This window comes from Podarcis muralis, chromosome 9, assembly GCF_964188315.1.
Source record: "Podarcis muralis chromosome 9, rPodMur119.hap1.1, whole genome shotgun sequence".
Classification (NCBI taxonomy): domain Eukaryota; kingdom Metazoa; phylum Chordata; class Lepidosauria; order Squamata; family Lacertidae; genus Podarcis; species Podarcis muralis.
Window position 1 is genome coordinate 75,259,154 of NC_135663.1, and position 71,094 is coordinate 75,330,247.

The 71,094-nt window shown below is 43.3% G+C and overlaps 2 protein-coding genes across 4 annotated transcripts; both read left to right on the forward strand.

The window, feature by feature from the left end:
- The first annotated feature begins 1,495 nt into the window (after nt 1-1,495).
- ZCCHC4 (zinc finger CCHC-type containing 4) lies at nt 1,496-16,341 on the forward strand. Its single transcript, XM_028743463.2, has 13 exons — nt 1,496-1,867; nt 5,797-5,915; nt 7,781-7,863; nt 8,503-8,778; nt 9,830-9,910; nt 10,582-10,654; nt 12,710-12,860; nt 13,166-13,263; nt 14,227-14,348; nt 14,534-14,609; nt 14,933-14,984; nt 15,609-15,765; nt 15,965-16,341. Exons 1-13 carry the CDS (start codon nt 1,789-1,791, stop codon nt 16,062-16,064), a joined length of 1,467 nt encoding a protein of 488 aa, XP_028599296.2. The 5' UTR covers nt 1,496-1,788; the 3' UTR covers nt 16,065-16,341.
- Nucleotides 16,342-18,751: 2,410 nt separating this feature from the next.
- ANAPC4 (anaphase promoting complex subunit 4) lies at nt 18,752-57,328 on the forward strand. 3 transcript variants are annotated; one of them, XM_028743459.2, is made up of 30 exons: nt 18,753-18,953; nt 20,767-20,938; nt 22,003-22,108; nt 23,441-23,573; nt 24,534-24,608; nt 25,694-25,720; nt 25,817-25,861; nt 28,272-28,356; nt 29,444-29,554; nt 30,425-30,508; nt 31,498-31,584; nt 35,239-35,303; nt 35,403-35,445; nt 35,527-35,603; nt 36,294-36,394; nt 36,472-36,523; nt 37,728-37,783; nt 39,186-39,232; nt 39,602-39,658; nt 40,931-40,987; nt 43,938-44,031; nt 45,096-45,193; nt 46,759-46,820; nt 47,953-47,991; nt 48,079-48,180; nt 48,399-48,476; nt 50,323-50,493; nt 52,942-53,065; nt 54,993-55,236; nt 57,106-57,328. In XM_028743459.2, the coding sequence occupies exons 2-29, from the start codon at nt 20,831-20,833 to the stop codon at nt 55,206-55,208; spliced, it is 2,400 nt and encodes a 799-aa protein (XP_028599292.2). In that variant the 5' UTR covers nt 18,753-18,953; nt 20,767-20,830; the 3' UTR covers nt 55,209-55,236; nt 57,106-57,328. The 3 variants fall into 3 exon arrangements, with proteins under 3 accessions (XP_077790559.1, XP_028599292.2, XP_028599293.2); XM_077934433.1 differs by lacking the exon at nt 31,498-31,584 and having other exon boundaries at nt 18,752-18,953; XM_028743460.2 differs by lacking the exons at nt 18,753-18,953; nt 22,003-22,108 and having other exon boundaries at nt 20,800-20,938.
- The last annotated feature ends 13,766 nt before the right edge of the window (nt 57,329-71,094 follow it).

Genomic DNA, 71,094 nt, shown 5'->3' on the forward strand with positions numbered 1-71,094 from the left:
GATGGCAAGCTTTCCCCAAAGCAACGGTCTCTTGGTTTGAGTGCCTATGTTTTAAATACAGTGGTACCTCTGGTTATGTACTTAATTTGTTCTGGAGGCCCGTACTTAACCTGAAACTGTTCTTAACCTGAAGCACCACTTTAACTAATGGGGCCTCCTGCTGCTACCGTGCCGCCGGAGCACGATTTCTGTTCTCATCCTGAAGCAAAGTTCTTAACCCGAGGTAATATTTCTGGCTTAGTGGAGTCTGTAACCTGAAGCGTATGTAACCTGAAGCGTATGTAACCCGAGGTACCACTGTACAAGAGGGCCTCTTGGTGTAAATGGAGGAGCCCAGGTCAACAAAATCGTTGACTACTTTCTGCTACAGAATCTTCAAATCAGGCAGGAACAGAAAATATTTCAGTTCAACAAGATAAGGGTTGGGGAGAGAGATGAAAAAGGAAACAAAATGTGCTTTTTTAAAAACCAGGCAGGAAACTAAGCAGCAGGGCATGCACACACAAATCTAAACCAGGGTTTCCTAAACCCGGTTCTCTATTTTTTTTTGGACTACAACTCCCATCACCCTTAGCTAGCAGGACCAATGGTCAGGGATGATGGGAATTGTGGTAAGAAAAAAAAACACCTGGAGCAACCCTACGTTTGGGAAAGCCTACTTAGTTTGGAGATCTACCAATCTTTTCTCATCCTTACCCACGCTTGGTTTCGCTGGGAAGTGAAAGACAGAGGTGGTGAGGGGGGAATAGAGAGAGGAATAGATCCTAGAGGTAGGAAAAATATAGAGAGAGGAATAAATCCTAGAGATAAGAAAAAAAATAGAGGAATAAATTCTAGAGATTGGAAAATAAGATAAGAGAGGAATGGATCCTAGAGATAGGAAGAAGATAGAGAAAGGAATAAATCCTAGAGATAAGGAAAAAAATATAGAGGAATAAATTCTAGAGACTGGAAAATAAGATAGAGAGGAATAGATCTAGAGATAGGAAAAATATAGAGAGAGGAATAAACCCTAGAGATAGGAAAAATATAGAGAGAGGAATGAATTTAGAGATAGGGAGGAAAAGATAGAGAGAGGAATAAACCCTAGAGAAAGGAAAAATATAGAAAGGAATAAATTCTAGAGATTGTAAAATAAGATAGAGAGGAATGGATCCTAGAGATAGGAAAAATATAGAGAAATAAAGGAATAAATCCTAGATAAGAAAAAAAATAGAGGAATAAATTCTAGAGACTGGAAAATAAGATAGAGAGGAATAGATCTAGAGATAGGCAAATGATGGAGAGAGGAATAAACCCTAGAGATAGGGAGGAAAAATCTAGAGGAATAAACCCTAGAGATAGGAAAAATATAGAGAGAGGAATAAATCCTAGAGCTAGGAAAAATAGAGAGAGCCCAACTCTCGTTCCTGTTGTTTCGGAGGCAGCCGCCTCCTCCGAGAAGCGGAGAAGCAGCGCGCGGCTCGGGAGCTAAAACAAAAAAGGCGCCGAAGAACCAGGGCGCTCGGGGAGGCTTGAGTTCGAATCCTCCTCTCCTACCCGCCCAAAGAGCCCGCGCTCAGCCTTGCGGTCGCCGCCTCTCTGGATCTTGACCTCCCTGGCGGGGTTGCTCGTGTGTCGCGCGTAGAGGGTGCGAAATGGCGATGAGTGGGGCGGGGATCAGGGGAAGGCCAAAAAGGAAAACTCACCCAAAAGGGCGGAGTGAGGGATCAGCCGCTTGTCGGCCATTTGCATTTGGCTCCGCCCTGCAACTGGGGAGAGGAAGAGCCGCCCGGGGAGGAAGCCGCGATGGAAGACGGGCAGCGCCCCGGGGTGGCGGTGGTGCTGGATCGGGACCCCTCCAGCCCAGCTCCCCGCTGCCCTCACGGTGAGTCGCCCTTCCTCCCCATCTCTAACGATGGCTGCATGCTGCAAATCCCACTTTTCTTCCCCCACCTCAAATCTCGCCTGTCCATATAACTGTCGCCTTTGCACGCCGCCTTTCCTCTCCAGGAGCTCAAGGCGGCTTAACCTTCAGCTTTGCGCCTCCCCGTTTCCTCCTTGCAACATCCCTGCGAGGGAGGCTAGAGCAGGCGTCCTCAAACTCAGCCCTCCAGAGACTACAATTCCCAGCAACCTTGACCACTGGTCCTGCTAGCTAGGGATCATGGGAGTTGTAGGCAAAAAAAAACATCTGGAGGGCCAAGTTTCAGGAAGCTAGTTATCTCCTGCTTGGACTACTGCAATGCGCTCTACGTGGGGTTACCTTTGAAGGTGACCCGGAAACTGCAATTAATCCAGAATGCGGCAGCTAGACTGGTGACTGGGAGCGGCCGCCGGGACCACATAACACCGGTCCTGAGAGATCTGCATTGGCTCCCAGTACGTTTCCGAGCACAATTCAAAGTGTTGGTGCTGACCTTTAAAGCCCTAAACGGCCTCGGTCCTGTATACCTGAAGGAGCGTCTCCACCCCCATCGTTCAGCCCGGACACTGAGATCCAGCGCTGAGGGCCTTCTGGCGGTTCCCTCATTGCGAGAAGTGAGGTAGAGACAATTAAACCTCTTGAGATCCTCCTCTGCTTCCAGATGGTAATCTGAAGGTTTAACAAAAAATTATTAAGACTCATTCAAAGGGGAAATAGGTAAAGGGACCCCTGACCATTAGGTCTAGTCGTGACCAACTCTGGGGTTGCAGCGCTCATCTCGCTTTATTGGCCGAGGGAGCTGGCGTACAGCTTCCAGGTCATGTGGCCACCATGACTAAGCTGCATCTGGTGAACCAGAGCAGCGCATGGAAACGCCGTATACCTTCCTGCTGGAGTGGTACCTATTTATCTACTTGCACTTTGACGTGCTTTCGAACTGCTAGGTTGGCAGGAGCAGGGACCGAACAACGGGAGCTCACCCCGTCGCAGGGATTCGAACCACCGACCTTCTGATCGGCAAGTGCTAGGCTCTGTGGTTTAACCCATAGCGCCACCCGCATCCCCTAAAGGGGAAATAGGGGCATATCAATTATTGCTCTGGGGTTGTGCTCTGGGGCAGGGAGAGGCACTTCTGCTAGTTTGCAGCCCAAACTGACTGTGGACCAATTATCCAGTCTTTGATTCCTACCCTTATACCATGGGTAGGCAAACTAAGGCCCGGGGGCCAGATCCGGCCCAATCGCCTTCTCAATCCGGCCTGTGGACGGTCCGGGAATCAGTGTGTTTTTACATGAGTAGAATGTGTCCTTTTATTTAAAATGCATTTGGGTATTTGTGGGTCCTGCCTGGTGTTTTTACATGAGGAGAATGTGTGCTTTTATTTAAAATGCATCTCTGGGTTATTTGTGGGGCATAGGAATTCGTTCAATTTTTTTGTCAGAATATAGTCCGGCCCCCCCACAAGGTCTGAGGGACAGTGGACCGGCCCCCTGCTGAAAATTTTTACTGACCCCTGCCTTATACCATCCTCAGGGCACTTTTGCTTCTATTCTAAGTACTTTTTTTTTAAGGGCAAAGCATGAATGTTTAAATTAATATATCTATATTGGATACAGCATTCAATGTGCCAAAAGAATGTACTTATATCCAATGAATTGCAAAGCCAGTAGGAAACTGCATTTCGAACACAAGTGAAGAACCTGCCATGACTACTCTTTAAATATTGGGTTGATTTAGATCAGGGGTCAGCAAACCTTTTTAGCAGGGAGCTGGTCCACTGTCCCTCAGACCTTGTGGGGGGGGGGGGCGGACTATATTTTGAAAAGAAAGAAAAAAGAACTAATTCTATGCCCCACAAATAACCCAGAGATGCATATTAAATAAAAGGATGCATTCTACTCATGTAAATACACACTACTGATTCCCAGACCATCCAAGGGCCGGATTGAGAAGGCGATTGGGCCGGATCTGGCCCTTCGTTTGCCTACCCATGATTTAGGTTCCGTCTCACACAGTCCCCATCCTACTGGCATGGCTGTGAGAAAGAAGTTGGAAGTTTTTGCTTCTGTTTCAGATAAAGCGCTGGTTTTCTCCAAAGTTTTTGTTTATATTACAAGTTGCATAACTCTATATGACTACTGGTCTACATAAAAAGAAAAGAAAAAGAACTATATAGAGAGATTTTAATCCTCTCTGTTCCCTGCAGCCATGTGGACAGAGAGACAGGCTCTCTCCTCCCCTAGACATGCCCAGATAAAGAACCTGTTGCCAGGGAGAATTCTCGTTGCTAAGCAGACTTGCTTCAAAGACAGGCTTGTTTCAAGGATCAAGTTTATTTTTGGAATATACCAACATTAGGAACCTTTATTCCCACCCTCCTCAGTATATTAGTGCAGGCCTTAAATTTGCATGTTCAGACCCAGAAATCTCCCCCTAAATAAATTCACACTTGACTCAAAATTTGATTTTTGGCAGAATTTAGGCCACAACTTTATTAATTACAGAAAGTGGCTGGTTGCATAGGCTCTGGTTCGACTAGCTCCCTGCACCATTGTAGGTAGCGCTGACCCAGGGCACCAGCATAGGTCAGCCAAGGGTGATCACCTGGATAAGCGGAAAGCTGGGCACAGGCTATCTCTGCCACCCAAAGGTCCCTCTGGACTCAGGCACGGGCACAATCCCCTCTCAGGGGTTGACCAAACCAAGTTGAGTCCCTGGATTAATGGAATACCCTTCACATAGGGATGGTGAGAGCGTTCTCCCATCCCTATCACCTGAACCAGAGCCTATCTGCAACCTTACAAGTTGTGACGATTTGCTACGTAGCAGGCGAAACCCAAATGGCAACAGCCAATCAGCCAAGTGGGGAAAATTCCTGCCGTGCCCCTGTCCCAACGACAGACGACACACGATGACATAGCAAGGTCAAGCACAAAGCCCTAAAAGTAGGGAGAGGTGGCCGGGTGTTCTGAATGCACACGCCGAAAGAGGAAGCTCTGGGTCACTTGCATGGGTATAAATAGGTCCCTCGAACAGTTTGGATTGCGTCCCATTGGCCAGATTGCACCCAGCTACAAGGGACACGGGTGGCGCTGTGGGTTAAACCACTGAGCACAGGACTTGCCGATCAGAAGGTCGGTGGTTCAAATCCCCGCAGCGGGGTGAGCTCCCGTTGCTTGGTCCCTGCTCCTGCCAACCTAGCAGTTCGAAAGCACCTCAAAGTGCAAGTAGATAAATAGGTACCGCTCCAGCGGGAAGGTAAACGACGTTTCCATGCGCTGCTCTGGTTCACCAGAAGCGGCTTAGTCATGCTGGTCACATGACCCAGAAACAGTACGCCGGCTCCCTCGGCCAATAAAGCGAGATGAGCGGCGCAACCCCAGAGTCGGTCACGACTGGACCTAATGGTCAGGGGTCCCTTTACCTTCACCTTTACGAAGGACCTACCAATCGGGTGTTGTGGCTGACCAATCGTACCCACCCACAACACAGGGTTTCAGTTTCCAGGTCTCACTGCAATACATGCCCTCTTTAAGGGAGGACCCAATTTCCCCCAAATTCAGTCAGTTTCTTCTAAATACTTTCTCCCTTTCCAGCATCCCCCAAAGATTGCTGACAGGTCAAGTGAGATCTTGAAAATCTTCCTTTGATGCACTTAATCTTTTAAGAATAATGCACTATTTTTTAGTTAAGGGCCTATATTTCAATGACTTAAGTGGGAACGAGCTGTACCTGATTCATTGGGGCATCAACTTAAGTTCATTTTTGTTATCAATCTCAAACATTGACTATTGCTATTGCTTGTTGCAAGACTCTATTATTCCCGCCCCCAGAAAAAAATAATTCCAGTGTTTTCGGAATATAGATCTTTCAATGCTTTTCTCTCTTAGGCCCCACCCTTCTGTTTGCAAAGATCGTTCGAGGGAAAGAAGAGGGAAGAAGATTTTACGCTTGCTCTGCTTGCAGAGAAAGAAGAGACTGTAACTTTTTTCAGTGGGAAGATGAAAAGGTATACCGAAAGAATAAAGGTTTTAACAGTACGGTTGATACATTTAATCCTCAAGAACGTTGTCAAAACACCAGAATTGAACACCCTTAAATTGCATTGATTTCCGTCAGAGGATTAAGCACACACAGTATTTAACTGTGGTTTGTATTCTCAGTTTGTAGAGTTCTGGTGAGCAAAGGCCTTGCTAAGGAGTGGAATCGTAGGGTTAGATCCAGATACAATCATACTTAGACCCATTGAAATCAGGGTGGATTTGATTTAAAATAAATCAATTTAAATCACGATTTAAATCAGTAGTCAGTAAGACTTGATTTAAATATTTTTTTTACAGAAAGACTCATTCTTGATGGTATAATCTTAATATTCACAACCAGATGAAGTTTTCATTTTCGGAATAATAAATTTTCAGAGCAGTTTTTACAGTTATATCAAAAATTACTGATTTGGTTATACTGTTAGAAATACATAGACAGATAATTATGAAATTATTGTGAGGTTTAATAAGTTAAGTGTTTATAGTTGGAAAACTTTTCTGCTGTACTTTATTGGAAGGAGAAAAATAATCATTTCCTTAATAACAATTTAAACAATTTATTTAACTAAAGCAATAACATTATAGCATATGTATCCATGTTTGTTAGGTGGTTACTTTTATATTTTATTTTTAAACTTAGACTGAGTTTTAGCACACATGAAAAACTTAAAACAAATCCTTATTTCCTGATGAATAGCCTTTGGACTACAATGTAACTTAAATAGAAAACTATCTTTAGAAAGATTTTTCCTCCAAAAGCATTTTATTTTAAAAATCCAATTTAAATTTTTTAAAATTGCATTTTTTTTGAATTTTAAAATAGAAAATCATTGATTTTTATCCACCCTGGTTGAAATCAATGTGATTTAAGGTAGGCAGGGCTGATTCATCTCACTGATTTCAACTGGTCTTCTCAAAGCATTAAGAACAGCTCGATTTTAAATGGGATTAGGATTGCATCCTGGATCCAACTCATAAGAGACTTCTCATAAATATTAAGGTGTGATATATAGCTGGTATCTTCATACATTGGTATCTACATATTGCTGGAATTTTGTTCACCAATACAGCTGGACAGTTAAGCATCTTGAAGAACCGCAGGAATTTATACTACAGTAGTGTGTCCATATGAGAACTAGGTACTCTAAAGAATACTCAGTGGCAGTGCTTTTTTTCTTAAAAAAACAGTTTAGGGGTACTCTCATTTTCCTACTCATATTGAAATACTGCCCCTCAATGAGGCCAAACTTAGATTCACAAAATGTTACGGAGTATGCGTACCCCCAGGAAAAAAGCACTGCTCAGTGGTGTGTGTTTTTTAAGCTGTGTGTCATTGGCAGAGATGGACATAAAAGAAGGGGAGAAAAGGGGGAAATTGGCTGAAGATTTTAGAAGAGAGACCCAGAGTGAATGTGCACATCTGCATTCATGTTTCAGTCATTTAGCAAAAAAGCCACATTTTGCATTATTATTATTGTTATTATTATGAAATTAAATTTGTATACCACCCTATACCCGGTCTCAAGGCAGTTCACAGGATAAAATCAGAATACAAAGCCACAAAATACATAATCAAAATAAAAGCAAAAACAACCCAGTAGTTCTTCTTCCCAAACGAAGCAAATACTTAAGTATGTAGTACTGAGGACTACTATGAAGCAAAATTTGGATTTTTAAAATTTCTGAGTGAGCCATAGATTCTGAAAGAAAAAATTGAAACTTGAGCCGGACTGAATTCTCAAAAACCATATCTGTTTGTGATAAATATTGTATGTATTGTAAATATGTAAATATTGAATTTCTATGTATATTTCATACACGTTTTCCTCAGGTATCAGAAGCTAGACTTTCAGCACGGGAAATTTACAACCAACGCCATCAACCATTATTATCTCACAGAGATAATGTAGAGAGGTACCTATACAATTATTATTTTTATTTGAATGAATCAGTATTCGTTTTTTTAAGAAAAACAAAACCATGGGTAGTATCTGCTGTTCCTGTACTGCCTAGTGCAAGAGGTTTCTCCTTGCAGAAAGGAATTTCTTATTCTTCCGGTAAATTTTGCCATTTCTGCATATTCCTTTTTTGTATCCATTCTTCCTTTGCTGGGACTTCTGCTTCTTTCCATTTTGGGGCAAGTAACATTCTTGCTGCTGTAGTAGCATACATGAATAAGTTTCTATACATTTCAGGTACTTCTGTCCCTATAATTTCCAAAAGAAAAGTTTCTGAGTTTTTTTACAAAACATCCTTTTCATTTCATTATATATCATTTCCCAGTAAGCTTTGACCTTACTACAAGGCCCCCACATATGATAGAAAGAACCTTCTTTCTCATTACATTTCCAACTCTTATTTGATCCACGGGCTGGATTGAGAAGGCGATTGGGCCGGATCCGGCCCACGGACCTTAGTTTGCCTACCCCTGATCTAGATGGGCGGAGAGACACTCGTAGAGTAAGGAGTTGGAGGTGAGGCTAACAGAGGACGAAGGCAATCAAATGCCGTTACAGCTCTGTGACGGATTTCCAATTTGTGTTCAAATATAAGGTACAAGGAGTATGTAGCGTTGCCACAGTCAGAACGGAGGTTTTGCAGAGAATGCCAGCTGCTGCTGTTGCCATCAGAGTGGGGAAGACACCTGGGCCATCAGGTCCTTAGTGACGTCTCTGTTGCCCATCTGAAAAGGCCCAGCCAGCTCCTCATCCCTCTGGAGAATAAGAAGACAAACGCGCAATACCTGTTCACCGAGAGAAGCTGCCAGTTCCTGCTGGACCTTATCACTACGCTGGGTTTTAAAAGGGTGCTTTGTGTTGGCACCCCAAGGTAAGACAGTGAGTATACAGTGGTATCTCTGGATACTCACACCTCTGGTTGCGTATCCTTCAGGAGGCAAACATGGCAAACCCAGAAGTATTTTTCCAGGTTTCACCGCATGCGCACAAGCGCTCTACGCACCGCGTGCATGTGCAGAACACCTCTGGTTGTGAATTCCTCAGGATCCGACCGGAGCTCCGGAATGGGCAACCGGAGGTACCACTGTATTTGGTCCCAGTGGGACCTGGATATTGGTACCTCTTAGGGTTCAAAACGGGACGCGGGTGGCGCTGTGGGTTAAACCACAGAGCCTAGGACTTGCCGATCAGAAGGTCGGCGGTTCGAATCCCCGCGATGGGGTGAGCTCCTGTTGCTTGGTCCCTGCTCCTGCCAACCTAGCAGTTTGAAAGCATGTCAAAGTGCAAGTAGATAAATAGGTACCGCTCTGGCGGGAAGGTAAACGGTGTTTCCATGCGTTGCTCTGGTTTGCCAGAAGTGGCTTAGTCATGCTGGCCACATGACCCGGAAGCTGTACGCCGGCTCCCTCGGCCAATAAAGCGAGATGAGCGCCGCAACCCCAGAGTCGGTCACGACTGGACCTAATGGTCAGGGGTCCCTTTTCCTTTACCTTTAGGGTTCTAAAAGGCTTAGTCTTGAGGCATTTGGTGTTGCTTAAACAGATAAGGGATTGTGACTTATTTCTAAAACAACTTCACTGAAGTAAATAGCACTTCCTTCTCTTGAGTAATGGAAAAGTGGCTTTGGATGCTTGCCAGAAGCTTTAGCAGAACCCACTGGATGTTCCCACATTCAGTGTTGGATGCTAATGAAACAAAACCTTAAAATGATGGTACAGTTGTACCTCCGCTTACATATCCCTCCAGTTACATAAATAATTGCTTGTACCCTGTTACTTATATAGTCATGGGATTCATGGCTTTATGGGGGGGGGGGGAATAGGTGGCTTCCTCGTATGTTTAAAAAGAACATTCTGTATCATTGTGTATTTTCTTGATATTCACGTATCTTACATTTAAATGGTTCATGTTAATCTTTCCAGGCTGCATGAATTCATCAAATTCCAAACATCGCAGGATCAGGAAATCTGCATTAAGAGCCTTTTGTTAGATATTGATTTCAGGTAAGCTTTTATTAAAAGTTATTTCCCCCCTCTGATCAAAACCACCACAAAGCTTATTTAAAGGCTATGCAAAAAAGAAATAAAATGCAACAGTTGTGCTAGCAGAAGCTTGCTGCAAAACAACTGATTCTTTTTGTGCAATCTGTCGAACAACCAACTTTGATAATGTGCATTCTTTTGCTTTGTGCAGCAGTTGGCTACGACTCAGTATAAATGATTATTCCCCTCTGTTGTGTAGATGTAGACTTGATCCATGAGATATGGGGAAATGGTCAGCTCTTTTAAGAATGTCACATGGACCCTAGGAGCAAGAATAGACCTTGAGATGTGAAGAGGTATCTAGAGGTCAGGGGAGAAAAGACGGGCAGAAAGTCGTAGTGATGCAGCAATAGAAGCGCTAGCACATCTGCAAAGCTAAGCAGGGTCTGGTGTGGTTTCAAATTGGATGGGAGACCATGTGTTGATATTCCTGGGCCCTTCCAATTATATAAACCTGTGATTCTATGACAAGGCACTAAGAAAGAGGAATCTGATGGAAATGTAGGTGGCAACTTTTAAGGCCAGAGAAGATAGGAAACTGAGGCCATTTCACATGCTGACTTGAGGCAACAAGTCGATTTTGGCAGACTTCTTTTCTTTTTTTAAATATAATGAGAATAATTAATTTACAGGTACTCCCAGTTTTATACAGAGGAGGACTTCTGCCATTACAACATGTTTAACCACCATTTCTTTGCTGGAGAGGTAAGGCCTAGCCAAATACTGGGAAATTTTTTATGAATACTACATGTGGAACCTAGCACTTCTCTCGTTTCTTTGAATGAATGTTAGGAGCTAAGCAGATATTTATTGTTATTTATTTATTTCATTTATTGAATTTGTATACCTCTCTATACCCGGGGGTCTCAGGGCGGTTCACAGAATAAAATCAAGATATAAAACCACAAGTTACCTAATAAAAATAAAACAACAGCCCAATAGCCCCCCCCCCCCAAAAAACCACATTTTAAAAGGGCATAGGATGTAAATCAGATCAGCCAAAGGCCTGGTTGAAAAGAAAAGAGGTTTATAATGAAGGCACCAGGCGAACTTCCCTGGGGAGAGCATTCCACAGACAGGGAGCCACTGCAGAGAAGGCCCTGTTCTCGTGTTGCCACCCTCCGGACCTCTCGAGGAGGAGGCACACGAAGGAGGGCCTCGGAAGATGATCTCAGGGTCCGGGTAGGTTCATATGGAAAGAGGCGGTCTTTTGTGTGGGGACCTGCTCATTGGGGATTCAAAGACTTGCATAGTTAACGCGACAGACATTTGCTTGTTCTTTCCAATTTTCTCCTGTCTCATCAAGGTGCAGTCCTGTACATGGCTACTCAGAAGGAGTCCCAACTGAGTTCAGTGGGGTTTATTCCTAGGTTAGCATGTATAGAATTGCAGCTTAAACGTTTTAAGAAAAATACAAGAATATCTCTCAAATAAAATGCGGGTGCAAAACAGATAAAATTATTCCACACGCTAGAGAGCCGTTATGTATGCTTACACATAAAAAAGTAAAGGTACCCCTGACTGTTAGGTCCAGTCGTGGACGACTCTGGGGTTGTGGCTCTCATCTCGCTCTATAGGCCAAGGGAGCTGGCGTTTGTCTGCAGACACTTCCGGATCATGTGGCCAGCATGACTAAGCCGCTTCTGGCAAAACCAGAGCAGTGCCCGGAACCCCGTTTACCTTCCCGCCAGATCTATTTATCTACTTGCACTTTGACGTGCTTTTGAACTGCTAGGTTGGCAGGAGCTGGGACCAAGCAACAGGAGCTCAGCTTGTTGTGGGGATTCAAACCATGACCTTCCAATTGGCAAGCCCTAGGCTCTGTGGTTTAGACCACAGTGCCACCCACGTCCCTATTGTTGTTGTTGTTTAGTCATTTAGTCGTGTCCAACTCTTCGTGACCCCATGGACCAGAGCACGCCAGGCACTTCTGTCTTCCACTGCCTCCAGCCATTTGGTCAAACTCATGCTGGTAGCTTCGAGAACACTATCCAACCATCTCGCCCTCTGTCGTCCCCTTCTCCTTGTGCCCTCCATCTTTCCCAACATCAAGGTCTTTTCCAGGGAGTCTTCTCTTCTCACAAGGTGGCCAAAGTATTGGAGCCTCAGCTTCGTGATCTGTCCTTCCAGTGAGCAGTCAGGGCTGATTTCCTTCAGAATGGATAGGTTTGATCTTCTTGCAGGCCATGAGACTCTCAAGAGTCTCCTCCAGCACCATAATTCAAAAGCATCAATTCTTCGGTGATCAGCCATAATTGCATGTAGGTGGCACTGTGGGTAAAACCTCAGCGCCTAGGGCTTGCCGATTGCATGGTCGGCGGTTCGAATCCCCGCGGCAGGGTGAGCTCCCGTCTTTCGGTCCCAGCTCCTGCCCACCTTGCAGTTCGAAAGCACCCCTAAGTGCAAGTAGATAAATAGGTACCGCTTTCTAGCGGGAAGGTAAACGGCGTTTCCGTGTGCTGCGCTGGTGCCGGCTCGCCAGAGCAGCTTCGTCACGCTGGCCACGTGATCCGGAAGTGTCTCTGGGCAGCGCTGGCCCCCGGCCTCTTAAGTGAGATGGGCGCACAACCCTAGAGTCGGACACGACTGGCCCATATGGGCAGGGGTACCTTTACCTTAGAATGTATAGGGATATCATACTTTTAAATTCATGCCTTAGAAACGTTTTTCACTACTTCAGAGATTACAAAGTGATTCCTAGAGGTTGACTGGCAGATCACCACTTAGTTTGAAATGGAAGTTGTCTCTGATCTCTTGCAGGCTGCTTATGAGATATGTGAGAAGTTTTTGCAGGAGGACAATGGGAAAGACGTCATCATGGTGGCTGATCCTCCCTTTGGAGGCTTGGTTGAAGCTTTGGCATTTAGTTTCAAAAAGCTGATTGCAATGTGGAGACAAACAGGAGGTGCAGGTAACTATTTCTGATTTCCAAACAATTTGATATTAGAAAAATGAATGCAGCTTTTCTAATTCCGAATGGTATATATTTGCTGGACAAATAGAATGCAGCAATGCAGGCGATATTTGCCATTTGCAGTGGGCTGCAAACTTTAATTGGCAGACTCATCCGTTAAAGTTTTATCTGAAGAACAAGGGACAACAGCCATTACAAAACTGTTTACAGGTTTATATGCTGTCAGGCAGTGCTTGTGGATTTTTATTATCTGTTCCTTTATGTGATGAAAAGTACATTTTTTATTCCTTTTGCTTTCCTAGATCCTGCCGACAACTTACCCATACTTTGGATATTTCCATACTTCTTTGAGTCGCGCATTCTTGAATTTTTTCCAAATTTCAGCATGCTGGATTATCAGGTCTGAGCCCAGAGAAGTGGTATTGTGAAGTTTAAAAAAAGCATACTTTTTTCTAAAGCTAGTCATTTCATGGTGGATATGGACTCTGGTAATTTACCGTATATTCCGGCGTATAAGACGACTGGGCGTATAAGACAACTCCCCAACTTTTCCAGTTAAAATATAGAGTTTGGGATATACTTGCCGTATAAGACTACCCCTCTTCCAATGCACACCAAATAAAACTTTTAAAAACCAGTCTCCAGTCCGGCTCGGAAATCCGCTCCACTTCCCAGTGGCTAAGGGCTTCTGGGGCCAATTTTCAAGCATATTTCTGCTTCATCTAGAGAGCTTGGTGTCCTCTGATTTAATTTGCTATCGTTTTATCCTTTGGGGGGGAGTTGCTGCAGGAGCTGCTGCTGTAGCCAGCGTATAAGACGACCCCCGACTTTTGAGAAGATTTTCCTGGGTTAAAAAGTAGTCTTATACGCCAGAAAATACAGTACTTTGTGTTGGCTAGGATGAGATGAAACCCATTGTCAGAGCTCTTTGAATTTCCTGCTCTGACTGATGCTTTTTGTGCTGCAACAGGAGACAATGTAGAGCATTGGTCTTTAAGAACCCACTATAAAAATGCATTGTAATTTTTTTAAAAAAATTCGTCCCAACAATTTTGGAGGTGGATCCAGCCTCTGAAAAGGCTGGAGACTACTGGTATACAGAATATTTCACTCTCTCCAAAGTCACACACGTTATCATTCTAGACAGGCTTTTCAGTGGAGCTACTGATGGGACTGAAATATGAAAACAGTGGCACCCTAATCTTGCTCTTTTCTTGTCTTTGGGGAACTGAACTCCTAAATATTATAAGCATAGGTAAAGAATAGATTAAAAATGTACATGAGGTCTCTTTCCTGACTTGGAATTTAGCTGATAAAAGCTTTTCAGTGTGTTTCAACTTCTCTGTTTTCTTTTATTTTCTAGGTGGACTATGATAATCATGCCCTTTATAAACACGGAAAGACAGGTCGTAAACAGTCCCCAGTTCGTATATTTACCGACATTTCACCACGTTTGATAGTGCTTCCTGTGGAAGAAGGATACAGGTACAGCTTTTGTTTAACCTGAGTGGAGCTAAAAGGTTTTTGAATTTTACTTTATAAAAAAAATTGTGTTTACAAAGTGTTTGCGTGGCCTATTGAGAAATCTGTTTACTTAATTGTAGCGCTGTATCGTGAATATTCCTTACAGCAGACTAAGAATTTTAATTGTTTTTTTCTGGGTCTGCCAGGTTTTGCTCCATCTGCCAGCGGTACGTTAGTTCAGACAACCAGCACTGTGAAATCTGTGATTCATGCACATCAAAAGTAAGTGTGTTTAGAAAGAGTTTTAGCAAGACTTGGTCCTAAACTTTAGTACATATCTTGCAGAATAGCATTTTTGTGTGACTGCAGGAGGATACAGACTTGCCCACTTTGGATTAGCACATTTCTTTCTAACAATGTGGCCTGTAAGAGGAATATTGAGAAAGAAAATAAAATTTTGCTCTTCTAGTCAAGGAAGATATGCCATGTGTGCAAGGAAAATGGGACATTAGTATTAAAACAGCGGGGGGGGGGTGGATTAAAAACTGGAGCACTAAATTTTTCGATTTTTAAACTATATACAACTTTTATAATTTTTCAAATAGGATGGGAGATGTTGGACACATTGTTCCCTTTGCAAAAAATGTGTAAAACCCTGTAAGTATTACAAATGATCACTTTTTACCATAAAATTTGCAATAAAAAGATCAAGCTCAAACTATTAAGAGTGTTAAGCAGCTATACTCAATAAGACAGGCTCTAAACAAATAGCCTTAATCAATAAGGGACTTTGACAGGGGGTTGGACTCGATGACTCTGCGGTCCCTTCCAATTTTATGATTCTACAGCCCAGAGTTTTCTTCTGTGTTGTGGAAGAAGATAGCTCCTTTTGAATTTTGTTGCCCACTCTTTCCTAGGCTGGCTAGAGACCTGAGCAGGGTACAGTGGTACCTCGGGTTAAGTACTTAATTTGTTCCGGAGATCCGTTCTTAACCTGAAACTGTTCTTAACCTGAAGCACCACTTTAGCTAATGGGGCCTGCTGCCGCGCTGCCAGTGCACAATTTCTGTTCTTATCCTGAAGCAAAGTTCTTAACCTGAAGCACTATTTCTGGGTTAGCGGAGTGTGTAACCTGAAGCGTATGTAACCTGAAGCGTGTATATAACCCGAGGTACCACTGTATTCCCCTTAAGGGTTGCAGGAAATGATCCCAGTGGCTGGAATTCTCACAGAATTTAACAACTTACACATTTTCATTGTTACTTTTCCCACCCTTCACAGCTTGGATTCATTGCAGCGTTTGTGGTCGCTGTGCTCTGCCGAGTCACTCTTGTAAGAATACTGATGCTGGATCTGAGACGGGATGCTTCATTTGTGGAGCGACAGACCATAAACGCGCCACATGCCCTAATCTACATGTGGTTAGGAGAATACACCAGTAAGTTCATCCTACCATTATCTACTATGTACTTACAGTGTCAACATCCATAAAGGTTCTGAATATATATTTTTAAGGGGAGGGATTCCAAACATCCCTTCTTTCTATCTTCCCTCCGGCAGCTATTTATTGCAATTCACATTTCCAGTTTTATAGATTTGAAAATGCAGTGCTCAAGATTATTTGCCTTGCTTTGCAGAGGTGGTAAAAAGTCAAGGCAAAAGAAGAAGAAGAAGAAGTTGGTGGATGTGAATGCTACGAAAACAACAGGTGGAAAGAAGATGAGAAGTGCAGTATAAATTATGGGCTATGTTTGCACGAGTCCTTCATTCAGTGTTCTCCAAATATTAATCTGGATACTGAATATCTGACTGAATCGGAGGCCATATTTTGCAACTCTGCAAATATCACCAAAACACCAACTCTTGCTGATGCACTAAATGTGTGGAAATATATATATATCTATCTCAATATTACAGTCTTTTTAGCACACTGTGTATATACGCTTTCAACAATGCACAACAATGTAACTGAGTTAATATTTTATAAATATTAATATATTTTTGCAAAACGAAACTTTGTCTTTGTTGCCTTACCTTTCCGGAGACTTCAACGACTGTGCTCATGTCTTACTAAAAAGTATATTTCAAAGCAGCTAGCAAGGCAGTAGGATGCACATCAAGAATTGCAAGAGGTAAAGGGTAAAGGACCCCTGGAGGATTAAGTCCAGTCAAAGGCGGCTATGGGATTTGAGGCGCTCATCTCGCTTTCAGGCCGAGAGAGCCGGCGTTTGTCCACAGACAGCTTTACGGGTCGTGGCCAGCATGACAAAACTGCTTCTGGCGCAACCGGATACCGTGACAGAAATCAAAGCGCATGGAAATGCCGTTTACCTTCCCGCTGCAGCAGTACCTATTTATCTACTTGCATAGAATAAATATATATATATATTAGTTTGGAGATGGTGTTTAACACCAGTCAGATTAAATCAAATAAACAATGAATATTTGGTGTTATGTTAGATGCCAGGAAACCGGGAATTATGTTCACATATGGTGGGGGTGTAAATATGTACAATTTTTTGGCAAAGGGTGTTTAAGGAGATAACAGCAATCACTGGGTTAAAACTGACCAAAAGTCCAGAGGTAGCTTTATTATCCATTTACGATGGGGTGGAAGGTTCGTAGGCCAGGAAGGACTTGCTCACAAATTTATTGACAGCTGCACACATTATGATAGCTAGGAATTGGAAGGGGCAAGCAGAATACAAAATGGAAGAATGATATAAAGAGGTGTGGGATATGGCTATTGATGATAAATTAACATGCCATTAAGGTAAGATGGGGAATATGCAGGAGAAATGATTTTGAGGAGATACGGAGGGCGGTTGTGGAATTTGTACTGTTAAAACGGAAAAGGTTCAAAGCATCGCAAGAGGTGTTGACATTTTGGGAGGTTGTGTAGTTACAACGGAATGGTCTTGGTGGTGGGGTGCACATTTTTATTCGTATTTATTTATGATTATTACTTTGTCAAAATAAAATATTTTTTAAAAAACAAACATAATTGCTTAAGCAAGGAATTTCATCGCACCATTCAAGTATTCAGTATCCATGGATATGGAACTTCGTGCCTCCAATCAACCAGGTTTGTTGTTGTTTAGTTGTTTAGTGGTGTCCGACTCTTCGTAACCCCATGGACCAGAGCACATCAGGCACGCCAGGCACTTCTGTCTTCCACTGCCTCCCGCAGTTTGGTCAAACTCATGTTGGTAGCTTCGAGAACACTATCCAACCATCTCGTCCTCTGCCGTCCCCTTCTCCTTGTGCCCTCAATCTTTCCCAACATCAGGGTCTTTTCCAGGGAGTCTTCTCTTCTCATGAGGTGGCCAAAGCATTGGAGCCTCAGCTTCATGTTCTGTCCTTCAAGTGAGCACTCAGGGCTGATTGCCTTCAAATGGAGAGGTTTTATCTTCTTGCAGTCCATGGGACTCTCAAGAGTCTCCTCTAGCACCATAATTCAAAAGCACCAATTCACTGTACAGTGGTACCTTGGGTTAAGTACGTAATTTGTTCCGTACGTCTGTTCTTAACCTGAAACTGTTCTTAACCTGAAGCACCACTTTAGCTAATGGGGCCTCCAGCTGCCGCCGCACCGCCGGAGCACGATTTCTGTTCTCATCCTGAAGCAAAGTTCTTAACCTGAAGCGCTATTTCTGGGTTAGCAGAGTCTGTAACCTGAAGCGTATGTAACCTGAAGCGTATGTAACCCGAGATACCACTGTATATACATAGAATATCAATCCTATTAATGTTTAACTGCTTTTTAAGTCATTGTTTCCCACCCTATATTTTTAGCAGTTAATAGTAATAACATTATATTATTATATACCCCATCCATCTGACTAATAATAATAATAATAATAATAATAATTTATTTGTACCCTGCCCATCTGGCTGCGTTGTCCCAGCCACTCTAGTCGGCTTCCAGCATATACAAAAACCTCATAAAACATGCACTATTTTATCAGCTGAGCCCGTCAGTTGCCCTGCTGTTTTTGTTGTGTTTTAAGTAGTTTTGATTCCATTATTGTTTTAATAGTTGCTTTTTTTTTAATGATTCCCCCAGTTCATCTATTGCGTTTCCAGCTGTTCTTTTTATCTGTAAGCTGCCTTGAGTCCCTCCCTGGTCAGGGGGAAAAGGCGAGGTACACACAAAAGTAGTGATCATAATGATCATCACAATCTGTAATACTAATAGAATAATAATGATATATAATGATAATAAGGGGGGAGAGGTCTGTAAAAGGATCCCACCTGCTGTCGCCTTTTCCGAAGCGGCGCTGCCAAGCAGAAGCGCGCGCCCAGCCTGGTGGGCGGTTTTGGAGAGCGCGCAACGCCCGCCTCCCGCTCCGGAGTCACTCCCCTTTCCTTCCCCACCGGAGGAGAAGCGACGCCGCTTCCGGAGGCTGGGCCTTTTCTGCCGGCGCAGGTTGCGCGGGAGAAACGGAGCGCTTGGGGGCTGGAGGACTGGATCTCCGAGGGACGGGATCTCCGGGCGCCGGGTGCGTCCTAGCCATGGCAAAGGGAGCAGCTGCTGGCTTTGGGTAAACCGGATCGACCGAGGCGCAGGAGAGCGGAGACCTCCAAGAGCATCCCTTGCGATTGCAAAAAGGAGAGGAGTAGCAGGTATAGAGTCTCTCTCTCTCTCTCTCTCTCTCTCTCTCTCTCTCTCTCTATGTATTTATATATGACTTCCCTTCTTCTCTTTCCATGGTTCATTTTGCATATCATAAACCCTCATATTCTATATAAATGAAACCATTTAGTGTTCCATTATTCCATCCATCAAAACTTACTTACACTGCTGAATTTATCTTAATGCTGCCAACGTTTTCAAACGTACACAATTCCCTCCCCCCATATAGTCAATAGAGGTTTTCCGATCTTTAAACCTACGTTCTTCTTGTTCTCTTATTCTAGAAGTTAGGTCCGCAAGTTGTGCATATTCTGTCAATTTAAGCTGCCATTCTTCTTTGGTTGGGACCTCGCTCGTTTTCCATTTTTGGACTAACAAAACACAGGCTGCAGTAAAGGGACCCCTGACGGTTAGGTCCAGTCGTGGACGACTCTGGGGTTGCGACGCTCATCTCGCTCTATAGGCCGTTGTCCGCAGACACTTCTGGGTCATGTGGCCAGCATGACTAAGCCGCTTCTGGCGAACCAGAGCAGCGCACGGAAACGCCGTTTACCTTCCCGCCAGAGCGGTACCTAATTATCTACTTGCACTTTGACATACTTTCGAACTGCTAGGTTGGCAGGAGCAGGGACCGAGCAACGGGAGTTTACCCCGTCGCAGGGATTTGAACCGCCAACCTTCTGATTGGCAAGTCGTAGGCTCAGTGGTTTACCCAAAGCGCCTCCCGCGTCCCTGAAATGAAACCACTTAGTGTTCCATTATTCCATCCATCAAAACTTACTTACACTGCTTAATTTATCTTAATGCTGCCAACGTTTTCAAATGTACACAATTCCCTCCCCCCATATAGTCAATAGAGGTTTTCCGATCTTTAAACCTACGTTCTTCTTGTTCTCTTATTCTAGAAGTTAGGTCCGCAAGTTGTGCATATTCTGTCAACTTAAGTTGCCATTCTTCTTTGGTTGGGACCTCGCTCGTTTTCCATTTTTGGACTAACAAAACACGGGCTGCAGTGAAGGGACCCCTGACCGTTAGGTCCAGTCCCGGACGACTCTGGGGTTGTGGCGCTCATCTCGCTCTATAGGCCAAGGGAGCCGGCGTTTGTCTGCAGCTTCTGGGTCATGTGGCCAGCATGACTAATGGTTCTGGTGAACCAGAGCAGCGCACGGAAACGCTGTTTACCTGCCAGAGCGGTACCTATTTATCTACTTGCACTTTGACGTGCTTTCAAACTGCTAGGTGGGCAGGAGCAGGGACTGAGCAACGGGCACTCAGCCCGTCGCAGGGATTCGAACTGCCAACCTTCTGATTGGCAAGCCCTAGGCTCTGTGGTTTAGACCACAGCGCCACCCGCGTCCCTTTTATGGGCAGTAGTTGCATACATAAATAGCCTTTTTTTGACACCTGGGAGTTTCCATTTGAATTATCCCCAACAAAAAGGACCTTAGTTGGTGTGGTTTTTTTTGAAAAGTGCTTTTAAACATTTTTTCCAATTCATTATAAATTATTTCCCAATACTCTCCTATCCTCATTGCGTCTCCAGTCTCCATTATTACTTCCATCAAAACTTATTTACACTGTTGAATTTATCTTAATGCTGGCGTTTTCAAATGTATACAATTCCCCCTCCATATATTCAATAAAGGATTTCCAATCTTCTTTAAACTTATGTTCGTCTTTTTCTCTTATTCTATAACTTAGGATGCATATTCCATCAGTTTAAGTTGTCATTCTTCTTTAGTTGGGACCTCGCTCGTTTTCCATTATAAATTATTTCCCAATACTCTTTTTACACTTTTACAGGTCCACCACATATCCACCACGTCTGTATTAGTTGTCCTGCTTCTGTGGAGTCATCGCTGCCGCTATGCCTGCTTTTCGGCAGGTTGGGGAAAAACAGCTTCCGCAAGAAGTCATTTTTATGGCCTGGTCTCCCAAGAGGGATTTAATCGCTCTTGCAAACAAAGTTGGAGAGGTAAGGTGGTCAAATGCACTATAGAGAGCGGTATGTAACAGTGGTAAACTTTTGAAAAGTCTTGAGTCTGGTCTGAAACGAGTTAGTTTAAATAATAGTTCTGTGAATCCTTTATAACATAACACAAGATGGAACCAGATTTGTCAGCTACATGAGATGGCAATTACCAAGCGATTGTCTTGCTGCTTTCTTATACCCTAACATGGCATCTACCTTATGGGAGCAAGAATCATAATATTTGTAAAAATAATATGTCATTAAAATATCTCCAGAGTTGTGAATAAAACTTTTTTCTTTTTTGCATTTTAAGATTTTATTGGCATTTAATAAGTTATATGCTGGTTGAAGGAAATTAATGGAAAACTCATGCATGGAAATTAATGGAAAACTCATGCATGGAACAGAAACACACACACACACGAACAAACATTTTTGAAATTTAAGTCTGCTTTCAAATGGCAAGGGGGGCACATTCGTAGAAAACCCACCAGAAAATTTATATGATCTCTCAGTTGGTTGAAGAAAGTAAGTTTGTGATTAAAAGTTAGCATTTTGTTATCATAGTAAGTATTTGCTTCAAAACAGTTCTGGAAACAAATATTGGGAAGGGCATGCTAATTTCTACATACTTCTTTCAAACAAGTAGCTAACACTACTTCATGTTTTAAAAAACGGGAGCAAGAAAAGCCTAGTTGATTTTGTTACCACCACCCCTTCATCCTATGCACTCCCAATCCATTGCAAACCTAGATTTTTAAGAATTTTTTTTAAAGAAATCTAATAAGAGCTATTGGACTGTACCAGATAAAATCAGCTAGGATACACCAGGTCACATCTGACCGGGCAGTAGACTATTTTCTCTAGATTTGAATATAAGCTTTTCTGTGTGTGTTTCTGGGGGAAAGGTAATTGCAAAAACCTTATCTCCAAATCGGGTTTCTTTTCTTTTTTTAACTGCATTTCCTTAAGCTGTTTCATAAAATCACAGCCTCCTTTTGTACTCTGCTTTCACTGTAGAGAGGAAGTCTGAATGTTCCTACCATTCTTCTCAATGGCTTTTTTAGGTTTTGCTTCATCGCCTCGCAAACTTCCAGCGATTGTGGAGTTTGCCACCCAGCGAAAGCACCGGGAAGGAAGTGACGGCCCTTGCGTGGAGGCCAGATGGCAAAAGTAATGTGCAACGAATAGCGTTTAATAATAATAATAATAATAATAAAATTTTATTTATACCCCGCCCTTCCCGGTTCAGAAAACCGGGCTCAGGGCGGCTAACAACAGATTTGAAAAACTTAATTGATGCAACAAAAACAGCATAAAATACAGTATAAAACATGAATAACAATAAATTCAAAATTCAAAATCAATTTAGGGGGGAAATCCATCCAATAAACATTAGATGATCACCACGGCTAGCTGGCTAAATTAGTCCTGTTTGGGCCAGCGAGGAGACCAGGGGAGAATTAGCTGTGGGATTCCAGAGTGCGTAATCTTCATAAAAAAGGGGAGAGGGAGGGAAGGAAGGGGAATAAACTACTGTATCAGGCTAAGTTCAAATTGAAAGCCAGGTGGAATAGCTCTGCTGAAGGAAATTAAATCCTGCAGGGCCCTGGTCTCATGGGACAGAGCATTCTACCAGGTTGGAGCCATCACTGAGAAGGCCCTGGCCCTGGTGGAGGATAATCTGACTTCCTTAGGGCCCGGGACCTCTAAACTATGATTATTCATAGTTGTTTAAATTTTAAATTGAAGGAACGTGTCATTCGTTTGCTCTCAAAAAGCTGACAATGCTAACCCTGAAAAGGCAGTCCTTTGACAATACAGCTGTTTGGCGAATTGCCGACAGCAAGTGATGGTTTTGGTTTGCACTCAACCATGGTTTGTGTGGCGATCACACAGGGTCCCCGGACGTTTCACCGTCTATTGATCCCTGTGCCACCACTTGATTTCTCGCTGCCGCTACCCAGGCCCTACCTGGTAAAATACTGAATCCAGTCAGGGTTAAATTGGAACATAAACTTTTGTTTATTTATTGCAGCTTAACAAGCGTGTGGTTTCATAAACAGTATCAGTCAATTATATTCATGGGGTGCCTATCCAGACCTATAACTTCCGCTACCTGCTCTCACTCACTAAACAACCTCTCAGATATTTACTTGTCTTCCTAGCCCCTAACTGTTCCTGACTCAGCTTATTTCGCTACCCTAACTCAACCTACCCACAGACTATATCCCAATTCACTCCCACTCCAACCAACCACCCAACTCCCAATGAACTCCCCCTTTCGCTCCTCCCAGAGCTGGTTTTATAGTCCCTCTGACTCCACCCCCTGGGTTCTGATAGGGTAACCTCTTTAACTATTTCACCTCCAGCACTCTCTTATGGTAACATCACAGTTTGCTTCAACCATGGTTTGTTTTGTCCATTGTTTTGCATCACTGGCATGTGCCGAAAAGGTGGTGTCTTGTGCATTGTGTATTTACCATTTCCCCATTCCTTCTGCAGTTTTGGCTTTTGCACTTGCGGATACTAAGCAAGTTATCTTGTGTGACGTGGAGAAACCAGAGAGCTTGCATTCTTTCTCAGTGGATGCGCCTATCACTTATATGCACTGGATGGAAGTTACAGAAGAAAGCAGGTAGGAACGAGGCACAGAAAGATGGCCATTCATCTGGCAACCTCTGGTCCAAATCGCTTTCAGTTGCCAAACGGGGAAACATTTGCAAATTTACAAAAATTGAGAGCTTTCTTTAGCTTTCTGGGAAGTTTGAACTTCCTCCGTATTCCGTTGCATTATAATTATGTCTACGACTACAGTGGTACCTCAGGTTACATACGCTTCAGGTTACAGACTCCGCTAAGCCAGAAATGTTACCTCAGGTTAAGAACTTTGCTTCAGGATAAGAACAGAAATCGTGCAGCGGCAGCAGGAGGCCCCATTAGCTAAAGTGGTGCTTCAGGTTAAGAACAGTTTCAGGTTAAGAGCAGACCTCCAGAACGAATTAAGTTCTTAACCCGAGGTACCACTGAATTGGGTTTTAATATAAGTTACTTTTAATACTGGTTGGTATCTGATGAACTTGTATTTGGAGCAGAACTCAATTAACTTTTAACTCCATTGATATCAGTTGGTCTATTTTGAGTATGAATCCATTGGACATTATCCATTGTATTGATATAATTGTCACACGATTTGCAACATAAACAGCTGGGATTTTTAAATGAAGATCAGTCTCCATCTGTGCCTAAAAAAAAAAGTTCAGTAATATGTCCTATACTTAAAGGAAACCAAAATTCAATAATAACCTAGGAATGAAGGGATTGTGTTTAAAAAACCATAGAAGCACATTTGTGCCATGTGAAAGCTAACCCAGAACAAGAGAAACTGCCTAACTGATGAAGCTTCCACATTTTTAAATTTAACTTAGCTTGATAACTCCTGTGAAAGAACTGTATTTAAATACAGGTATTTTTAGGAGAAAAGCCAGACATTTTAGAATATGGTATTACTTTCCATCTGACTTTCCAACCTGTCATATTTTTTTTGTCATTTTAGTTTTGGCATAACCCAAAGAGTTTTTTTTATCTTCCCTTTCAGCGTCCTCACTTCCTTTTATAATGCGGAGGATGAGTCTAATCTTCTTCTTCCAAAACTACCAGCATTGCCAAAGAAGTAAGCGTTGAGCTTTCAAGCTATGTTATCGGTGGGGTGGGGTGGGGTCTTAAAAATATTCATTTAAGCAACTGTAAAATATCAATGACTTCCCCCCTTCTTTCCATGGTTCATTTTGCATATCATGAACCCCTGCATATTTTACACAAACTAAACCATTCAGTAGTCCATTATTAAATCTATCAAAATTTATTTACACTCTTGAAGTTATCTTAATGCTGCCAACGTTTTCAAGTGTATACAATTCCCCCCCCCCCATATAAACATTTTCCAATCTTCTTTAAACATGCATTCTTCTTGTTCTCTTATTCTATAAGCTGCTCATATTTCATCAGTTTAAGTTGCAATTCTTCTTTGGTTGGGACCTCGCTCGTTTTCCATTTTGGGGCTAAGAAAACACGGGCCGCGGTAGTGACATATATTAATTGCCTTTTTTGACACCTGGAATTTCCATCTGAATTATCCCCAACAGAAAGGACTCAGGTTTGGTTGTTTTTTGAAAAGTACTTTAAAACATTTTCCCCCATTCATTATGGATTATTTCCCAATACTCTTTTACCCTTTGACAGGTCCACCACATAGGTTTTTGCAGGCCTTCTGAATAGATCAACAACTGAAGCTTATTTTTTATGTATAAATTTCATTTTCTGAAGTTGATCCTGAACGTTTTTACTGTCTTGGTTTCCATTGATACCATAAAGAAAACATGTGACTTGGTTGCCAGGCATCTTCCACTTCAGGCTTCCTCAACCTCGGCCCTCCAGATGTTTTTGGCCTACAACTCCCATGGTCCCTAGCTAGCAGGACCAGTGGTCAGGGATGATGGGAATTGTAGTCTCAAAACATCTGGAGGGCCGAGGTTGAGGAAGCCTGTTCTACTTCTTTATGCTAATGCTAAGAATGTCTACTCAAAAGTAAACACCATTGAGTTACATGAAGGTTGCTTCCAAAGTAAGGCCGCAATCCTCTGCACACTTATGAGAAGACATGCGTATGGTTGTGCTTCTATGGCCTACATTAATTTGTGATTCTTACTAAAAAGGTATCATTGAATGTGCTGACATTTTCCCTTTTTTTTAACATAGCTACAGTACCACTGCAAAAATTTTCAGGTGAGGCTCATTTTCTGGTTCTATCTTTTCGTTTTTAGTTATGAGGACGTAACATGGTTTGTTTTGTAACTGATATTTTAAAATATTACTTTGCAGTGAAGAAAAATCTGATGAGATTATGAAACTCATGGGAGATGTCAGGTAATTTTTTTTTTATTCTAATTTGGTTTATGTACAACCAGCAGCCTTGAATCAGTTGCTTGGGAATTCTAAGAAGCCAGAAACACACACAAACAACAAATCAGGGCAGTTTTGAAACATTCAGCCCATCATGCAAAATTTGGTTACAATCTCTTAAATTGTGTCCAAATGCATTGCAAACAAACAGCTTTCCAAATTATGTTGTTGATACTGAGAATGAAAGAAGTTCTGATTTCCTTTTTAATTTTTTTTTTAATTTATACGTTTCAAATTTATACATTTCATTAATTTTACAATCATTTTAACATTTCAAAGTTTGACTTCCTTCCCCCTCTTCTTGTGGTTCCTTAATTTATTTTTTAATATATTCTGCATGTCCAAATTCATTTAATTGGCTCATTTAATTATCTACTTTAAGTATAAACTCTTATGAAACTCTTATGAAACTTCAGGTAATAATAATTTATTATTTATACCCCGCACATCTGGCTGGGTTTCCCCAGCCACTCTCCCAACAGAATATTAAAAACACGATAAAACATCAAACATTAAAAACTCCCCTAAACAGGGCTGCCTTCAGATGTCTTCTAAAAGTCAGATAGTTGTTTATTTCCTTGATATCTGATGGAGGGGCGTTCCATAGGGCGGGCGCCACCACCGAGAAGGCCTTCTGCCTGGTTCCTGGTTGCGGCGCTCATCTTGCTTTATTGGCTATGGGAGCCGCCATACAGCTTCCAGGTCATGTGGCATGACTAAGCATGACTAAGCCGCTTCTGGCGAATCAGAGCAGCGCGCAGAAACACCATTTACCTTCCCGCCAGAGTGGTACTTATTTATCTACTTGCACTTTGACGTGCTTTTGAACTGCTAGGTTGGCAGGAGCAGGGACCGAGCAATGGGAGCTCACCCTGTCGCGGGGATTCGAACCGCTGACCTTCTGATCGGCAAGTCGTAGGCTCTGTGGTTTAGCCCACAGCGCCACCTGCGTCCCTAGTTCTGTCCCTATAAGAACCAAATAATTTGGGGGATTCTAGAAGAAATTTCTCATCTTGGTGCTCTCCAGCTTGTGTTAATTCCCATTAGCCGCAGCCAACACAGCAAAAAGTAAGAGTGAATGCAGTTACAGTCCAACAGCAACTGAAAGTTTGAGAAGAGTACTTCACTCAGTTGATCAGAGGAGGGCAGCATTTAGTTGTTTTGGCTCCGGTGTGTTTCTGAAGTTGGGAACGAAAATATGAAAATATTAGAAGGGGCCTTTGGATCTGAATTTTTGCCCGTTGCACTTTTGCTCACTTCCCGTCTTGCAAATCCCGCAAGCTGTGGCGACGTGCACTGACTTAAATGGCTTTAAAAAAGAGTAAGACAAATTAGCTGAGGGGAAATCCATCAAGGGCTCCTGAGCAGAAGAGCTAAACTCTCCGACTCCTCAGGTACAGAGGCGGTAAATGTCTTAATATCACTTTCTGGGGGATAAGCAGTGGGAGAACCGTGCAGGCATCTTTTGTTTTTAAACAGTAAGTTGCCTTACATGTCTCTCCGTCTCAACCTGAGTAAAAGGCACACTAATAGGACATGTCATTTTAGTGGGTGAAACTTAATTTTTGCAAATTTCTCCAGTCTTAAAAATATGTTTTGAGTGTAAGGAATTCAAATCTACAATTTTTGCGACTGGACAACATTTAGCTTAATAATAATAATAATAATAATAATAATAATAATAATAATAATAATAATTTTATTATTTATACCCTGCCCATCTGGCTGGGCCTCCCCAGCCACTCTGGGCGGCTTCCCAAAAAATATTAAAATACTATAATACATCAAACATTAAAAGCTTCCCTAAACAGAGCTGCCTTCAGATGTCTTCTATAAGTCTGGTAGTTGTTGTTCTCTTTGACATCTGGTGGGAGGGCGTTCCACAGGGCGGGTGCCACTACTGAGAAGGCCCTCTGCCTGGTTCCCTGTAACTTGGCTTCTCGCAGTGAGAGAACCGCTAGGAGGCCCTCGGCGTGTCCGGGTAGAACGATGGGGGTGGAGACGCTCCTTCAGGTATACTGGACCGAGGCTGTTTAGTGCTTTAAAGGTCAGCACCAACACTTTGAATTGTGCTCGGAAATGTACTGGGAGGCAATGTAGGTCTTTCAAGACCGGTGTTACATGGTCTCGGCGGCCACTCCCAGTCACCAGTCTGGCTGCCGACTGGTCTACTGCTTTTGGAAAACCAAAGAATTGTAATTTTACCTTCTGTAAATGTCAGGTAATGCTTAATAATAATAATAATAATAATAATAATTTTATGAAGGCTGTTGTATAAATATTTTAAACAGATAAACAGGCAGGTGGGATTGCTAATGTATAAGGGTGCTTCCTAATTTCCGTGCCCTGATTATCTCTCTCTTTTAAACTTTAGGCTGAATGCTCTGGTTCTTGGGGGCAATTCTGGGTTTATTGAGATCTACGCTTATGGGATGTACAAGATAGCTACAGTAACGGGGGTGAGTAGGTCTTGCAACTGCCACCATACTTCTGCAGAGCGCGGCTCCACAGTTTTCCAGTAGATCTCCTTAGGTAAATCCCGCTCCTGAATGTTAAAAGTCAGTCTTCTAAAGATGGAAGGAGAGAGTTGGCTCTTGAAAAATTGAAGCGGCGAGCTTCTGCAGGCAAAGTAGATTAGCTGCCGCTGAGCAACAGCCCCTCTGCACAAGACTGACAAGAATGTAACTTATTTTCCTTATACTGGAAAAAAGCTATATTTGTAGTGCTATCATGCAATATTTAAAGATGCCTCTCCACCACACAAACTCGACCGCTCTAAAGATATGAAATTCCCTCCCCAAAGTTATTTCTTTCTCCTAGGTTCCCACATCCCTACATGCACACATGGAAAAAGAAAACATGTCAACCCTAATAAAAACATATTGCACTGTACAATTAAGACGAGCTTCTTTAATGGTGAATAAAAAAGTACAGTGGTACCTCGGGTTAAGTACTTAATTCATTCCGGAGGTCCGCTCTTAACCTGAAACTGTTCTTAACCTGAGGTACCACTTTAGCTAATGGGGCCTCCTGCTGCTGCCAAGCCGCCGGAGCACGATTTCTGTTCTCATCCTGAAGCAAAGTTCTTAACCCAAGGTACTATTTCTGGGTTAGCAGGGGGAGTGTGTAACCTGAAGCGTATGTAACCTGAGGTACCACTGTACACCTTTTTTTTCCTCTCAGTGAGGTGTAATAGTATTTTAAACAGATTTTAGCAAATGCACACAGGCTGCAATCCTGTGGACTCAGACATGTGCTTTTGAAACTGGGGAGGAAAAGAACTATACAGTTTAATTTTATTTCCCCCCCAAAAAAAGTTTATTCATTTTATAATACAAATAAAAAACACAAACAGAAAAGACAAACAATACAAACAAATTCTTGTCATATCCTTATTTTTCTAAACATTGTTAAGTGGGCTTCCCCAAGTCCCACCTATCTGATTTTCATTTTACAAGAACTATACAGTTTTAATTGTATGAAACGTGATTCGTTCCTCTATACTAAGAAAATTAGGTGTATAACTTTTGCATCGTTTTCTTTTAGGTGACTGGTTCTTGCCTCACTTTGTGCTTATCAAGTGACTTGAAATCATTGTCGGTTATTACAAAAGTGGAAGTTTCTCCAGAAAGTGAGCCAGAAATAACATACTTCCAAGTGAGTAAAACTGCAGAAATACTTAGCGGCAATGTTTTGCTCTGGGTTGTTTTTTTGGGTAAATCATTCTTGTCAGTTCCGTTCTACAGTGGATGTATTCGGAATGTTTCTGAGCAACTGTGTTAAAATTTGGCTTGCTGGGATGGCATTTTATAAGTTTCATAAGTTTTTATAAGTTTCCCCATCAAAAATAAGTTTCATAAGTTTTTATAAGTTTCCCCATCAAAAATAAAAGGCCATACCTTCTAATCTTTTCTTAGAGGAAAACCTTGCGCATTTTCACCTTTTGCTGAAAAATGGGACTAATTTAATTCCTGCCCCTATCTGGGCAGGCATAGTCTAACTTCTGTTGCCTATGATCTGGTAACCTCTAGGTTAGATTACTGGAATGCATTATATGTGTTGTTGTTTAGTCGTTTATTCGTGTCCGACTCTTCGTGGCCCCATGGACCAGAGCACGCCAGGCACTCCTGTCTTCCACTGCCTCCCGCAGTTTGGTCAAACTCATGCTGGTAGCTTCAAGAACACTGTCCAACCATCTTGTCCTCTGTCGTCCCCTTCTCCCCTTTCCCAGCATCAGAGTCTTTTCCAGGGAGTCTTCTCTTCTCATGAGGTGGCCAAAGTATTGGAGCCTCAGCTTCACGATCTGTCCTTCCAGAGAGCACTCAGGGCTGATTTCCTTCAGAATGGAGAGATTTGATCTTCTTGCAGTCCATGGGACTCTCAAGAGTCTCCTCCAGCACCATAATTCAAAAGCGTCAATTCTTCGTAGGTTAGATTACTGGAACGCATTATATGTGGGGCTGCTCAAAAAAAAACCCAGGTGGTGTAATTTCCTCTGGCTATAATTTTATTCTCTTCCTGCTATAGCTGGACACCAGTTTGCTCTCAACCTATTTACCAGAAGTGACTCGAATGGCTAGAAAATTCACACACATTTCAACTCTCCTGCAGGTACTGTATTAAAATTCTCTGGCCTATTCCCACTGGATTAAATCCACTTGGTTTAACTTGTCTAGATTAAATTGATCCATCTTTGAGAAAATTACCGCATTTTTCACTCCATAGGACGCACTTTTTTCCTCCTAAAAAGTAAGGGAAATGTGAGTGCATCTTATGGAGCGAATGGCGCTGTGCAGAGAGGTAGAGCTGTGCAGTGCCCCTTCAGCGAAGCGGGAGGAGGAACGGAGCCCATTCTGTTCCTCCTCCCGCTTCGCTGAAGGGGCACTGTACAGCTCTCCCTCTCTGCATAGCGCCTGTCCTGTGAAGCCGGAGGAGGAACAGAAGGGACTCCTTCTGTTCCTCCTCCAGCTTCGCTGAAAGGGCGCTGCACAGTTCTCCCTCTCTGAGAGGGAGAACTGCACAGCACCCCTTCAGCGACGTGCCTGTCCTGGCTTCTGCCTTAGCCGTGCGCAGCATCTTCGGGCAGAGGGAGCCTTCATCCCGCTGCCCTGAAGAGGCTTGGCGCGGTTATCCCAGAAGCCAGATCCCTCTTGCTGCTCTGGCTTCTGGGATTCAGAATAATTTTTTCTTGCTTTCCTCCTCCCAAAACTAGGTGCGCCTTAGGGTCTGGTGCGCCTTTTGGTGTGAAAAATACGGTATACTGTTGTCCTAAGGATAAGTTTCATTGAACTGCTTCCAAGTAAATGTAGTGAGGATCAGGCTGCCAGTGTGTTTTAATTCCGTTTTAACCTAATCTAGGAACGGAGGAAAGAAGGGATTTTTAAAAATATGATAAACATTGGTTTTATGCAGTTTTAAAATGCATTTACCTGGTTTTGATAGTGATGGCACTATGCAATTTTAAAATATTTTAATGAAAACCATGCATTAAGGTTGATTGAACTTAATTATTACAGCAGATTTCTTTCTGCAAAATTGCATTTGTTTCCAATACTATAGAAAAAGGTAGGCATTTCTGTCCTTTCTCTGTTTGTAAACAGTATATAAAGCTGTCGCTGACATGTATGTGTGAAGCTTGGGAAGAAATACTGATGCAGATGGATTCACGGCTAACCAAATTTGTGCAGGTATTGTGAAAACTCTTCCAATTCAGGTGATTGTTATTTTAATACTGCTTCTCGTAATATTTTTCCCATGTGAAGAATAGGAACAGGTTATTGTCACAGTTGCAGATGCTCTGTTCAAGACTAGGTAGTCCACTTATAAAAGTGACATTCTGCCCCCATGCCTGGTCTAGAGGGTGAGGAAGTTTTTAATATTTGATGTTTTATCGTGTTTTTAATATTCTGTTGGGATCCCCCCAGAGTGGCTGGGGAGACCCGGCCAGATGGGCAGGGTATAAACTAATAATAATAATAATAATAATAATAATAATAATAATAATAATAATAATTATTATTATTATTATTTATGGATAATTAAATAATACAGTGGTACCTCGGGTTACATACGCTTCAGGTTACAGACTCCGCTAACCCAGAAACATTACCTCAGGTTAAGAACTTTGCTTCAGGATGAGAACAGAAATCGTGCTCTGGCGGTGTGGCAGCAGCAGGAGGCCCCATTAGCTAAAGTGGTGCTTCAGGTTAAGAACAGTTTTAGGTTAAGAACGGACCTCCGGAACAAATTAAGTACTTAACCCGAGGTACCACTGTAATAATAATCTTTATTGCAGTCAAACGACCCATAAAATGGATTCAGAATAAAATACAGATTCGTACAGTCATACCTCGGTTTACAGACGCTTCAGGTTGTGTTTTTTTGGGTTACAGACCCGCCTAAACCTGGAAGTACCAGAATGGGTTACTTCTGTGTTTCGGGGGTCGCGCATGCGCAGAAGTGCTAAATCGCACTTTGTGCATGCGCAGAAGTGGTGCTTCAGGTTAAAAACAGTTTCAGGTTAAGTACGGACCTCCAGGACGAATTAAGTATTTAACCCGAGGTACCACTGTACAAACAACCCCCCCAGGGAAGGAAGACTGAAGTGTTATTTGTTTAGTCATGCGTATGTTGATCTTTGATTCGTATAACTACTGAAAGAAACTTTGCCACGGCCACTGTGATATTATTGGACTTGTCGTCCAGAAGATATTTGGTATAGTAGGCTTCAGATAGACCCGGCCGATTTGCCAATAGTGGTTGAATCAATAGTTCCCTAGCTTGTTCATACTGTCCACAATGCAATAAAATATGCCTCATGCAGTCGACATCCTGAGAGCATACACAGATCCTATTTTGATAAGGGATGCCCCTCAGTCTGCCATCCAGCCCTTCTGATGGGAATACAGTGGTACCTCGGGTTAAGTACTTAATTCGTTCCGGAGGTCCGTACTTAACCTGAAACTGTTCTTAACCTGAAGCACCACTTTAGCTAATGGGGCCTCCTGCTGCCGCCGGGCCGCCGGAGCGCAATTTCTGTTCTCATCCTGAAGCAAAGTTCTTAACCTGAAGCACTATTTTTTGGGTTAGCGGAGTCTGTAACCTGAAGCGTATGTAACCTGAGGTACCACTGTACATTTAATCTGACTTTGGTGAAAAGGTGCCGATATGTTGGTACAGACAAATTTCTAAGATATGCAGGTGTCTGAAAATTGAACCCATAGTGAATTCCCACTGCTAATGGGCCACAGATAACATGAGATTGAGATCGGAGATCACAATGTGATATTTTCCAGAGCCTTTGCCTCAGCGATTCAAGAGTGCCCAGCTGGTACAGGAGAGAAGGTGGCATACCAATCTCAGTTTCTACCCCCTTTTTTTAATTAAATTTTGTTTTTTAAAAAAATATTTTTATTAAAGTTTCAACAGATTTTTATCATAACAACACAAAACAACACAATAACAGACAAAACATAATATAAAGCTTAAAAAAAACAAAAACAGAAAAGAGTATATAAGTTCAAATCTTAATTTCTTGTAGCTTACTTTCCCGACTTCCTCACACCTCCCTTTCCCGTATTCCAATTTCTAATTTGTTTTCAGCAAATCCTTCCACTATTTTGATTAATTTTAATATTGCTTATTTTCTTTTAAATTAACCATTCCGCTACTGACCACTTATCCTCTAATCCCCCATCATTTTAACAATGATTAATTTTGCCATATTTCTTTACTTATTGCTCATAAAACATCTTTACATATTCCTTTCAACTATGTCACTAATGCCGCACTATCTTTATATCCTGCATCACTTTAACATTCAAATAATTTACAATGTTTTTGCAGATAGTCTTTAAATTTCTTCCAATCTTCTTCCGTTTGTTCTTCTCCCGTATCTTGGATTCTGCCAGTCATTTCTGCCAATTCCATGTAGTCGATCAATTGCATCTGCCATTCTTCCAGGGTGGGCAAATCTTGTGTCTTCCAATACTTTGCGATGAGTATTCTTGCTGCTGTTGTTAATAATTTGATTGGAAATTTTATTTACAATGTAACATAACCCCCCCACCCCCAATACAGAAATCCATCCTCATTACAAACACGAACCTAACATACAATAAGCATAACATTACAACAATACAAACAACCATATAAAAGACTTCCTTGATGCAGTATCTGGCCTCTTTATTTATTTCTTATAGGCTGTTTCGTTTATGAATAATTATTAAGATTTTTCTAATTATAACTTAAATATCCACAAAGTCTCCTGCAGACATTAATCAAAACAAGCCAGGTATGAATTTTAGGGCACTGTTTTGTGAAGTATTCTCTGCATTTCCCCCATGTTTTTTGAAATTCTTATCTAGTGTGATCTCTAATTCCTCTGTTAATCTAGCCAGTTCAATATACAGTTTGTCGTGCCATTCCTTTTTTGTGAAAAAGGAATCGCAGTTGCTTTTCTAACCATAATTTTCATCCATGAGCTGGTAAACTCCTCGTTGTTTAGGTATGGAAGTAACCCCTTCCCTAGGCCAAAGACTGATAAATTGTGAGCGGGAACAGTTTCCCGCGTTATGCAGGGGGTGTGCCGGCCCCTGCCCTGCTCCATCGCTGGCGCACCACGCCCCCCAGAAGAACACCCAATCGGGTGGCAGCTCGGGGGCGTGGTTTAGCCGCTCAAATGCGGCTGCGCCAGCTCTCCCCGCGATTGCACTGCCAATCTCTTCAAGTCACCCACCCACCACTCCCTTTAGGGCTTAGCTGTTCGCTTGACCTTGCTATGGACCTGTGGCTGGTCGCCCTGGTTGCCTAGAGGGCCTGGTAGGAGTTTTTCAAAATTGGCGAATTGGCCTCTTGGTTTTTTCCGCCTACCTCGTAGCAGTCGTCACAACTTTCTTGGTATTTGGCGGTTAGGCATTGGAATGTGTTGTTGGTGTGTGGAAGGGCAAGGTGTGGCCATCGCCTACCCCTTCACTTATGGGTATTCCGTTAAAGGAATCCAGCGGTCGTGGATCCTGTCCGATGCCCTGTGTTGCTGGGGGCCATGGCACGACCCCCAGTGACATCAGGGGAGAGCTTATAGTTGTATTTGCATCAACAGGCTCCCCCTACTGGTGGTTAACCCCTCCTCAGACTCACCCGTCTCCGAGTGGGTGGAGTCAAATCTTCCGTCGTCCAATGCCTAAGCCAATACCTCTCACATGCTGTAATCAATAAAGTTGTGGCCTTTTCTAGCCCATTAACCTAATATGCTGTGTCCATGCGTCTTTATTATTCCCAAGCGGGGAACGGGTCCTTGAATCACAATTAAATGTGTTTGTATTGCCACCTTCAATCTGCAGGAAAAGAACACAACGACGTCCGTTCAAGACGAATTTATGCAGTTGCTGTTGTGGGGCAAAGCAAGGTACTGCGCAGGAAGTTGTTTTTCATCAGAGTTGTGTACTGCGTTGCGCTCACAAGCAAAGTGAAATTTGTGTGTGGTGTCGTTGTTTTCCCTATACAGCCTTGAACTTCAGGCACTGCTTATGAATCAGCTCACCGTAAAGGTATACTAATGCATATGTTAAAATACTGTTACAGCCTTTTGATTGACCCTGCAGTGCTAAAAACAAAGTCTCTTCCAACAGGGCTTAAAAAAACTTGGCCAATCCATGGAATCCTCTTATTCCAGTATTCAGAAGCTTGTCATAAGTCACTTGCAAAGGTAACATCTCCTGCTGTGTCGAGAGGGACGCAAATAAATATAGGAACTTATGGAACCGAGAAAACTCAAATACATTCGATGCTTAAGTCAGTTGAAATACCACCGCCACCTTCCCGTTCCACGGAAGAAAAATTGCTAAAATACTTCTCACTTATGCAAGGAAATCCTAGCTTGGGCTGAGTATGAGTGATAACCAACATTAGCCGTTTTCAGTGTAGACCCCTTGAAATCAGTGGATTTACTGATTCCATTGAGCCTACATGAAGTGTTATTAACACTCATATATCACACTATACGAGTAACAACCTAGTTATGCAGAATTTAAACTTATTTTTTTTACTTTTACCCTAGCAAAGCATAACTCTGTGGAGCTGTCAAGTTAGCTAACGGCATAATAAAGCAACATTAAAATTAAAAGCAGTATGAAACCAAACATCTTTCTTTCTTTCTTATTTATTTTATTGGGTTTTATAAACAAGAATACTGCTATACAAATAAGTATACCAAGTTTTCTCATGTCAGGAGGAAACGTGGACCAAACATCATGTATAAACTATAAATCACTTGTATTTTGCTTGGTTTCCTTCAGTCTGTCAGATATTCCAGATTATTATTCTTTAATAATGATGCATTGTTGAGTGTGATGACAGCTCCTCCACTGAAATGTTTTTGCTGCCTTGCTTTTGATAGCGGCTCTGAGGCTTTGCTTTACCATCTCAGTGAACTGAAAGGAATGGCATTGTGGAAACAAAAGTACGAGTCGCTTGGACTGGATGCAACAGGAATCGAAGGTACATATGATTAGCTTTCTGGCTAGCGTGTGGGTCGTCAACTCAGCTGATGTTAAATAACTGTTCTCTCTTTACAGAAGCCATTACTGCTGTGGGCTCCTTCATCCTTAAAGCAAATGAGTTGCTTCAGTACGTATTCATCTAGATCGTCGGATGCAAAGCATTTTTAGACTTTGGTTTCCTGTTTAAATGTTGGGAGCAAAAGTTTGTTGTTGTCCAAAATACAATTTAATCTGTACAACTTAGTCATCGCCCTTCTGTGATGATCCTGACCAATATTTTGCTGTAAATATTCTGATAGTGCATAAGCAGCACTATGACTTTTCAGAATCCTAGAATCATAGAATCATAGAGTTGGAAGAGACCACAAGGGCCATCGAGTCCAACCCCCTGCCAAGCAGGAAACACCATCAGAGCACTCCTGACATATGGTTGTCAAGCCTCTGCTTAAAGACCTCCAAAGAAGGAGACTCCACCACACTCCTTGGCAGCAAATTCCACTGTCGAACAGCTCTTACTGTCAGGAAGTTCTTCCTAATGTTTAGGTGGAATCTTCTTTCTTGTAGTTTGGATCCATTGCTCTGTGTCCGCTTCTCTGGAGCAGCAGAAAACAACCTTTCTCCCTCCTCTATATGACATCCTTTTATATATTTGAACATGGCTATCATATCACCCCTTAACCTCCTCTTCTCCAGGCTAAACATGCCCAGCTCCCTTAGCCGTTCCTCATAAGGCATCGTTTCCAGGCCTTTGACCATTTTGGTTGCCCTCCTCTGGACACGTTCCAGTTTGTCAGTGTCCTTCTTGAACTGTGGTGCCCAGAACTGGACACAGTACTCCAGGTGAGGTCTGACCAGAGCAGAATACAGTGGCACTATTACTTCCCTTGATCTAGATGCTATACTCCTATTGATGCAGCCCAGAATTGCATTGGCTTTTTTAGCTGCCATGCTGTCAGGTTAGCAGAGGAAGGATGGAATATTCCATCCCTTCTCTCTTGACAGATGCAAAAAGGGACTGAATCCTGGACCTTATAATTGTTGCATAAAAATGAAGATTTCAGCAAGAAGTCTGCTAGAAGAGTGAAAGATCCCTCTCACTCTATAGAAGTGGAACAGCTTATCAAAAAGGTTGCAAGCTACTAACGTCTGATGAACATATTTATAAGGTTGCATTATATTAATGATATTGCAGTGATGACGTACCTTCCAGCGTGTGGAACTGCTCGCATGGAAGGAAATTCTAACGAGGGAGGTGGGCTTTAGAAACACCTTTCAGTCCGGGTAGCATTTGGAGTAGGTTTTAATGCCCTTTCTATTCTTTCTTTCTACAGAGTTATAGACAGCAGTATGAAGAACTTCAAAGCTTTTTTCCGGTGGCTATATGTAGGTGAGTTAAAATTGGTGCTAATGATATAAACCGGGGTTCAATTTCTGAAAAATAGAAACCTAGGCAGATGAAGGGGCAGGGCTAAATCTTATTCACTTATTAGCCACCAGGGAGCATGGTTAGTTCTACCGTAATTGGTTGGGTAAGGGGACGCGGGTGTCGCTGTGGTCTAAACCACTGAACCTCTTGGGTTTGCCGATCGGAAGGTTGGCAGTTTGAATCTCCACGTTGCTCTGTCCCAGCCCCTGCCAACCTGGGAGTTCGAAAGCACGCCAGTGCAAGTAGATAAATAGATACCATTGTGGTGGGAAGATAAACAGCATTTCTATGCACTCTGACTTCCATCATGGTTTCCTGTTGCGCCAGAAGCGGTTTAGTCCTGCTGGTCACATGACCCGGAAAGCTGTCTGTGGACAAACGCCGGCTCCCTCGGCCTGAAAGCAAGATGAGCGCCACAACCCATAGTCGCCTTTGACTGGACTTAACTGTCCAGGGGTCGTTTACTAGGTGACTCCACGTAGACAAGTCTTTACTTTTTTTCTCCTCAGAAATGAAAGGAAGCCACCCAACCAAAGTAAATAGGTTGCGTGGCTGCCTTTCATTTCTGAGGAGAAAAAAAGTAAAGACTTGTCCATGTGGAGTGGCCTAGTTCCCACCAACAGGGACATCATGAAATAGGGAATGCTATTCATTTCCTTTCTGAAGACAGCTTAGGGCTGTGGAGGGAAAGCCTTGGTCTCCCAGTATTTCCTTCCCACACCCAGAAGGGCTGGATTTTCAAGAAGAAGGAAAAGTGGAATGGAGAAAAGGGTGGGGGGCAGAATGGTTTTAAGTTTTCCACTTGGGGTGAGGGGGTTTAGGGGAGAGCAAGTTACTGTCCCTCTCCTCTTCCCAGAGCTGGCAATGTTGATAGGCCTTTTGAGTCTTAAATATTGTCCCTGAGCAGGTAGTCCTTTGTATTTTACATAAAGAGATACAGAAAAAAATAACCATCGCATGTTGTTGTTGCTGCCTTTGTGGCATTTTCAAGCGGGTATACAGTGGTACCTCGGGTTACATACGCTTCAGGTTACATACGCTTCAGGTTACACACTCCGCTAACCCAGAAATAGTGCTTCAGGTTAAGAACTTGGCTTCAGGATGAGAACAGGAATCGTGCTCCGGTGGCGCGGCAGCAGCAGGAGGCCCCATTAGCTAAAGTGGTGCTTCAGGTTAAGAACAGTTTCAGGTTAAGTACGGACCTCCGGAACGAATTAAGTACTTAACCTGAGGTACCACTGTAACTACTATGTTTTATCATTGCTGTATTTTGGTGAAATCTTCTCTTGTTTTGGAAGCGAGGGCAGTGGAATGGAAATTATTGTGCTGTCCTGGTAATCTTTTATTTTTTAATTTTTTCCAGCCATGCTGAGGATGTCAGAAGATCATGTACCTCCAGAGCTGAACAAGGTAGTATTTCTGTGCTCTGTCATGTATGTTCCATTTCCTACATGTATTTAAAGGCAATACCATTACACCCTATCAAATTAGAAATGTGCAACAACAACAAAAAAGGCAATCCAGTGATATCTAGCCCCCTTAACTAAATTAAATATTGACAAACAATAAAATTGACATGGTTGCTCACAGAGTATTATTGACATTTTAATGTTAATTAGGGTTGTGTTTTGTTGTTTGATCTGCTACTGTATAATTATTTTATATTCAGTAATTTTCATGTTCTTTTAAAGAGAAAGACTTTAATTTTGATGTTGCTGCTTGCAGAATTTTGGCAGCTGATTTTTAAAATGAGAATTTTTTCCCTCTTGTTTCTCAAAGATGACTCAGAAAGATATCACTTTTGTTGCTGATTTTCTTACTGAACATTTCAATGAGGTAAGTTTTTTTTTAATTTGACTGGCTACTGTGAGTAAATTATTACATTTGCACATGACCTAGCTGACTTTTTTGTTCTTTCAAGTGAAAGCAAACAGATACATCTGTTCAGGTCAGCAAAGGAGACCTGAATTTAGAAAACAGATTTCTGCTCATACATTTGAAGGGAGAAAGAAATGTGCATTTGGGTTATTGTGATTTGTTTATAAACCACCCTTCCTCCAGAGATCTCAGGGTGGTCTATAACACTATATAAACATAACTATAAAACATCTTAAAACAAAATAAAACTTGATAGTAATACAGATTAATGACAGAGAACATTTCAGACTCAAAACAGGTAAAACTATAGTGGCTCAGCTTTCGCCACAGCTTGAGGGAATAAATGTGCTTTTAAGAAGAATCTAGAAGACTTAAGTTACTACCAAGATTATATCCATGGTACTGGGGGGGGGGGGGATCTATAAAATGTTGCTATACAAATTGTTCTTAACACCTCACAGATTAAGTCAAATACACTTAGCAGTACCGAGTAAATGTTGAAGACACAATACACCTATTTTGGGGGGAGGATAATTTGTAATTTAAGCACAGAAATAATTGGATAACCCAATATGCCATTATTCAGTTATTGTAAGAACCCAGTACTGGAAGGGGACCTGGAAGTAACATTACATTTACTTTCTGCTGTGAGAGTACTTCTTGCAAAAGCTTGAACACAAATGCAACCCCTTTAGTTTCAGAATGGATTGGAAAAATGTGGATGCCTGGAATAATGACCAGACTGATGTACTATAGCAGAGAAAGTCATGAACGGATAGGGCAATGGTCTTTATTTTATTTTGGAATGATAACATTCCAGGGCAACATTTATCCGTGTAATCTATATAGTATAAAGTTGCTATATGTAGTATTTCTCAAATATATATACATGTGTGTTTCTGTTCTCTTAACTAGAATAATAAATCTACTGTATTTTTAAAAGGGTACCTAAAAGACAGTACTGAGGGGGCCAATCATACCCCAATCAGGAGGCAGTTCAATAATTTGGGTACCACTGTGGAGAAGGCTCTGTGCTATTTCACCACCAACTGCAGATCTCAAGGCCTGGGGGTATTTGGAAGCTAACTTGCCTCCTTCTGATACATATCCCACGAGGCTGTGATATAATTGAATGTGGGACCTTGGGAGTTAGCTATCTTAATAGTTCTTCACGTTTCCACTTAAAATAAAATATACATTGCATTCCATGTTTGTTTTTTGTTTTTTTAGGCACCTGAGCTCTACAATCGTAAAGGGAAATACTTTAATGTAGAAAGAGTTGGTCAGGTAATGAATCAAGTCTCTTTATTAAGACTGGGAGGTGGGCAAATGAGCTGCTGAAGGAAATATATTTTGCAGGTCGGAGCTAATGGCAGGGATAGCCTATCGCTCTGTAAAGCTACGTTCAGCATTCTGGAATCCGTTTAAGCAAATCAGAAGAATTTATGTGAATGAACGTGCTTCGCTGGCAAGCTTTTCCACTCCTTACTCTCAATATTATACAGTACAGTGGTGCCCCGCAAGACGAATGCCTCGCAAGATGAAAAACTCGCTAGACGAAAGGGTTTTCCGTTTTTTGAGTCGTTCTGCAAGACGAATTTCCCTATGGGCTTGCTTCGCAAGACGAAACGTCTTGCGAGTTCTTGCGAGTTTGTTTCCTTTTTCTTTAAGCCGCTAATAGCCGCTAAGCCGCTAATAGCCGTGCTTCGCAAGACGAAAAAACCGCAAGACGAAGAGACTCGCGGAACGGATTAATCTCGTCTTGCGAGGCAGGGATAGCCTATTGCTCTGTAAAGCCACGTTCAGCATTCTGGAATACGTTTAAGCAAATCAGATGAATTTATGTGAACGAATGTGCTTCACTGACAAGCTTTCCCACTCCTTACACTCAATATTTATAACAACATCCGGTAAATCGAAATAATATTGAGAACAAAAATAGGTGAGGGCCTTCAGACTATGCTAACGGGCTTCCTTGAGGCGTCTCACTGACTGCTGGCCTATATTGTGTGTTCCTCTGAACCCCCAGAATATGCATGAATTTTCTCAGTGCTGCCGTGTGGTTTAGAAATGTAACTGGCCTGGGGGATGCTGTCGGCTGTTGTGATGATGGCTGGGTACAAGTGGCTCCAGTTTGACGCATGTGTGACTTAAATGGTCCTTCATCAAAACGCTGTTCTTACCTATTTACATAACTCAGACACGGCAGAAACTGTCACATAATAATAATAATAATAATAATAATAATAATAATATAGTCATACCTTGGGTTGAAGTAGCTTCTGGATGAATATTTTCGGGTTGCGCTCCGCAGTGACCCGGAAGTAACGGAGCACGTTACTTCCAGGTTTCGCCGCATGCGCAGACGCGCAAAATGATGTCATGCGCAGAAGCGGCGAATCGCGACACGCGCAGACGCGGGTTGCGTTCGCTTTAGGATGCGAACGGGGCTCCGGAACAGATCCCGTTCACATCCAGAGGTACCACTGTAATAATTTATTATTTATACCCCACCCATCTGGCTGGGTTTCCCCAGCCACTTTGGGCGGCTGACAACCGAATATTAAAAACACAATACAGCATTAAACTACTCTGGAACCTTTGCAATGCGCGCCCCCTCCAGTTCTTCTCTGTTCTCTAGATGTGCAGGAACTCGGGGGGGGGGGTTCCATTTCTGACCTTTGCCTTGCATCACAGAAGTGATCTCATGAGTCACCCTCTTGCAGAAGAGTGTAAAAGATTAACAAAAGAGATCTGGGCTTGCCAATAGCTTAATAGCAGACCCAGATCTCCCCAGATAGCATTCGCAGAAGATGTACCACATTGCAAAGGATTGGTCATTCCATCCTACTTGATTTGCTCAGGGGGAAAGATCTCGTTGACTTTGGAGGAGTTTATTTCCTAGCAAGTATGCTTAGAATTGGGACGTGGATGGCGCTGTGGGTTAAACCACAGAGCCTAGGACTTGCCGATCAGAAGGTTGGCGGTACGAATCCCCACGACGGGGTGAGCTCCCGTTGTTCGGTCCCTGCTCCTGCCAACCTAGCAGTCCGAAAGCACGTCAAAGTGCAAGTAGATAAATAGGTACCGCTCCGGCGGGAAGGTAAACGGCGTTTCTGTGCGCTGCTCTGGTTTGCCAGAAGCGGCTTAGTCATGCCGGCCACATTACCCGGAAGCTGTACGCTGGCTCCCTCGGCCAATAAAGTGAGATGAGCACCGCAACCCCAGAGTTGGCCAGGGCTGGACCTAATGGTCAGGGGTCCCTTTACCTTTTTATGCTTAGAATTTCTGCCTTAACAGATTTGAAGAAAACATTGGGATTGCCAAAAGTCTTAAGAACAGAAGACATTTTATGTCCCCTGAAGGTTTTTTTAACAGCTCAGCCTCTGAGCAGCTGCAAAGATGAGGGTTCAAGTTGCAGGGAAAAGTAGCAAGCAGGAGGGAGGGAGAGTTATTCTTTTCTCCGAAAGATTTACAGTGACATTCTATAAATGACTTCTCAAAAGTATGTGTCATTGAACTCAGTGAGGCTTACTTCAGAGTAGACACTTGCAGAATTTCTCTGTAAATCCCTTGGTAAATTAAAAAGTTGTTTTGAGAGAACAGTAGTCCCCAAAAACTGTTTAAAAAAGCATTTACTATGTCAAAGTTAAGGAATACATAATTATACACAAGCACTTCCATTTACTCTGGATTCTTCATGAAGGAGAGTGAACAAATTGCTCATTTAATTACCATATATTTTGCTCTATAAGACTCACTTTTTCCCTCCTAAAAAGTAAGGGGAAATGTGTGTGTGTCTTATGGAGCGAATGCAGGCTGTGCAGCTATCCCAGAAGTCAGAACAGCAAGAGGGATTGCTGCTTTCACTGCGCAGCGATCCCTCTTGCTGTTCTGGCTTCTGAGATTCAGAATATTTTTTTCTTGTTTTCCTCCTCCAAAAACTAGGTGCGTCTTGTGGTCTGGTGCGTCTTTATAGAGCAAAAAATACGGTAACTCCTCACAATCACGAGAGTCTAGTTGTAGATGATAGTTTCATAGAGCAAAGGTTTATAACCATCTCTGATAAACTAAGATAACAGGTTATTTTGAGTAAACTGATTACTGGAAAATAAAACACATTCTAAGAAAAAGGTCACAAAACTTTCTTTAGTAGCTTATCTATTTGAAATCGGAAGGTCTGGTCATATTTTCCCAGCATCGTTGAGATATAAACTTGTCTTGTCTTGCTCTCCAGTATTTGAAAGATGAGGACGATGACCTCGTGTCCCCACCTAACACAGAAGGAAACCAGTGGTTTAACTTCCTCCAAAATAGCAACCATCTCAAAGGTACTTCATTCTCTTATTACCCGATGAGCTGAAGATGATGAGGCTGCAAGCATTGAAGTACAGTTGTTTAATATGGCACAGTATAGATTTAGCAATATGTGTTGTTCTTAGCAGGGACGCGGGTGGCGCTGTGGGTAAAAGCCTCAGCGCCTAGGGCTTGCCGATCGAAAGGTCGGCGGTTCGAATCCCCGCGGCGGGGTGCGCTCCCGTCGCTCGGTCCCAGCACCTGCCAACCTAGCAGTTCGAAAGCACCCCCGGGTGCAAGTAGATAAATCGGGACCGCTTACTAGCGGGAAGGTAAACGGCCTTCCGTGTGCGGCTCTGGCTCACCAGAGCAGCGATGTCACGCTGGCCACGTGACCCGGAAGTGTCTGCGGACAGCGCTGGCCCCTGGCCTATAGAGTGAGATGGGCGCACAACCCTAGAATCTGTCAAGACTGGCCCGTATGGGCAGGGATACCTTTACCTTTACCTTTACTATTGTTCTTAGCAAGTGTGTTTGTTCAAAAGGGGAAGGCAGTTGAGGTGGAACTGCCAAACTAAATCACCCAGTCCTTCCATTTAAACATTTCATTCAGTCTCTGTAATATAATCTTAGGTTGCTTTTTCACCAATAACTGATTTCTTTAGATGAAATTGTGACATTTGAATGTGAATTTCATTTCCACCAGTTGGATGTATCTAGCACAGACACAACCCTAAGAAGTATGCTGTACCAAAATATTTTCCTTTCAGAACCCAGTTTTTGACATCCTGTTTTCACAGTGAGCACTCAGGGCTGATTTCCCTAAGAATGGATCGGTTTGATCTTCTTGCAGTCCATGGGACTCTCAAGAGTCTCCTCCAGCACCATAATTCAAAAGCATCAATTCTTCGGCGATCAGCCTTCTTTATGGTCCAGCTCTCACTTCCATACATCACTGCTGGGAAAACCGTAGCTTTAACTATACAGACCTTTGTTGGCAATGTTTGCCTTAATAGGAGTGAATTGGGGAAACAGCGTTTCTGTTCACAGGTCCATCTAACTTCATCCAAGCGTAATTAATTGGCCTCTTTATTTCCAGAAAGCCCGTTGCTGTTTCCATACTACCCTCAGAAGTCCTTGCATTTTGTCAAAAGGCGGATGGAGGGAATTATCGACCAGTGCCTACAAAAGCCGGCTGTAAGTATTCGGTCGTTGGTCGGGTTTGAGTTTCGGCAAGCAACGCCGTTCTCATCTGTTTTTAAAAGCAGGTTGCAAGAATGAAGTTGCCCTCTGCGGAATCCGTTGGCCGAAATGCCAAAGTTGCAGGTGATGGCTTGCCCACGCCCTGTTTCCTGCTAAGTAGACTCGCTGGGGTTCAAACTCCCAGATTTGTAGCATTAATAGATTCCCTCCCCCTAAAAATAAAAAGCAGTATAGAAATGAAATCATTATTAATAATAGCATCCTGCATTTTAAGTAAGAGAGTCTGAAGTCTCTTCTTCATGGCCCAGAATTATAGAGCAATAATGTTAAGTCCTCCACAGATTATGGCTTAATGGTTTTAACTTGGGTGGGTGTTGGTTATTTGGAGTGGGGTGGTTTTAAATTGTTATTAATTGTTATATATCATTTTGTATTTGTATTTTTTTCCATAAGGCTGATCAATACTCTACAGCCATTTAAATGTGCTTGTGGGAGGGGGGGTTTATTGTTTTGTTGCTTCTGTTTTGACTCTTTACTTGTGTTTTTACCTCATATTTTTTTCCTGCGAACCATCCTGAGATCTTGTGATGAAGGGTGGTAAATAAGAATAATAGTATGCCCAGGACTGTTGCCAGCATTTAGGCAAACAGCAGCTGGATCTGGCCTTAAGATTTCCATTCTTTTTATGCATGCGAAAGAAGGACGAGATTCAGATAGCAAAACCACTAGAATTCACAGCATTGCATAAACTTGAAACCTCCTTTCTTGTTGTTGTTACCTAGATTGTGTCCTGTGGGCAGTCAGCTTCCGCTGTGTTTGTTTTGAATGCTAGAATAATAATCTCACAGGGCTTAAAACATACATGGGTTCTATCTACTCTTGCATTCACAGTCCTGGGCCAAATTTGCTCTTTCCGTATCGGTGGGTGTGTTGCTGCGACTAATGTATTTTTCGCTCTATAGGACGCACCGGACCATAGGATGCACCGGACCATAGGAGGGGGAGAACAGGGGGAAAAAAATTCTCCCCCTCTCTGCTCAGCGACCCTTCAGCAAAGTGGCAGGAGAAGCGGAGCCCCTTCCATTTCTCCTCCCGCTTTGCTGAAGGGGCGCTGCGCAGAGGGAAAGCTGTGCAGCACCTCTCCAGCAAAGTGAAGCCTGGAGAGCAAGAGGGATTGGTGTGCACCGACCCCTCTCGCTCTCCAGGCTTCAGACGGCTATCCGCAAGCCTTTGGAGCACAGCTGGAACTCCTGCTGCGCTCCGAAGGCTTGCGGATAGCTGCCTGAAGCCCCCAGAGCGCAGTGGGAGTTCCCTGCGCTCCGGGGGCTTCAGGTGGCTTCAGCGAAAGCAACACGAAGCCTCTGGAACGCGGGGGGAGCTCTCCCTCTGTGCTTTGGAGGCTTCGCGTTGCTATCGCTGAAGCCAAGGAGCCTGCATTCGCTCCGTAGGACATACATACATTTCCCCTTCATTTTTGGAGGGGAAAAAGTGCGTCCTATAGAGCGAAAAATACGGTAATTTCTCCCAACTGCTTTAATGCTTTTCGTCCTTCTCTCTAGGATGTGGTTGGAAAATCCGTGCATGAAGCGTTTTGTATGCCTTTGTACAAAGCATCCAAAAGGTAGGGCTTTTGCAATAAGGAATAGCTTTTCCCCAGTTTGACTTAGAACAAAATGTTGGAAGTGCTGGAGTATTGCTTCTGAGTTTACCAGCCACGTTGTCTTCCAGGATTCTCCATTCTCTCTTTCCTATTGTTTCCTCCCATCAGTAAGTCACCATTCTGTACCCACTGAGCATGCTCAGTCTTCATGGGACTATTTGTGGGTTTGGTAGTCAAGTGTGCCAGTGTGGTGTAGTGATTAAGAGCGGTAGACTCGTAATCTGGTGAACCGGGTTCGCTTCCCTGCTCCTCCACATGCAGCTGCTGGGTGACCTTGGACTAGTCGCACTTCTTTGAAGTCTCTCAGCCCCACTCACCTCATAGAGTGTTTGTTGTCAGGGAGGAAGGGAAAGGAGATTGTTAGCCGCTTTGAGACTCCTTCAGGTAGTGATAAAACGGGATATCAAATTCAAACTCTTATTATTATTATTATTATTATTATTCAATATTTTTCTGAAGTTTTTAAAATTGTTTTTGGTATTATTATTGTCATTATTATTATTATTATTATTATTATTATTATTATCATCATCATCTATTCCCCGCCCATCTGGCTGGGTTTCCCTAGCCACTCTGGGTGGCTTCCAACAAAACACTAAAATACAATAACCTATTAAACATTAAAAGCTTCCCTAAAGAGGGCTGCCTTCAGATCTTCTAAAAGTCTGGAAGTTGTTTTTCTCTTTGACATCTGGTGGGAGGGTGTTCCACAGGGTGGGTGCCACTACCGAGAAGGCCCTCTGCCTGGTTCCCTGTAACTTGGCTTCTCACAGTGAGGGAACCGCCAGAAGGCCCTTGGTGCTGGATCTCAGCGTCCGGGAAGAACGTTGGAGGTGGAGACGCTCCTTTAGGTATACTGGACCAAGGCCGTTTAGGGCTTTAAAGGTCAGCACCAACACTTTGAATTGTGTTGACCTAATACTTCCCTCTTGCCGATGCTGCTCACATGAGGACGTACTCTGAGAATGAATCTGCTATTCGCATATAGGATTTGCATATCATGCTATGTAAAATACGTTTTTAGTGTTGTACACTGCCCTCGGAATTAAATAATAAATATTGTTCTCATGTTCTTCTTTCTTTTCCACTTTAGTGAGGATCCAACATCTCAGCTCTTCAAGTTGCCCTTTTTGTGAGCATGAAACTATTTTTTCTACAATCTATTCACCATCTGTTACGGTTTATTTTTTACTTACGGGTATTCAAATTATCATTGCAGGTGGAATGATAAATCATCCAATTTGCATTACGTTTTGTTCACGATGTTAGAAAGCTCCATTTCTAAAATATACATATTGAGGAGGCATACAGACACTTCAAGGTATGATGGAGTAAAAGGTATATTTTAAGCTTTCCGGTGGATTTGTTTTAATTTTTTTGCTTACATCTAGATGTAGTTCTGCAAAGCCACTTTCATTGCATAACACAGGCCTAGATAACAATTTCATTGATTGATTTAGCTGTGCATTTTCACATATCATGTAATGTCTGTGTAAAATGCCAAAGATTTGGTTCATATGGTAATTTTTTCCATCTTAGGTCTGCTGATAATGGGCTACTCGCTGTTGATTTTGGAAATTTTCTAAACAGCAGTATTAATGAAAATTCAGGAACAAGGTTGGTATATCTAAAAATGCCTAACTTTCAAAAGCTAGCCAGATAGTAACGTCACCAAATTATGCAGTGGTACCTTGGTTCTCAAACTTAATTCGTTCCAGAAGTCCATTCCAAAACCAAAACGTTCCAAAGCCAAGGCGCGCTTTCCCATAGGAAGTAATGCAAAACGAATTAATCCGTTCCAGACTTTTAAAAACAACCCCTAAAACAGCAATTTAACATGAATTTTACTATCTAACGAGACCATTCATCCATAAAATGAAAGCAATAATCAATGTACTGTACTATAAAATAAATAAGACAGTATTGTAGATGATAAAAATGAAAATTTAATTTTTTTCTTCCTTGCACTGATGATAGTCATTGTTTGGATAGGGGGCTTTTATCCATTTCCACAGTCAAATCAGTAGCTGAGCTGGGTTCCACACAGTCACAAAAACAAATTAACCCCAAAAGCCTCAAAACCAAAAATTCAAAATAAATAGCAAAAACACCAAACTTAATTCTGGAAGTCCGTTTGACTTCTGAAATGTTTGAAAACCAAGGTGCAGTTTCTGATTGGTGCAGGCACCCCAGAAACAATTGCTGACAACCGCATCGGACGTTCGGCTTCCAAAAATCGTTCAGAAACCGGAATACTTCTGGGTTTTCGGAGTTTGAGAACCAAAAGCGTTTGAGAACCAAAGCATTTGAGAACCAAGGCGTTTGAGAACCAAGTTACCAGTGTAACTTGATTAGGCATAGGAAGCCCCTTGATTCTAGAAAAGAAGGATGGCAAGATTTTAGGGAATGATCAATGTTTTGTTCTGAGCTGCTTGCAAACGTTTGTTCTGATGTAGGCCACATTGACCATTGGCCATAGTTAGTCATAAGCAGTGACTTACCATAAATAGGCGAACCGCACATGCTTTGCTCTTCTTCCCTAGCAGTGGGAGGAAACAAACCACAATCCTTGACTTAATGTTACCTAAATTGTGTCACATAAGCCACAAGAACCATCGAATCCTGGAACTGTAGAGTTGAAAGGAACCCCGAGGGTGATCTAGTCCAAATCTCTGCGACGCAGGAATCTTTTGCCCAACACGGGATTCGAACCCACAGCCCTGAGATTAAGAGGCTCCTGCTGTACTTCCTGAACTATCCCACTTCTCCCCTTGGCTACAGAAAGTGGGTTGTTGGAGGCGAAACAAACCGCAGTCTCTGGCTTGTGGTGGCCGGAGATCATGATGCTATAGCAAAATATCCAGTAAAACAGCAGGAGGGCTTTGCGGTATTGCAGCAAAATACATTTCCGCACTGAATGGTTTTCTTGGTGTGTGTGGCGATCACACACAGGGCCCCCGGACATTTGACGGTCTATTGACCCCGTGCCGCCACTGTGATTGCTTTTTCCGCTGCCACCACCCCGTATCTCACGGGGACACACGGAGTCCAGTCAGTTGTTAACATAAACAAATAATCAAGTTTATTTTTAAATGCAGGAGCAAACTTATGGTTACAGTTAATTTTACTTGGCAGTTTCTTATTCTTAGTTCCTAACAACTCGAAACTGATTATTCCAACTATCTATCTGACTCCACCTAACAATTCCTCTCACTCTCTCACAATACAACTCTACCAACCCACACCTAAACCTCCCTCTTCCTTCTTCAACTCCCAAACCTCAACTCAACTGACTTTCAAAACCTCCCACTCTAACTTTTATTCCCCCCTTGCATTCTCACTGGCCAATCACATCACACCTATTTTAACCCTTTCCTTATGACCCATCCTAGGAGGCAAACGCCATAGTGTGCATCACTTCCTTGACCACAAATAGAATTCTTTCGCCTTATCTTGCTTATAGTTGTTACAGTTGCCTCGATGCCCATTTCTACGACGACGAAACGATCACGGTAATCCTTGCGGAGAACTCAGAGCAAGAGGGAAAGGAGAGGATTTTGGCCCAGTTGCCATTGTCATCCGTATATACCGAGGAAAACCGGGGTTTGGAATTCAGCTGGAATTCCGCTCAAAGGTACGGATTGGACTTCCAGATTTTATCTTAATCCTTTTGCTCCATTTCCAGTGCCTCCTTTTCTTTTGGTAACCAAGCGTTAAGAAGGATGCAGGCTATTAGAAACGGCTGAACTGAAACTGCGCATTCCCAAGTACAGTGGTACCTCGGGTTAAGTACTTAATTCGTTCCGGAGGTCCGTTCTTAACCTGAAACTCTTCTTAACCTGAAGCACCACTTTAGCTAATGGGGCCTCCTGCTGCTGCTGCGCCGCCGCTGCGCGATTTCTGTTCTTATCCTGAAGCAAAGTTCTTAACCTGAAGCACTGTTTCTGGGTTAGCGGAGTGTGTAACCTGAAGCATATGTAACCTGAGGTACTACTGTAAATGGCAAAATGTTGTTCCTCTTAGGTCAAGCGTGGCTCTAACTTTCCTAAATGCCCTTGTAGGTAGTTCTTTAAGCAGCTTCCTTGTACATACTGTATTTTTCTGTGTATAAGAAGCCCCCATGTATAAGACGCCTCCTATTTTTAGGGACTTGAATTTAAGAAAATTGGGGGGAGATCGCACTGTGTATAAGACGACCCACAGTTTTTCACATAATTTTAATGTTAAAAAACCTAGTCTTATACAGTGGGACCTCGGGTTAAGTACTTAATTCGTTCCGGAGGTCCGTTCTTAACCTGAAACTCTTCTTAACCTGAAGCACCGCTTTAGCTAATGGGGCCTCCTGCTGCTGCCACGCCGGCAGAGCACGATTTCTGTTCTCATCCTGAAGCAAAGTTCTTAACCTGAGGTACTATTTCTGGGTTAGCGGAGTCTGTAACCTGAAGTGTCTGTAACCTGAAGCGTATGTAACCCGAGGTACCACTGTACACGGAAAAGTACGGTAACTTGCACTATTGGGGCAATATCCAAGTAACTCATTCCGTTGGTGCAAGGATTTTCATTAGCGCAACAGAACTTTCTCCCCATGTACCCTCTATTCTGGGTTCCCCCACCCCCAGCACTCTGGAGCAGATTTGGAGAGGTTGTGAGACACACATGGGGAGAAGGGGGAAGATTTCTGTTGCACAAGCGGAAATTCTTGTGTTGATGGAATGTCTTAGTTGGATGGCTGCCCCATTGTCTCAGGTAGACAATTTTGCGAAACCTGAGATTTAGAGCTGAACATGCGCTGAAAATAAATACTAATAATAAATTTTTTTTATATCCCGCCCTCCCCAGCCGAAGCCGGGCTCAGGGCGGCTAACAACAATAAAAAAATACAAAAGTACAGCACAAACAAACACTCTAAAATCATTCATTATAAAATTAATTATAAAATTATAAAATAAAGCTGGCGATGTGTGCATGCATAATTCTGCAACATTTGCACTCTCCTGCCAGCAGCGTTGAGAGATTTGGCAACTGTGTAAGAATTAGCTGAGCATTCATGAGAACGTAAAATACGTACCGGCCTAACTTACCCGGTCATTGTAAAAAGATAGAACTGAGGTTCATTTCACTTTGAATATTCTAAGCACTGTATAAATGATAACTGCTGTTACATTAAGCTGCCCTGTTGGAACTCTGGGCCTATTTCTCATCCATTAGTATATTGTTTCCCCTTACATTTTATTTTCAGCTTCTTTCAAAAGCATGCAGAGAAATCAGAGTCTTAAGAGGTGGTTTGGGCAAAAATGGCAGAGGAGGAAATTCAGTGACAAAGATGTACCGTATTTTTCGCTCTATAAGACGCACTTTCCCCCTCCTAAAAAGTAAGGGGAAATGTGTGTGTCTTCTGGAGCGAATGCAGGCGGGAGGCTCTGCTCAGCGCTCCCTTTAAAGAGCCGCGTGGAGCATGTGTGTGGCTCTTGGGGGCTTTTCCCCGAGGGGGGAGAAGGGCTCCGGTCGCTCTTTAAAGGGAGTGCGGCTCTTGGGGGAGCCTTAGCTGTGCGCAGCCCCTCCCGGGCAGGGGATGAAGGCTCCCCTTGCCCAGGAGAGGCTGCGCGCGACTGAGCTTAGCTGCTCAGCCTCTCCCGGGCAGGGGAGCCTTCATCCCACTGCCCGGGAGAGGGTTCGGCGGCTATCCCATAAGCCAGGACAGCAAGCGATATCACTGCACAGCAATCCTTCTTGCTTTCCTGACTTCTGGGTTTCAGAATTGTTTTTTCCTTGTTTTCCTCTTCCAAAAACTAGGTGCGTCTTATGGTCTGGTGCGTCTTATAGAGCGAAAAATACGGTATGTGATGAAATCTAGGTCATGCACTAAAGCAGGCATCCCCAACCTTCAGCCCTCCAGATGTTTTGGACTACAATTCCCATCATCCCTGGCCACTGGTCCTGTTAGCTAGGGATCATGGGAGTTGTAGGCCAAAACATCTGGAGGGCCGAAGGTTGGGGATGCATGGAGTGAAGTCTCAAATTTCCATTTGGAGTTAAAAAGGAATTTGTAGTCTTAGCATCTTTCTTCGCTGGTCTTAACTAGATTGGATATGCAATGTGAGGACATTCCTACACAGTCTGTCACCATCGAGGGTCAGTGGAGGGTGTTGGAGAACATGAAAGCCCAGTATGTTGCTGTAAATGGCATCCGAAAAGTTTCCTGTGTGGTGAGTATCCCATGGACAGATTTTGCATTTGACCCGTTGACAGGATGGTTCGTTGTATGTTTAACCAGTAATAAGCACCACTGTGTTGACTGGGAGTCGTTCTCAAGTCATTTTGTATAGGACTGCAGTCCTTGTTTTTATGGGGTCGTGAGTGAAGATATTGGACGACTTCTTCAGCAATCAAGAGCGTTAACCTATAAAGTAAAATTAGTTCAGTTATCCTCTCTATTGGTACAGGAACAGTATTCTCCTGCAGTGAGAACAAAATTTATTGGCTATTGCTCTGCAAATGCTTTTTATGTACGGTTGAAGTGATGTATTGTATTTCTTTGATTTTGACGTTTTATGATCATTGTACTACATTTTTTAATCAGAAATTGTTACAGTTTTCACAACACAATAAAATTATATCAAGAACAAATGAAATGAAAAGGAAGAAAGAGAAACGACAAAAGAAAAGAGAGGAAGGCAGAGGAAGGAAGAAAAGAGAGGAGAAATAGACAATAGATATAAACACATAATTATATACAGTGGTACCTCAGTTTTCGAGCATCTCTGAAGCCAAATGTTTCGGTTTTTGAACGCCGAAAACCCAGAAGTAATTGCTTCCGTTTTCGAATGCTTTTCAGAAGCTTCCACTGAGTTTTTCCCCAATTTTCCCCATTGAAATTGCAGACTGCCCTTTGCACCTCGGTTTTCAAACGGTCTTCTGGAACAGTTTGAAAACCGAGGTACCACTGTGTATATATCCCTCTATTCTAATTCTACCCTAATCTTCGGTCCACATGCAAAGGAGTGAGTCTTCCCAGCTCCCACCTGGGAATTTTCCTCAGTCTCACAGCCTGAGAAAAACCCACTCTTGCCTGCCTCCCTCACGCACCCCTCCCTTCTGACCGCCACTTATATGTAGGTAACTTATTTTATGTAAATTACATTAATAGAGCAATATCAGAAAATAACAATCATAAAAAACAAAGAAAGAGAAAAGGAAAAAGAAAAAAACAGATTAAAAGATAAAAGAAACTTTCACTTCCCTGTCTGCCAATCATTTGTATATCAATTATTCAAAATATTTAACATATTTTCTTTTAATAGCCTTTATTAAGAGAAAATAGCCTTTATTAGCCTTTAATAGCCTTCTTTTCTAGCCTTTATAGGCATAAGTTAAAACAGTAAAGTCATAAAATCATCCAAAGTCATCCAAATACATTGATAATCCAAACACATACAATATATAATCATATACAATATACAATAGATAATCATATACAATATACATATAATACATATAATAATATAATACTTGTACATATAATAGATAAACATATACAGTAGATAATCACCAATGAATAAATCAGGCAACTTTAGATTTAGCTTTAAAGATCTCAGCTAAGTAATAATAATAATAATAATTTATCATTTATACCCCGCCCATCTGGCTGGGCTTCCCCAGCCACTCTGGGCGACTTCCAACTAAATATTAAAATACAGTAATGCATCAACCATTAAAAGCTTCCCTAAACAGGGCTGCCTTCAGATGTCTTCTAAAAGTCTGGTAGTTGTTCTCTTTGACATCTGGTGGGAGGGCGTTCCACAGGGCGGGTGCCACTACTGAGAAGGCCCTCTGCCTGGTTCCCTGTAGCTTTGCTTCTCGCAGCGAGGGAACCGCCAGAAGGCCCTCGGAGCTGGATCTCAGTGTCTGGGCTGGACGATGGAGTTGGAGATGCTCCTTCAGGTATACTGGGTTGAGGCCGTTTAGGGCTTTAAAGGTCAGCACCAACACTTTGAAACCCCGAAACAATATTGTACTATATGTTGTACTATGTTTTGAACGTTTATATTTTTGTCGCTGCCTTGGATGGGCTTGGCCCATAAAGGCAGCTATCGGATCAGTAAAATAAGACCTATCTTTAAAATGTTCCCTTAGCTAAGTTCGAACCTCCGGCACATCCGAGTGTTTGAAATGGACGTGGAAGATGATGGAGAGGCGGAGGAGGAGGAAGAGGAAGAAATGGTCCCCCAGGCAAGCGCGGGCGAAGAGGAGCCCCGCCCGTCTACGAGCAACCAGGAAGAGAGCGTCCTTGCTGGCTCTGCTGAATTAGCAGATGAAACAGGAGAACAGGAATCGAGTCTCAATGCGTGAGACAAATCTCCCGGTTCCCTGGCTGCAGGTGGGCGAAACGCTGGCCATAAACCATTCTTAGGGGAATTACCGTATGTTTCGCTCTATAGGACGCCCTTTCCCCCCTCCAAAAATGAAGGGGAAATGTGTTTGCGTCCTATGGAGCGAATGCAGGGGGGAGGCAGGCAGGAAAAGCCCCCCAAAGCCTCACACAAGCTCCGCGCGGCTCTTGCGGGCTTTTCCTCAGGAGGGAGAAGGGACTGACGCAGCCAGTCAGTGCCTTTCCCCTCCTCATAGAAAAGCGGCTCCTGTGGGCTTTTGCGGGAGGTGGGGGTATTGCCATAGCTGCGTGCAGCCTCTCCCTGCCGGAGAGGGTGCGCGGGGCTAAAGAAGCCATAGCCGTGCTCAGCCTCCCCTAGCTGGAGAGGTTGCGTGCGGCTATGGCAGAAGCCAAGACAGTGAGTGGGATGCGTTCTGCTCGCTGTCTTAGCTTCTTTGCTCTTTGGGGCTGGGGGGGGTGGGACCCGGGCTTCACCGGTAGCCCCGAGAAGCTCGCGGAGTAGCGGGAAGGCTGCACGCCTTTCCGCTGCTACCCGACCTGCTCTTCGGGGCTGGTGGTGGGCTTCCCTCCGCCAGCCCCAAAGAGCAGGTCGAAAGGAACAGTGAAGGGTTGCCTTCACTGAAGCCTGGAGAGCGAGAGGGGTCGGTGCGCACGGACCCCTCGCGCTCTCCAGGCTTCCAAGGTAGCCGCCTGAAGGCGACTGAACGCACCTTGAACGGCACCTTGTTTTAGAGGGGGAGAACAAGGGGGGGGGAATTCTCCCCCTCTCTGTGTGGCGCCTCCTGCCGCTTCGCTGAAGGGGCGCTGGGCAGAGAGGGGGAGAATTTTTTTTCTTGTTCTCCCTCCTCTAAAACAAGGTGCGTCCTATGGTCGGGTGTGTCCTATAGAGCGAAAAATACGGTAGCTTGTACAGGAGCTGCATGCTGGTGCTTGTGTCTTAAGCCTAATTTTGATCTTCCCTTCCTGGAGCAGGGGAAGAAACCACCGAATGGCTGGATTAGCACCCCCGATTATGCTTCGTTTAGGAGAAAACAGACCATAAGCACCAGTAGGGATGTGACACGAAACCACTTCTCCACTCCAGGAAGAGGAAAAGGGAGCTGGGAGGGCCTGAAATGCAGGCAGATCTCATGCACAAACTCAGTTCCCTGACCTATTTGATGGCCAGTGTTTCTGTCCTGGCTCTTACATGTTGGAGAGAAAAAGGAGGAGTGTGGCTTTATTCTCCCAGACTACCGTATTTTTCGCCCTATAGGACACACTTTCCCCCCTCCAAAAACGAAGGCGAAATGTGTGTGCGTCCTATGGGGCGAATGCAGGCTTCAGGAAGCTATCCGCAAGCCTGCGGAGCCCGGCGGGAACTCCCGTGGCCTCCGAAGGCTTGCGGATAGCTGCCTGCAGCCCGAAGCCCGGGGAGCGCGGCACTGTGCACCCCAGGCTTAGGGCAGCTATCCGCAAGCCTGCGGCGCCCGGCGGGAGTTCCTGCCGGGCGCTGCAGGCTTGCGGATAGCTGCCCTAAGCCCGGGGTGCGCAGCGGGCTACAGCCCCGTGCTCCCCGGGCTCTCGGATAGCAGCAAGCTCCGGGAGCGATAGTGAGGGTGAGCGCAACCTCGCCATCGCTCCCGGACCCCCAGCCCCGAGGCTAAAAACGAAGCCAAGACATCCCGCTCACTGTCATGGCTTCTTTGCTCTTTGGGGCTTGGGGAAGAAATAAATCCCCCCCCTTTATTCTCCCCCCCCCAAATAAAATAAGTGCGCCTTATGGGCCGGTGCGCCCTATAGGGCGAAAAATATGGTAGTTTATAAAAGGCTTTTGTGGGTATGGAAGCATCCCTGACTCTTCCTTTCTTTTTGCAGTGCTCCTTCTTGCTTCTGAGTTGCCTGAATAAGTGCTGGAAGAAACACCCGCAACTGCAGCCAGTTCATCCTGCAAACACATATCTACCCTTTAAACTTAAGACAGTGTTATGGTTCTAATGCTTCCCTTCCAGTCCCACTGCAACATGAGAAATGGGCTTTAAACTTGGCGTTTTCTGTATTTCTAATGGATGGTAAATTAAACAGTGATATTTTTTCTGTAGTGACGGTGTTGCGGTTTGTGCTTTCGATTCCACGTTTTACTAATTTGTAGTTTAGGTCTGTGGTTCCCAGCGTGGGGCACATTTGATTTTTTAGGGGGGCAATTGGAAGCCAGGTTAATGGCCTTTTAGGCTTTCTCCATGTGAATAGGAGTTCACTGTTTGAATAATAAGAATTATATGTCACACAGGGGGGTGGGTATCAGGATTTTAGAGATGCTTAGCTGGGGCATGGCCAAAAGTTGGGAACCACTGGTCTAGGTGTTTTCCAAATCTAATTTATAGCCTAAGGTGGGTGGTTTTTTTAAAAGCTTTCAAATGTGGAACAAAAATCTATAAAACAATGAAATGTTTGCCTGTTGCAAAAAGTGTTTTAAGAAGAAGAAGTGGAGTTTGAATTTGATATCCCGCTTTATCACTACCCTAAGGAGTCTCAAAGCGGCTAACATTCACCTTTCCATTCCTCCCCCACAACAAACACTCTGTGAGGTGAGTGGGGCTGAGAGACTTCAGAGAAGTGTGACTAGCCCAAGGTCACCCAGCAGCTGCATGTGGAGGAGCAGGGAAGTGAACCCGGTTCACCAGATTACGAGTCCACCACTCTTAACCGCTACACCACACTGGCACACTTGACTACCAAACCCACAAATAGTCCCATGAAGACTGAGCATGCTCAGTGGGTACAGAATGGTGACTTACTGATGGGAGGAAACAATGGGAAAGAGAGAATGGAGAATCCTGGAAGACAACGTGGCTGGTAAACTCAGTATCAATACCGCTCTTAACCACTACACCACGCTGGCTCTCTTTACTGTTATTTTAGGATGTACCACATGCACATTAAGCAGAACCAGTCTTCTGCAAAAGCAGAGAACTTTTAGCAGTATTTTCTAAAACATCATTCCAGAACTTTGGTTTACTGGACCTTCTACTATTTGTGCTCTCCCCCCAGGTCTGCAGAGAAAGTGGTCATGTTACATTATGATTTATTTAATATATGATGATGATGATGATGATGATGATGATGATGATGATGATATAATTTATTATTTATACCCCACCCATCTGGCTGGGTTTCCCCAGCCACTCTGGGAGGCTTCCAGCAAAATATTAAAATACAATAATGTAAATAAATACATATCCTGCACTGGAGATCAATAGTAATAACCCAGACCATTGCCTTTAATGTGTGTGTGTGTGTGTATGTGTGTGTGTGTGTGTGTGTGTGTGTGAAATTAAAGAGATTTTATACAAATAAATTTATATAGGATTGCAGCCATTCTTTCAGGTGGTTCTGCTGTGTGTGTGTGTCCTAGAATGCACTCGGATTATTGTCTTCTTAAATCATCTCTGCAGATAAGCATCAAGGGCAAAGTTAATAGTGCGCACTTACTTATCGACTTTGTTTGTTTTGGACTGAACTGATGGCTAGACCTACAGTTTCCATAGGCTAGCCTTAAAAAGACTGTGGTTAAAGTGTTATCATGAGCTGAAGAATAATAAACATTTATTGCTTCACCAGACACGGCAGAGATTCCTCTTTAGAAGTAGTTGTAAAAGGGGAAAAGGTGTAGCTGGTCTTGAGAAACATGTATTGTCAATCATTTCCCACAGCAATCATTAATTCATTTGTATTCTGTAGTTAAAATTAAATGTAGTTGAAAAGGATTTGTAGATCAAAGGAACGTATGAACTTTGGGTTGTTTAGGATCAAATAGTGCAGACAGCTCTGATTTTTTTCCACATATTGCCTTTGTCCCATAATGTTTAAAAGATGTCTTTCCAACACACACACACACACACACACACACACACACCTAGAATCACGCTAAATATTAAATTTAAAATAAAATGAGTCTTCCTCTTTTACTACTGGCAAAAGCTTGTGAATTGTGAATCATAGATTGAGAGATTTGCATATATAGGATGACAACGTAGCTCTGCTAAGGTTTTCTATAAAAAGTTCTGACTCTAGCAGTTATTTCTTTCATCCCATATCAGTAAAACTGATGTTGGTATTTGGGGGGGGGGCGGGATTTAAGACAGCAAAGCCGTCACAAATATTGGCTAGAAAGTTCTGGAGTGACAATTTCAGCTGTCATCTGTCTTGAGCCAGCTTCCCTTGTGACAGAAGTCCAAACAATATAGATAATTCTGTGGTCTGGACAAACTGTGACAAACTCTGATCTCTGCCTGATGTTACAACTGGGCAGAGCAATCCTCACCGTGTCGGAAACTGGTGGAACTGGTGCCATCTTAAATTAAGGTAGTGTAAATTGCCCCGTTCCAAAATTCAGAAGCGGGGCTATGAGCCAAACAGCCTGAAAACAAGCCTTTAAAATAGAATTTCACTTAGAATTTCACCTTTTCTTTTTGGCATTGGCAGTACAGTGGTACCTCGGGTTAAGTACTTAATTCGTTCTGGAGGTCCGTTCTTAACCTGAAACTCTTCTTAACCTGAAGCACCACTTTAGCTAATCAGGTCTCCTGCTGCTGTTGTGCCGCCGGAGCACGATTTCTGTTCTCATCCTGAAGCAAAGTTCTTAACCTGAAGCAATATTTCTGGGTTAGCGGAGTCTGTAACCTGAAGCGGATGTAACCTGAAGTGTATGTAACCCGAGGTACCACTGTAGCTCGATGGGAGCAGAGGTCGTTAGTGGCTGCTCCTGACAACTTCCTAGAGAAGTTCGGCTGGTTCCCTTCTTGCTGTTCTGCCCACAGGTAAACAACCTTCTTGCCTAGTGCTATGCTGTTTCTGTGGTAACTGGATGTTTTCAATAGTTTCTAGATATATACAGTGGACGCTTTTAATTTCATGGGTGCTTATTATTATAGGTCAAAGCCAAGCATGTCATTCTTTCCCTCAAAAGAAAAGAATAATTTCCTGATTGTAATGCTGACTACATTAGACACTGACTAAATTAGACATTAGATCATTGGCGAGACATGATAAACACTTCACGGGTTAAACAGGGTATTAAGAGAAATATCTTTTAAAGTTCATAGGGCTTTTCTGTAGGTTCTCATGGCAACACAACTGTAAATTCTTCTCAGTGAGTATGCCTAATTGCCCGCTCTAGCTGAAGAGCTAAAATTGCGTCCAATATAACAGTTGCTGACAGAAATTTGCTGGTTAACAGAAACTTGGGAGTAGCTAGGTGATGGAATACAAAACTTGGGTATCGTTTCAGCCGAGATTTTATCTCGCTGTTTATTCAACGCTTCTAATTACACAAGATGAAAATGCATGAAAAAAGTAGAGGGACAAGCAGAGAGGCTTTCCTTTTTCTCATTTCCACTGGAATTAGTGATAGAAGGAAGCGTCAGTGGGTTTTATGGGGCTTCTTACGAAAGGGTCCTTGGGCAGGGTTTTTAAAAGGAGCAACATGTACAAAACAAATAACAAATGCTGGAAATTTAAGGAAAAAGAATACTTTTTACCATATGTGGTAGGAATGTAAGAAAGTAAAGGACTTCTGGGAAATGATTTATAATGAGATTTTTAAAATGTTGATATATACATTTGCAAAAAAACCCAGAAGCCCTTTTACTTAGTATAGTAGGTACAGAGATTTAAAAGCATGATAAAAAATTGTTTTTATATGCGACAACTGCAGCAAGAATACTATTAGCCCAGCGCTGCAAGCAAGAAGAACTACCAACTAAAGAGTGGCAGATGAAACTGATGGACTATGCCGAGTTGGCGAAATAACCTGGGAAAATTTGGAACCAGCAAGACCAGACTTTCCTGAAAGATTGGAAGAAAATTATGATATATCTGAAAGACAATTGTAATCAACTGAGATTGCTTTTAGGTTTGCAAGAAATTTTGTAAGGAGAACTATATGAATTATTGCAAAAAAAAAAAAAAAAAAAAAAAGAAGACCAAGAAGGAGTTTATTTAGGATTTGGATTTTATAGCAATATCTATTATATATATAAAAAGCAAAATCCGAAAGAAAGTTAGAAAACCATTAGTCGAGGTTGAGGGAAATCCTAGGCTGTGATAGCCAAAGGTTTGTTATACTGTATAAGATGGGCTGTTTGGAAATGGTGCGAAAACCAAAAAAAATTATATATATATAAAAATAAAATGAGCAACATGACTTTAGCTCTGATGCACAAATGGGAAAAATATTTGGGTCTGGTACAGCGATATGTGGGGACTGTGAAGAAATGGGATAGCCCTCATGGATTTGAAAAATGTGCCTTTTCAGGTGTGAGGATGTGCCCTTGGTTTTTTTTTGCAGTTTGGCGTACCAAACAGGTAACAGCAGTAAATTTAGGGTGCTGCTCTACTGAGCCAGAAGAGGGCATTGCAGCAGTATGGCAAAAGCATTGTTCTGCCTTTTTCAAAACCAAAAAATGCTGCTTTGATGAGTCCCGAAAGGCAGACAGAACAAAATAAAACAGCAGATGTGACAGACCATAATATGCGAGTGATGCTGGTATTATTATTTATTAGATTGATTAGTTGCTTACGACGTATAATGTCTCAGAGTAAGTTATGACGATAGAAGGGACACAAATAAAAAAAACCTTAACACAATGGACAAGAGTGTGTGTAATATACTCCTATTAAAATTAGGTTATGTTTACTTTTTAGAATGGCATACTGTTATGCTCACTCCAGATCTCTGAGGGCTGAGAACTCAAGGGGTACACCAGCTGTGAGGCCAGGTTCTGCTACCTTAAAATGAGGTCACGGGGCTTGTGGCATTCTTGTGATATTGTTGTTGTTTAGTCGTTTAGTCGTGTCCGACTCTTCGTGACCCCATGGACCAGAGCACGCCAGGCACTCCTGTCTTCCACTGCCTCCTGCAGTTTGGTCCAACTCATGCTGGTAGCTTCAAGAACACTGTCCAACCATCTCATCCTCTGTCGTCCCCTTCTCCTTGTGCCCTCCATCTTTCCCAACATCAGGGTCTTTCCCAGGGAGTCTTCTCTTCTCATGAGGTGGCCAAAGTATTGGAGTCTCAGCTTCAGGATCTGTCCTTCCAGTGAGCACTCAGGGCTGATTTCCTTCAGAATGGAGAGGTTTGATCTTCTTGCAGTCCATGGGACTCTCAAGAGTCTCCTCCAGCACCAGAATTCAAAAGCATCAATTCTTCAGCGATCAGCCTTCTTGATGGTCCAGCTCTCACTTCCATACATCACTACTGGGAAAACCATAGCTTTAACTATACGGACCTTTGTTGGCAAGGTGATGTCTCTGCTTTTTAAGATGCTGTCTAGGTTTGTCATTGCTTTTCTCCCAAGAAGCAGGCGTCTTTTAATTTGGTGACTGCTGTCACCAAATTGTGATAATATGGTATTATTTCTACAAGTCGATCATAAATGGAGATGCACCTTAATTCTAACCAGATATCCCAAAAATTCACTGCTTCCCACCAGATTTGTGGGGGAAGACGGACAATTCCCAAGATGATGTCAGCTTTGACAGTCTAAAATTCAGCCTCTCTTCACAACTCCAAATCTGCCATGCTTTTGCTCTGCTTCACACACGCACAGACACCTCAATGCCTTTTCCAGCAGGGAGGGGAAATACATGCCCTTTTTTGTTATACTGGCTGTCTCACCTTCCAGGTGGTAGTTTTGTGGAACAATATTGCCCCAAGCTAACATGGCCCAAGCAGGGCAAAAGGTTGTTGTTTAGTCGTTTAGTCGTGTCCGACTCTTCGTGACCCCATGGACCAGAGCACGCCAGGCACTCCTGTCTTCCACTGCCTCCCGCAGTTTGGTCAAACTCATGTTGGTAGCTTCGAGAACACTGTCCAACCATCTCGTCCTCCGTCGTCCCCTTCTCCTTGTGCCCTCCATCTTTCCCAACATCAGGGTCTTTTCCAGGGAGTCTTCTCTTCTCATGAGGTGGCCAAAGTATTGGAGCCTCAGCTTCAGGATCTGTCCTTCCAGTGAGCACTCAGGGCTGATTTCCTTCAGAATGGAGAGGTTTGATCTTCTTGCAGTCCATGGGACTCTCAGGAGTCTCCTCCAGCACCAGAATTCAAAAGCATTCTTTGATCACTGCCTTGCCATGGCGAAGGGGCTTGAATAACTCAGAGAAGCTATGAGCTATGCCATGCAGGGCCACCCAAGATGGACAGGTCATAGTGGAGAGTTTTGACCAAACGTGATCCACCTGGAGCAGGAACCGGCAAGCCACTCCAGTATCCCTGCCAAGAAAACTCCATGGACAAAGACAACAGGCATATAAAAAGGCAAAAGGTAAGTCTGGCTAATCCCCAAAGACACATTTTCAATAGCTCCCTGCAATATCCCCCGCCCCCCAGGATGGGACTGCCTGTAATCTTATGAACCTTTGAAAGAAAGCAGCAGAAAATAACATCTGTTTGCTGAAGCTACCCAAGCTTTGAAAGCAGCTCCTGAGCAGTATCTTAACCCCCCTAGAACAGGCATGTCCAAAGTTCATTTCGGGGGCCTAATCCGGCCCGCTGGTCAGTTTAATCCAGCCCCTGTGGCAGTTTATTTCCTGGGGTAAAATCCTAAAAAACAAACAAACTCAACAACTTCAACCCTAAAAATAGCTCAACAACTTCAATGCTAAAAAAATGTTAACAACTTTGGTTGGCCCTCACGGCCCTTCACTTCATCAAATCTGGCCCTCTTTGAAAAAAGTTTGGGCACCGCTGCCCTTAGAATGCACTTGTGATGTTCTTCAAAGAAATCAAAAACAGCAACCGTTCGTTTCCTTGCCAATAAGGAGAGACATATAGAGAGAAGAGAGATTTTAGGAAAGCTGAAAACTTCTACTTCCCCAGCGCTTTGAGATCAATACGTTCTTGCTCTCACTGAAGGGATAAACCTAGATAGATTTTCCAAAGCTCAGCTTCAATAATTTTGGCCTTTGATAATAATTTCAGGCACCAATTTACACCTCATATTGTTGAGCAGTCATTTTTCATGTCAACTTGAATTTTTGAGCTGTCCAAGTGTTGAAATGGCCCATTTTGGCCTGGCTGCCCATTAATAAAAGCTCTGGGAGGTGGTGACAGTGATCTTTTTAACCATCCGAAAACACCCATGGATAAGCTATCTGTTTATTGCACTGATTGTGCAGATAAAGAAACAGGCACCGAGAGAGATCAGCTTGATGAATAGGCAGGGTTTACTCTGAGTCAGGGCTAAGCCCCAGATTGTTGAGTTATTAATCCATTGGCAAACATCTCTTGCTGAAAGAAAACACTTATCTTAACCCCAAACACTGCCAGCATTACTGTACTGTAACTTGCAACCGATCTGGATCGCACAAAGGTTCTTTGTCCTTCCCATCTCCCCAAAATGTGTTTGTTGTGGCGGCAGCAGCCCTTTTCCGAATAGGATTCCTCGCAAGAAAAGGGAAAAGTTGACAGCTATGTGGAGGAGTGGCAGAGAAGGGTCGGCCACTCCTTGCAGTAGCCACTGATCCTGTAGGGCTCCCGTGGGATATTAGAATTTTATCCTTTAAAACGGTGTTTGTTTGTTTGTTTGTTTGTTTGTTAAAACAACTGGTTGTTTTTAACGGTCGTGGTTTATGGAATTGCTGTATATCGGTGTGCATGCTCCCACATGTGCAAGTTCTGCCTCAGACCTTTGCGCATTCAGTAGGATGGCACTTAAAAATGGAAAGCGTAATGCTGGTGGTCAACAAAAGAGGTTTAAAGACTCTCTCAAGGCAAATCTCATAAAATATAAATAGTATAAACACTGACAACTGGGAAACACTGGCCTGCGAGTGCTCCAGTTGGAGAACAGCCTTGACCAAAGGTGTCATGGACTTTGAAGATGCTTGAACTCAGGACGAAAGAGAGAAACGTGCTAAGAGGAAGGCACACTTGGCAAACCCTCACTGTGATCAACTCCCACTCAGAAACCTATGTCCCCACTGTGGAAGGATGTGTGGATCCAGAATTGGCCTCCACAGTCACCTACGGACTCACTGTTGAGACCATGTTCATGGAAGACAATCTTACTCGGCTACGAGGGATTGCCAAAGAAGAAGAAGAAGGAGAAGGAGAAGGAGAAGGAGAAGGAGAAGGAGAAGGAGAAGAAGAAGAAGAAGAAGAAGAAGAAGAAGAAGAAGAAGACGACGACAACGACAGAGGGGACTTCTGAGTGTATTCATGGGTTCAATTCCAATTGGGAATTTCAAGGTTCCTAAGCACAGGAAAATTCTAAGTGTTTTAATATAAATGTGCTTAGTTTCTGTTTGAACATGAGGAGGTCTGAAGGATGGTGAGGGGTAAGGCTTGTGTGTTTGTTCCCTCCTGGCTTTAAGCCCAAACACCTGAATAGGTTGTTTGTTTCTGCATACAGGTATGCATAGTCCTGTCTGCTGTGTGACTTTTTTATGAAAACAAGTTCTGGTGAAAAGCAATTTGGGGAGAATCGTTGCGTGTACTTAATCATTTTTCTACTTTGTTTCAAAGCAGCTGGAAGTGCTGGTTTGGAATGGAGAAAGGGGGGGGGAGTTAAGCGCTGCTCAGTTTTCCGTTCTTCAATACCTTCCGAAGGATTTTCTTAAAAAGAAAAATAGCTTTAGGAACAGAGAAAGTGGTGCTGAAGTTTGCCCTTGCCTTCAGCATCTTTGCTCCAAATTTTCCCTGGCCACTTTTTCGCTTTTAAATCACTGCATCCTAAACCTGCAATTCCCTAAGAAATCTTGGAGGGAAGGGGCTGTGTGTTGCCTTAAAAAAAAAAAAAAAAAAGGTTTGCATGAATTTCGGCCCTTAGTTGGCAGGCTTGAGCTCCAGCAATTCCTGTTTTAGCAACTGAGAGCTGGATTTATATTCACCTGTGCTGAACAAGTTAACCAAAGGGTGCCTCACGTTCTCCTTAGACACTCAGGGTGGATCCAGATTATTAATGATGATGGTGGAGTGCCTCAATTAATTCAGACTGAGACAGGGATTTATCTATCCTAACCGGTTTTGTTTGGCTAGCCTTGAGATGCTTAGAGCCTTTCCAGGAAATGGAATGCCAAGAATGTGGATGTAGATCGGATAAATTATCTGCAATATTTAAATAGCTAACTTAGAAGCCTGGGAGCTAACTGCAATATTTACATGGCGGTTCTGTGCACCAAGTGCCACAGCAAAGATGCAAATCTGTTTGCAAATTTCAGTATTGGTCCCATATCTCTTTCAAGCTTTTTAATTTTTTTAAAGAATCTTAAAACCTCCCCCACCCACCCACAATTGGTGTTGCACTGGGTGAGTAAACTGCTGCTGTTTTTTTTTTAATCACTGGGCTCTTTCAAATGTATTGGGGAAACTGTATTTTATATTTTAATTATGCTTGTAAGCTGACTTACGGCTTTCTTATGAATGGTAGCATGGTAGCACCATGCATTCCTTAAATAAATTCCCGTAGCATGAAGATCCACTGTTTTTCTGATTGACTGGATCATGTCAATGTATGGCCTTGCCCAAGACATTTTGGTGCCTGAGGCAAACCACAAAATGGTGCACCCCACCCGACCAGGGAAGAAGGGATGAGTGAAGAGCTACCTCAGGAACAAGCAGGGAATAAAGATATACATTGAGATCTGCTGTCCCCGTGGAAATCCCTCTCTAGCCACTGACAGTGGTGGAGGAACCCTCTCTGGCACCCAGTGCCGGACACCGAGGGGCGGGGCGAACCACCTGGTGTGATGGCCTGGGATTCGGACTCGGAGGCTGAACCTGAGGAATCCCAGCCTGCACAGGATTCCCCGCCTCCAGAAACAGCTGAGCCAGGGCTGGGGCCTGAGCCTGAAGGGTCCTCACCTGTGCTGGATCCTCAGGTGCAGGCACCAGCTGAGTCTGCACTGGCTCCTGAGGTGATGGAGGACCCATTGCCTGCAGGTGCTCCACTCTCAGCCCCTTCAAGGGAAGCTGAGGTTGCCTCTGGGTCCGGTAACTCTCCAGCCTCTCCTGAGCTGCAGAGGCTCAGGGCAGAGAGGCGGAGGGAACTAAGTTCTTGCAGGAGAAGTGCTCGCCTCCAGGCCAGGAGAGGCGAGTCACCTGTGGACCGGGGCCGCCTATGCCTTGGGGCAGATAAAGGCCAGCCAGCCCCAGTCCCAAGTTGCAGGAGCAACATTGTTGGTAGCCTGTTCCTGCCTGCACCCTGACCTGCTCTTCTGCCAGAGTTCCTGACCTCACCCGACTCCCTGCCTTGGACCCCGCTTCAGCTTTGACGGACAGCCTCCACACCGCACCCTCGACCTTGGACTGGACTCGGACCTCGCTGCACGGTTAACCCTCGGGACCAGCACATGGGGGGAGGCAGGGGCCATCTTGTCACCCCCCCCCAGAGTGGCACCCGGGGCAGACCACCCCCTCTGCCCCCCACTTCATACACCCCTGGCCCAGTGGCACGATCTGTCCTGAATTGTCTGTAGCAGCACCGCCTCCATGTCAGTTCCCCCCCCCTCCACTGATCAACCTTTGTGTGGGACTGCGAATAAACAAACTGGCATGAACAGAACTGGCAGGCTACTGACGAAGAACGTCAAATGTGAAATTATTTTTGACACTTCTGTATGGAAACATCAAGCCAATTGCATGCCTGCAAAGTCCAGCTGTACAATGAAAGTGGATTTTGCACTCTTCCACAGCAAACCTCTTTCCCCACCAAAACTGGATGTTTTGTGGTAAGGGAACTGAAGGCGGAATGCCCTGGAAAGGGTGGAATAAAAATTGTTTGACGTGACATAACCGACCAGGAAGGATGCTCAACAAATAGCCAGTGCCATGTGACCTCTCCATAAACTTTGTGCAAATACATCAGGATGAATGCTCATTAGACAGGTTGCCCAGAAGCAAACTTAATCTTGTTGAACATTTTGCAATTGTTTTGCAACTCCAGAGGTGTATGTAGCCTGGCAAATCCAGTGAGTCAGATTTTGTGTTGATGGGGAACAGATGAACCAGAATGTTTGCAACATTGAGGCAGGAAAAGAATCTCACAGCTGAGATTGCATCCCTATACAATCTTGAAATGAAGTCATATTCCATTTCATTGGGAGCTGATCTAATATTTAGTTAAGAATCCAGTTAGCTTCATTTAAGGGGACTGAATCTTTCTTCTTAGGACCCCTCCAGACTTTTTATTTTCTGGGTGTATTTTTGCAATTGAAAAATATATACCGCATTTGTCGTGGATTTATACTGCTGTGTCCACACATAATTCCACTTTATTAGCTGTTTTGTGATGCTTGGCCAATGTTCTTGTCTGAAGAGCATTCTTGCTCTACAGCACAATGAAAGCAGGACGGAAAAACAGTAGCAGTGTCCTCCACAGCTTTAATTACAGTTCCAGCATTTTTATGTAAGCTACGCGGGTGGCGCTGTGGGTTAAACCACAGAGCCTAGAGCTTGCTGATCAGAAGGTCAGTGGTTCGAATCCCGTGACGGGGTGAGCTCCTGTTGCTTGGTCCCTGCTCCTGCCAACCTAGCAGTTGAAAAGCACGTCAAAGTGCAAGTAGATAATTACGTACCGCTCCAGCGGGAAGGTAAATGGCGTTTCCGTGCGCTGCTCTGGTTTGCCAGAAGCGGCTTAATCATGCTGGCCACATGACCTGGAAGCTGTACGACAGCTCCCTCGGCCAATAAAGCAAGATGAGCACCGCAACTCGAGATTCGGCCATGACTGGAGCTAATGGTCAGGGGTCCCTTTACCTTACTAGTATATATGGCGATCAGAGATAACTGGGGGCCACTGTTATGACAAAATGCGGCATGGGACCAGGCTTGGAAACATGTAGAATGACAGACTTTAGGCCAGGCATAGGCAAAGTCGGCCCTCCAGATGTTTTGGGACTACAACTCCCATCATCCCTAGCTAACAGGACCAGTGGTCAGGGACGATGGGAATTATAGTCTCAAAACATCTGGAGGGCCGAGTTTGCCTATGCCTGCTTTAGGCACCAATTTGAAAGAATTGTCCCAATAAACTAGTATCCTGCTGATAATTTGTGAGGTGGCTCCCTGTTTGTGGAATGCTCTCTCCAGAGACACTCACCTGGAGCCATCATTACATGTTTTTACCTGCCAGGGCAGGTGAAAACATTCCTCTTTCCCCAAGCCTTTGACCAATAAATAATATACGGCTTGTTGCATGCACGGGTGTGTGGAGGAACTGCTACTATGCTGTGTATTATATTTTTTATTTTTATGCTGTGTAAATTATGTCCTTGATGGCGTACACCTCCCTGAGATCTTTGGATAGAGGGTGGAATCTAAACTGAATAAACAATAATAACTTAACTCTTGCCTTGGGGTTGACCCCTAACAAACCTACCCCAGCAGGCGGGCTGGTGGTTCAATGGTTTCTACCCAATGCCTTGCCAAAGCCTTACATCCGTAATCAATAAAGCCGTGGCCTAATTTGACCCAATGTAAGTATCCCATGTCTTATTTCTGGGGAGATGGTCATGGGGGAGGGGTTGTCTGGCTCACGCAATAGACATCCGACATACTTTATTCCCAGCTGGCTGCTCTCGGACCTCGCACAGAGAATATTAAATGCAATACATCTCAGCAAAGCGACTAAAAAAAGACAGGCAACAGTATCTTTTGATGCCAGCAAAGCCTTTGGTGGGTGGAGTGGAAATTTATCAAGAGAGCGCAGCGCAAAATAGGTATGAGAGATATATTTATTTGAACAGTTGGAAGGCTATATCAGGGCTCAAAGGCAGTAATATGAGTAAATAGGCTTGGCTTGGAAAGAATACGATACGATAAATATTTATTGCTTTTAGCCATAGGCCATTGCAAATACAATTAAAATGCGCAAACATAAAGCATAAGCAAATACCATATCCGCTTCAAATAAGATCGGAATTAACTCCTTGGGCTTGCTGCTAATTATAGCCTTTCTCCAATTAACAAGTTTGCTTTTACGAGTCACTGACATTTGGTTCAAAATTCTTGCTCAAATTTTCTTTGCTGCAATTGCAGACACCGTAACTTGATAGTATATATACTCATATTCATCAGATAACAGATGGATCACTATGGCCTGAATTGGGCACCCGCTCCATTGCGACACAAAATAAGATACCAATTTCTTTCTAGGACGCGCATGCGAAGGGCAGCGCAATAAATAATGAACTAAATTCTATATACAACCATTTCCACAGATACACAATCCATTTCTTACAGGGATATGATGATACCTGCTTTCCAAATAAGTGGATGCAAGTATGTGTCTTTTTTTCAACAGCGGGTAGGAAATATTAGATAAGTACCTTGAAATTCGGGAATGTTTTTTAATAGCAGCATGTCGCTGAGAGGAGCAATTCTTTTTAATCATTTCCATGGGATGGGATGGCAGTCGCACATCAGTTGGACACATGCAAAACGACATTTCCCTGTATTTGAATTCCCCACATAAACTCCATTTGGGTTAATACAAGAAACCCACCGAAGCTTTTACGTATTATAATACCTAGAAGCCTAGCAAAATTATACAAACTAAACTACATACTGGTGCTAGCCCAAATAAAAGGGGAATTTATGTCCTGGGCAAAAGTAAACTGATCCTGGCTTGGCTGCAGTGATTACCGTATTTTTTGCTCTATAAGACTCACTTTTCCCCTCCTAAAAAGTAAGGGGAAATGTGTGTGCGTCTTATGGAGCGAATGCAGGCTGCGCAGCTATCCCAGAAGCCAGAACAGCAAGAGGGATCGCTGCTTTCGCTGCGCAGCGATCCCTCTTGCTGTTCTGGCTTCTGGGATTCAGAATATTTTTTTTCTTGTTTTCCTCCTCCAAAAACTAGGTGCGTCTTA

What these genes read in the sequence shown, in the direction of transcription:
- ZCCHC4 (XM_028743463.2), top strand. Translation starts at nt 1,789, where the DNA reads ATGGAAGACGGGCAGCGCCCCGGGGTGGCGGTGGTGCTGGATCGGGAC. An exon ending in TTCAGTGGGAAGATGAAAAG is followed by an intron (nt 5,916 to 7,780) that starts GTATACCGAAAG and finishes CGTTTTCCTCAG; the next exon opens with GTATCAGAAGCTAGACTTTC. An exon ending in CCTGTGGAAGAAGGATACAG is followed by an intron (nt 14,349 to 14,533) that starts GTACAGCTTTTG and finishes TGGGTCTGCCAG; the next exon opens with GTTTTGCTCCATCTGCCAGC.
- ANAPC4 (XM_028743459.2), top strand. Translation starts at nt 20,831, where the DNA reads ATGCCTGCTTTTCGGCAGGTTGGGGAAAAACAGCTTCCGCAAGAAGTC. An exon ending in GGCTAACCAAATTTGTGCAG is followed by an intron (nt 31,585 to 35,238) that starts GTATTGTGAAAA and finishes TTCAATCTGCAG; the next exon opens with GAAAAGAACACAACGACGTC. An exon ending in AGCTGGAATTCCGCTCAAAG is followed by an intron (nt 50,494 to 52,941) that starts GTACGGATTGGA and finishes GGTCTTAACTAG; the next exon opens with ATTGGATATGCAATGTGAGG.